The sequence below is a fragment of the Entelurus aequoreus genome, linkage group LG16 (genome assembly GCF_033978785.1).
Source record: "Entelurus aequoreus isolate RoL-2023_Sb linkage group LG16, RoL_Eaeq_v1.1, whole genome shotgun sequence".
Taxonomy (NCBI): Eukaryota; Metazoa; Chordata; class Actinopteri; order Syngnathiformes; family Syngnathidae; genus Entelurus; species Entelurus aequoreus.
In genome coordinates this window covers 27,378,336-27,450,424 of record NC_084746.1, presented here as the reverse complement: position 1 = coordinate 27,450,424, position 72,089 = coordinate 27,378,336, and positions in this window count along the sequence as shown.

Here is a 72,089-nt window from a genome sequence, read left to right as displayed (position 1 = left end):
TCGCACAGGGCGTCATTAAAGTTGTTAGTGAGGTTATCAATAGAGCCCACATAATTTGGGAATGGTGCCATTACCGAAGGCAGTAGGTCAGTAAGAGTCGTCGTTGTGGCAGCATTAATGTTGCGGCTGCTATAGTAGTTATTATTATTATTATTAGTTTGTTGACAATGAGTCAGAACTTCGAATTTTATAAGGTAATGATCGGACATTACTTTAGTGTACGGGAGTATCGTAACTTTAGAGGTGGTGACACCCCTGACAAGCACTATATCTATCGTATTACTGTTGCGATGCGTGGGTTAATTTATTATTTGTGTAAGACCACAGCTATCAATTATAGTCTGGAGCGCCACGCATGGAGGGTCCGATGGGGTATTCATATGGATATTAAAGTCCCCCATTATGATTATATTGTCGGCGTGCGTCACTAGATCAGCAACAAACTCTGAGAATTCACTGATGAAGTCCGAATAGGGCCCAGGGGGGCGGTAGATAACAGCCAGGTGGAGAGGCAGCGGTGTGACAAACCTCAAAGTGAGCACCTCAAACGAGTTATATTTATTATTTAGGTTAGGTGTAAGATTATAGTTTTCATTGTATATTAGTGCGACACCCCCTCCCCTTTTAAGAAGTCGGGCAACATGTGTATTGGTATAGTTAGGAGGAGATGCCTCATTTAGCGCAAAAAAATCGTCTGGTTTGAGCCAGGTCTCGGCGAGACCAACGACGTCGAGTTTGTTGTCTCTAATGACTTCATTAACTAATAACGTTTTGGAAGATAATGATCTTATGTTTAAAAAGCCCATATTATAGGTAGTGGGCTGTTTTGAGGATTGTTTGTTGAAATTATCCGAAGTAGCAATATTAATAATGTTGCGTTTATTATGCGTATTGCACTTTAAATAGTTTCGACCATATCTAGGAATTGATACGACGGGGATATTCAGATTGTTTGCTTGATGTTGCGATAAACTGAAGGCATTATAGTTAGCTACCTCAGTACAATGTATGTCTGCCTCTGACACAGTCACAAAAGAAAAAACATTATGTGAGTTGTGTTTTATTCTAAGAGAATTGCTATGTGTGCAGGGATTATCCAGCCTGACGCCGGCTAGTTGTAGTTTAAATGGCTTCTTACCCGGAGACTCCACGCTTCTTTGGTTAGCTTTTCTCTTTGTTGTTAGCCCCGCTCGGCATCCCCGCTTCTGCTTCCGCTCGCACCGCTTATGTCGTCTCCATCGGCGGTCACCGCTAGCACTTGACTCCGCTGCTACAAAGGCCGCTCGATGTAGCCCACGAAGTATTCCCATGCTAGCGAGGAGGTCCACCGTACATGCATCTTTCAGTCTATAACGACCCGATCCATCCACATCCAGAAATGTCTGTCGGTCGTATGTGATCACAGAGTGTTCACGCTTTGAGCCAGCCATGAAATTGACAGAAATGACGGGTGTTTTTTGCCAAATCGCTCTACACTCCCAAGAGCATTAGTGAGCCGCAGCATACCCATGCGCCGCCATCTTGTCATGCATAGGCATGCATTGCCCCGCAAGCATGCCCATAATTAAATCAAAACTTATTTGACAGGATGTAGTTTGTTCATCCGAAAGTGGGAGAGTGGCCTCTATATTCCTGTGAATAATAAACACAAACACAAATATCAAAAATACATACAAATTATGTATGTAAAAATGTAACTTTTCAGACCTTCAGGAATTTAAATACAACTCAAACACAGTCTATATAAAATATCAACATGCAATTAAAAAAAAAAAAGTTGTCCACTTTGTTACTACCAGTCCGTCTGCTACAACGTTTTGTGGTCTCCGAGCAACCAACTTTATATTATTATGGGTGCATCGGCAAACATCACGGCGAGGTTTACACAAAGGAGCAACAAACAGTTCATTTATAACGTGCTGTTATTTTCAGCAGAGGGAAGGAAGCATGCAATATTAAAGGCCGCCATTATTTTTGTCAGGTGATGTTTTGACAGCCACTAAAAGTTGCTGGTAAATTGATCCCTGCGGAGCGTCACACTGCTTGCGTCTTTTTCGCTCAAGCAGTACAGCAGCTTGTCAGTAGTTGGTAATCATGATGAATTTTAGTTCAAGCAGACAAAGGCGCCTCCTGGCGAATTAAGAGAGTGGTGAAAGTTCCCGCAGATTAACGAGCTTGAGAGCATTCAAATACACTGAGCTAGTAAACGTTTATTTTGAATTACAGCACGCAGGGTTTGTTTATCCGTGGGGATCTACATCCCAGCTTGAGGCCTCCAGGTTGGGGCGGAGACACCGCATTCCCACACAAGAGGGGATCTCACTATTTGACAATCAAGCAAAGTCGCACCTGAGATTTTTAAATAAAGCTGCAGGGAATGTCCAAAGTCTTATCACGGAAAGAAGATTAGCTTACTTGAATTAATATCAGCTTCTCCTGTGTTTACCTGTTGTGTGCATTTTAATGTATTTTCTTGCACAGAGAAACCATCTCTGTGGTGGTTTTCCTGATGCTGAGGTGAAACCAGGTAAATCCTCTAATTCATTCCACACCAACCGTCTGCACCAAGCCATTAGGAAAAGATCTCAAATAGGAAAAAAAAAACAGTTAGTTGCTACATCTATAAAGACAATTGCAGCACATTCCCGGGTGTCATGTTTTGGCTGCTGATTATTTTGCGAGCAGAGTTGGTGGCCGCACAGCACGACTTTAAGCACGAGATGAGCCCAGCAGACCGTGCTCGTGACCTAATTGTGAGGAATCAGTGAGGAGAATAAAGCTGCTTTCTTTCCCCCCCAACTACACAGCAACAGTCTGCATAGCCTTGAAACAAAACACAACAAAAACTGTCTCAAAGGCAGCAGGTATGTCGGTGACCATGTTTGGGACCGAGAGTGCAAACCATTTTTTTCTTTTCAAAAATACTATGAAATATAAAGTTACAAAGTTAAAGTACCACTGATAGTCACACACACAATAGGTGTGGTGAAATTACCCTCTGCATTTGACCCATCCCCTTGTTCCACCCCCTGGGAGGTGAGGGGAGCAGTGAGCAGCAGCGATTGCCGCACTGGGGAATCATTTACTTATTAGAACACGGGTGTCAAACTCGTTTTTATCGAGGGCCACATCGCAGTTATGGTTGCCCTCAGAGGGCCGTTTTTAATAATGAGTAATATATGAATATATATTATACTTTAACAATTTTTTTTTTTATATATATATATATATATATAAGCCGCAAAAAAAATATTACAATTTTACTTTAAAAACTGGTAGCTGAGTCACCAGAATTTTACAGTAAAAGCAGTGTTTTTTTTACAGCATATAAAAAAATTGAATAAATGGAATGGAATGGAGAAACAATACCACAGTTTTTAGCGGTAAAATTCAAGCAACAAAGCTGCCAGGTTTTTTTTTTTTAACGTAAAATCTTGTTATAATGTTTTTTTGTTTGTTTTTGAATGTTTTAGTGTCTTGCTGTATATGGGAAACAATTGTTGATTTTACAGTAAAAAAACTCAGTCAGTAGAATTTAACCATAACATTTATTGTCAATTTTACAGTCTACAATTTGATTGATAATTTGTTTTGAAATTATAATTCAAGCAGATATTTAAGTACATACAGTATATATCTTTATTTTAACAAAACATATTTTTGTAAAACATGATAATATAATATTTTGATTTTGATATTGATTTTTAAAAGATATGCGATTTTATGCAGTACATGATTGTTAATGTCAAAAGGGAAAGAACAAATATATTTAGTAAGAAAAGATTGAGCATTTTATTAACGCATATTATTTCCAGACTTTTGCGGGCCACATAAAATAATGTGGCGAGCCAGATTTTGGCCCCCGGGCCTTGAGTTTGACATCTGTGTATTAGAAGAATTTATATGACCCAAAAAGTGAAATATTTCATTTTGTGTACATATTTTTGGGATTTTCTTGTTTTGTGAGTCAGCGCTGACATTACCTAATGTGGGGCAATGTGGAGAGACTTTTTTTTTTTTTTATAAACAACTTTCAATACAAAAGTAGCACAAATTATAATGTATATTATTAACAGTAGGGATATAACAATTACCATTATTTATGCTGAACCACATTCAAATTTCCAACTGTCAGTATCACTGTTTCAAATTTTTATCAGGCTTGATTACACGCCCATAAACTCAGTGATTCTGCTCAATACCTGGAGTATCAGCTAGCGCACTGATTGTTAGCTCACACATTTACAGATCGCTGATCTGTAAATGTAAAAAAAATACAAACAAGTTCTTCATTGCGATTGATTATGATTAATAAAAATTCTAAAATTGTATTAATCTGATTCAAAAATATATTTTTTTGACAGCACTAGTTAAAAAAAACCAGTGTGTGTATTTGTACTACACATTCAACAATACAGAGATAATCATGTTAACAATGATAATTGTGATTGGACATGTTCATATTGTTACATAATCATACACACAGAAAATATTTTTTCAAATGATTAAATTTAAAAAAAGATAAATCAAAATGTAAATTATAAATTACAATTAAAATACAATTTTAATTTAAAAACAGAAATAACATTTACCGTATTTTTCGGACAGTAAAATCCTATCATTTTCTGAAAAATCCACAGTGCGCCTTATAACGCCTAATGTACAGCATAATTCTGATTGTGCTTACTGACCTCGAAGCAATTTTATTTGGTACATGGTGTAATGATATGTGTGACCAGTAGATGGCAGTCATACATGAGAGATACGTGTAGACTGCAATATGATAGCAGTAAACAACACCAAAACTTTAAATGTTCCATTGACAATACAGAACATTACACACGGCGCTCAAAAATCAGTCAAAATGTTTTTAGTACGACTTCGGTAAGCTACTAAGGCACACCACTTCATGGATTGTCGGCCTATTAAACATACGAGTATTATTATTATGCAAAATAGCACCTATTAGCAGACATATTACCTGGTGTTTTGTTTTGCAATATTATGCAAAACCTACTTTTCTTACCTTCTGGTACCTGCTGATGTGTATTTGGGATCTGCATAAGTCCTGAAAATGTGCGCGCATCCGCCATTGTAGGCCGTACCGATACCATAGACATAAAATTCTTCTTTTTCTCTACCTTCTTATGTGGCATTCATCTTCCACTGTTGCCATTTCTAATATAAAGTAGTGTAAAGTTGTTACTTCTATATGTCAGTAGATTATCTATTAAAGCGCTAAAAACTGTAGTGGGTTTACATAGTTCTCCCACGGAACTTTAGTTATTAGAGGGTTCCGGTCGGACGGTTTTTCACGGGGCACATTTTCGGCGTTGATGTTGCACTAGTGAGCCACGGATGAGAAGATGCTGCTCAGTTATTGATTTAAGTAAAGTCTGGATGTCATTAAAACAGTTAGCTCCATCTTTTGACACTTCTTCCAGTCCCGTCCTTGCACACTACACCGCTACAACAAAGATGACGGGGAGAAGACGCTGTCGAAGGTGAGCCACGTAAATAAGACCGTCCATCCTGAAGAGACGCTCAGAAAGCTACTTGAAGATGATCTGTAAAACATGATCTATGCAACACTTTGACCAAAGAACCACCATTACATGTTATGTAGACCACAAGATAGTGTTTTACATTTAGAAAAAAATCATAATATGATCCCTTTAATGTGCCTTATAACCCAGTGTGCCCTGTGGTCCGAAAAATACAGTAAATTGATTAAGTTTGTCTAAATCTAAGTCCAAGTCTAATGAACTAAAAATGAATAAAATCGTGTTTTTAAGTTTTGGGGAAATTATTGTAAAAATGAGATGATGAAAATATTATGAGGCCATGGGTCTGTCCAACTATGGCAGGTGCTGGTATCAAAGTGCAGCTGTTCATGGACTGACACGTCCACGGTGTGATCTCTCTTAGCTTATCGGATAAACAGTGGAACTAAATACTGGAGTGCGTTGAGAAAAAGGCCCGCCCTGTAGTTTAGCATGACATCGGGCCCACGAATCAGTTTCAGGCACCGTCCACTGGACACATGAATTTTTAATATAATCATTCAAGGAATTTTCTTCTATTCTTCCTAAGGATACGCTGTGAAATATCCACAGAGAGAAACATTCGGCTCTTCGTCCTCCGGCAGAAAGGTCAGCTCGGCAGATAGTTTGGGTTTCTCTGCCCTCTTGTCTGCTGCTTATCTGATAATCAGTGAAGGGAAAAGGTGAGCATGGAGCGCAAACAAAAGGTGCTTGAATAAACTAGCTGGCAGCCACATTATTCAGAGTCGGGGTATTGTACTCGCACGACAAGCCTCAACAGGACGTGCACCTACGGAAAAGTTTCCAACCTTACGGACTGGTCTTCTTCTGCTTCTTAGGGACAAACAAATGTTATGTGCGGGCTTGGCTGTGGCCTAATTAGGGTAAGTCACAACTTTAAATGGCAATTCATTGCACCTTGTTTACGTACACACAGGAAGTGCTTGAATAAAAGTGAGCAAGAAGAGTAACAATTTGTATTAAATCATACAATAAGTCACATATTAGGTGCTGTAATTGAGCATACCAGTGAAAGACCATTAGCATCTTTCACCTTTCACCACCCATTGAGATACAAGACTGATTTTCCCTAGTAACTTTTGGCATACAACATTGTAGTATCTAATTTCTAAGTGCACATTTTTCAGACAGACATTTCAAATGTTTTTTTTACCATTCTATATAGTAGAAGGGATGGGTACTGAAGTCGGTACAAGTATAGGTAGAAACCAAATTCCGTCAATTACTACAGAGTAGGGTTGTCCCGATACCAATATTTTGGGACCAGTACCAAAATTATTTCGATACTTTTTGATACTTTTCTAAATAAAGGGGACCACAAAAAATGGCATTATTGTCTTTATTTTAACAAAAAATCTTACGGTACATTAAACATATGTTTCTTATTGCAATTTTGTCCTTAAATAAAATAGTGAACATACGAGACAACTTTTCTTTAATTAGTAAGTAAGCAAACAAAGGCTCCTAATTTAGCTGCTGACATATGCAGTAACATATTGTGTCATTTTCCATTCGGTTATTTTGTCAACATTATTAAAGTGGTAGAAAATGAATTATTAATTTCATTAATTATTATTATTATATTAATCATTAATTAATTAATTAATTAATAATTAATTATGAATCTACTTCAGACTTCAGGGGCGGCGTGGCGAAGTTGGTAGAGTGGCCGTGCCAGCAATCGGAGGGTTGCTGGTTACTGGGGTTCAATCCCCACCTTCTACCATCCTAGTCACGTCCGTTGTGTCCTTGGGCAAGACACTTCACCCTTGCTCCTGATGGGTGCTGGTTAGCGCCTTGCATGGCAGCTCCCGCCATCAGTGTGTGAATGTGTGTGTGAATGTGTGAATGTGGAAATACTGTCAAAGCGCTTTGAGTACCTTGAAGGTAGAAAAGCGCTATACAAGTATAACCCATTTATCATTATTTATTTACTTGTTCATTTACTGTTAGTATCTGCTTACTTTCTCTTTTAACATGTTATATCTACACTTCTGTTAAAATGTTATAATCACTTATTCTTCTGTTGTTTGGATACTTTACATAAATGTTGGATGATACCACAAATTTAGGCATTGATCCGATACCAAGTAGTTACAGGATCATACATTGGTCATATTCAAAGTCCTCATTTGTCCAGGGACGTATTTACTGAGTTTATAAACATAATATAAATTTTTTTTAAACGAAAAAAGATTTTGTGATGCTAAAAAATACTGATGTAATATCGACTATATACGCTCCTGTACTTGGTATCATTACAGTGGATGTCAGGTGTAAATCCACCAATGGCGTTTGTTTACATTGTGACGCCGGTGAGCTACGGTGTGCAGTGAAGCATGTTTAGCTATTCCTCGTCCAGCAGGGATGATACTTGTAAGATACTTACTTTATTTGTCGCCATGGAGGCGAGGATTAGTGATTTAGAAGTAGCTAAAACACTGCAGACTGCGGCTGGATGTTAGCCGCGAGCTAGCTAGCCATGTCTTAAAGCACCTCTTCCTGAGGGCGTTTCAGTGTTATAGCTTCACTTTTATCATTCGTTTTTAAGCCAAAATGCATCCATTCTCCCTTTTCTGTCTACACTCTGTGTCTGCTTATAAGTACTCTGTGATTGTGCGTTGCCGAACATGCTCCTCTGTTCGTAAAACCAGAAATGTCACGATGTGACAACGATGTGCCGTCATGCCCGTTTAAAAAAAAAAGGGAGGGCGGGGGAACCGGTACTTTTTAGAGGCAGTTTAGTACCGAATATGATTAATCAGAATCGCGGTACTATACTAGTACCGGTATATCGTACAACCCTACTACAGAGAATGTAAACTCCAACATTTTTTTTAGTTGCATGTGACGTCACATTTGGTTGCAGACTTGGCTCCTGGCTGAAGGACCTCGTGGGCAAACAGGCGTATTCTTAGTGGACTACATCTACGTAATGTTGCAATTTTCTATGCTAACCACGCAAGTGTGCTTGAATGAAAACGTTAAAGTAAGCCTCCACTTTTCAAGCTAGCTCAATGCTAATTCATATTGGATATGCCATATAAATGCTACTGGTTAGCATTGATGATTTTACATTGAGAATTCAACGCCTCCAAATTTAATTATCCATCCATCCATTTTCTACCGCTTGTCCCTTTTGAGGTCACGGGGGGTGCTGGAGTCCATCTCAGCGGCATTCGGGCGGAAGGTGGGCTACACTCTGGACAAATTGCCACCTCATCACAGGGCCAACACAGATAGACAACAGTCACACACTAGGGCCACATACTGATACACTGAAGGTCTTAAAGGCCTACTGAAAGCCACTACTACCGACCACGCAGTCTGATAGTTTATATATCAATGATGAAATCTTAACATTGCAACACATGCCAATACGGCCAGGTTAGATTAGTAAAGTGCAATTTTAAATTTCCTGCGAAATACCCTGCTGAAAACGTCTCGGTATGATGACGTTTGCGCGTGAAGTCACGGATAGTAGCGGACATTTTGGGACACCATTGTGGACAGCTATTAAGTCGTCTGTTTTCATCGCAAAATTCCACAGTATTCTGGACATCTGTGTTGGTGAATCTTTTGCAATTTGTTTAATGAACAATGGAGACAGCAAAGAAGAAAGCTGTAGGTGGGAAGCGGTGTATTAGCGGCCGGCTGCAGCAACACAAACACGTAGCCGGTGTTTCATTCTTTACATTCCCGAAATATGACAGTCAAGCTTTACCATTGGCCTGTGGAGAACTGGGACAACAGAGACTCTTACCAGGAGGACTTTGAGTTGGATACGCGGTACCGTGAGTACGCAGCTGCGGCTTCCAAACATTTGATCGCTTGCCCATACGTGCATGCCGCTATGTGCATGTCACGTACGTAACTTTGGGGACTTTGGGGAAATATATGTGCTGTATGAACTTTGCGGAGGTGAACGGTACTTTGGGCTGTTGGATTGAGTGTGTTGTGCGGGTGTTTGATTTGTATTGGTGGGTTATATGGACGGGAGGGGGGAGGTCTTTGTTATGTGGGATTAATTTGTGGCATATTAAATATAAGCCTGGTTGTGTTGTGGCTAAAAGAGTATATATATGTCTTGTGTTTATTTACTGTTTTAGTCATTCCCAGCTGAATATCAGGTCCCACCCGCCTCTCACAGCATCTTCCCTATCTGAATCGCTTCCACTGCCCTCTAGTCCTTCACTCTCACTTTCCTCATCCACAAATCTTTCATCCTCGCTCAAATTAATGGGGAAATCGTCGCTTTCTCGGTCCGAATCGCTCTCGCTGTTGGTGGCCATGATTGTAAACAATGTGCAGATGTGAGGCGCTCCACAACCTGTGACGTCACGCTACTTCCGGTACAGGCAAGGCTTTTTTATCAGCGACCAAAAGTTGCGAACTTTATCGTCGATGTTCTCTACTAAATCCTTTCAGCAAAAATATGGCAATATCGCAAAATGATCAAGTATGACACATAGAATGGACCTGCTATCCCCGTTTAAATAAGAAAATCGCATTTCAGTAGGCCTTTAAGTATTGTACGTGCATACAAATGTTTTAAATTAAATTTTTCTCCAAGATTATATTTATCCTCTTTTGTTGAGAAGAATAGTGAATCTTAAGGTTAAAATACTAAATAAGGTTCCTTGCACAATACGAAATGCAGCTTTCGTATAGCATATCAGAATTTTGAAACCATTTTAAATTGTACATTTCAGTTTGTTTTTATCCTATTGACTATTAACCGGAGCATTGCAAAAACACATTTTGTTAACAATCCACTTTTTCATGTGGAATAACACTTTTATGAGTTTGTGTCCTTGGCTGCTACTAATCAAACACAGCAGGGTGTCACTTGCACATCCTTTTTTCCCTTTGGTGATAACATAGCTAATAATGATCATTTGACAAGCAAAGTTGCGCTGCTTTATGTTCATACTGAGCTGAAGTCAGTGTTGCTATTTTGGTTTTGTCATAAAGGAGGCGGAAATACGTCCTGGCAAGGCAGCTGACTATTTGCACGGATTGACATTTTGCAATTAAGAATGTCAGAAACGCAGTCGAGAGCCGCACTCCCACTCGGAGGAACAGATTGTTTGCTTTTCCGAGCTGGTAGTCAAAGTTTTTACTTTGCCATAAATATCCTCGGTCACCGGCGCATTCCTGCGCCTTCTTCACCTTTTTGAGTGTTCTGGTGGAGATGCTCCGGCCTGCACTGATGCTTTCATGATCACAGGGGAGCCGATCCACGTCCAGCTGTGTCCTGAGCCGATGCAAGACAAGAACAGCGCCGCAGATAACAGGACGCTGACTGATGTGGGATAAGGTCCCGGGCTTTAAAGGCGGCAAACGGCGTATGGCCTTCGCGTGGGAGATAATCCTAATGATGCTGAGATTAGCACTAATTTAGTGCGACTGAAGCTAAGGTCGTGGAAAAACGCCTGGCCTCAAATCAGCAGTGATAGCGTCGGTATGAGCCTCTGACATTCTTATAACAGACACAAATGCTGCGACTCCAGCCTATATACTGCTTGATGTACAGTACTTCTAGGGTGTCAAACTCATTTTAGCTCAGGGGCCGCATGGAGGAAAATCTGTGCAGACGCAGGCCAGACTATTAAAATCATGGCATTAAAACTGAAAAATAAAGACAACTTCAGATTTTTTTCTTTGTCTTACTTTGGCCAAAAATAAAACAAAACACATTTTGAAAATCCACTAAAAATACAGAAAAAAATAATAATTTAGATCCATGAAAGAAAGAAGAAAGTGAATGAATGTTTATAACATTTACATATGCATAAAAAATTGGGTTTTTTAAAATTATTTTTTTGTATTATTTTTTTAATGTTTATGACAACCTTTTTCCAAAACACAATATAAAATTTGAGATAGTGTTGTCCCGATATCAATATTTTGGTACCGGCACCAAAATTATTTCGATACTTTTCGGTACTTTTCTAAATAAAGGGGACCACAAAAAATTGCATTATTGGCTTTATTTTAACAAAAAATCTTACGGTACATTAAACATATGTTTCTTATTGCAAATTTGTCCTTAAATAAAATAGTGAACATACAAGACAACTTCCATCCATCCATTTTCTACCACTTGTCAACTTGTCTTTTAGTAGTACCGTATTTTTTGGACTATCAGTCGCAGTTTTTTTCATAGTTTGGCCGGGGGTGCGACTTACTGTATACTCAGGAGCGACTTATGTGTGAAATTATTAACACATTACCGTAAAATATCCAATAATATTATTTAGCTCATTCACGTAAGAGACTATACGTATAAGATGTCATCGGATTTAGCGATTAGGAGCGACAGATTGTTTGGTAAACGTATAGCATGTTCTATGTTATAGTTATTTGAATGACTTTTACCATAATATGTTACGTTAACATACCAGGCACGTTCTCAGTTGGTTATTTATGCGTCATATAACGTACACTTATTCAGCCTGTTGTTCACTATTCTTTATTTATTTTAAATTGCCTTTCAAATGTCTATTCTTGGTGTTGGGTTTTATCAAATAACTTTCCCCAAAAAATGCGATTTATACTCCAGTGCGACTTATACATATTTTTTTCCTTCTTTATTATGTATTTTCGGCCGGTGCGACTTATACTCCGGCGCGACTTATACTCCGAAAAATACAGTAAGTAAGCAAACAAAGACTCCTAATTAGTCTGCTGACATATGCAGTAACATATTGTGTCATTTTCCATTGTATTATTCTGTCAAAATTATTAAGGACAAGTGGTACAAAAGGAATTATTAATCTACTTGGGGGTGGCGGACCAGTACTTTTCAGAGGCGGTATAGTACCGAATATGATTCATTAGTATCGCGGTACTATACTAATACCGGTATACCGTACAACCCTAATGTGAGATATAACAAGATAATGCATACATTAATCATCTGTTTTCAAAACGATTACAAAAAAAATGGGAACCCAAAAATTTACTGTGGGACCCCATTTTTATGACTTGATGGGGACCCCCATTTTGACAATTTGGTGCGTGCAAAACAGCAGCAGGTGGCTATGGCCTGCGGGCCGGATCTAATACTAACCATCTCGGGGGCCATAGATAATTAATTGCCTTGACTTTGGCTTTGACACATAGGTTCTACACCAAATGTTGGGAATGACCACAAGAAAGTGTTTTTAAATGTTGATTAAAATCATCAAAGGTCCCCTTTAACTATCTAGCAAGCGCAGCAATTTTTTTAGGTGACTTTTATAGGTCATGTGATATGTTTGTTTGGCTATTGGTAGCAAGGCAGAATTCACCACAAACCGCCTAAGTTTAACCCTATGTTACCCTAACATTTGACAGCCACGCCCGCAGCACCAAGTCAGACTGAAATGTACATCATTGTGTGTGTGTGTGGATGTATAGAATTATTCATAGTGGCGCTGTAATCACAAGCTTGTGTGCCAATGTTGACATGATCGATGGATGAGCTGATTCGTCTAAACAATGCATCTCACCTGGATAGTAGAAGAACGAGGACGTATTCCGACAAGTTGATACACTTTGACAGCCAATTCAGACCCGGGAATGGTGAGAACGACACAAAAAGGGGGGGGGGGGGTTTACCCACATATGCGGTCCTCTCCAAGGTTTCTCATAGTCATTCACATTGACGTCCCACTGGGGTGAGTTTTCCTTGCCCGTATGTGGGCTCTGTACCGAGGATGTCGTTGTGGCTTGTACAGCCCTTTGAGACACTTGTGATTTAGGGCTATATAAATAAACATTGATTGATTGATTGATTGAAAAAGACCCTTTGTTCCACCCTACTTTTCTTTGTGAGGGTTATGAGTCGTTCGTCATCTAAACGGGAATACATCAACATCCTATCAGTCAGCATTCTAATGACAGCAGACCCTGTACAGTAAGTGATGTTGTAGTATGTTTGTTGGCTCTTTGCAGTGAGTAATAATCAGCAATGTTGTTTAAAAAAGGTTGTTTTTTTAATTAATGCGCCACGTATGCTTAAAATGATTAAGATACATAAATATTAAATGTTATTATAAATGTGCCTTTTACGACATTACCTATATACTTATGTTATGCATATAAAACCTTAATAGAGGTGTTTATATGTGTTGTGTGTGCGGATGCATAGAATTCTCAATTAAAGCACTACTCTGTACAGTTACTGTACAGTAATATGCAAAATATATGCTGATCATCAAAACACCCACAATACCGTGAAGAGGCACTGCAAGTATAATTATTTAGCACGTGCAATGTGATTAATCAACACTCAACACTGTTTTGTAAGCACTATTTAACACGTGTCAGAAGAATGTGTAAACTGACAGTTCCACAAACACCTGCAGGTTCGGTGATGGCACTGCACAGACACGCGATGCACAGTCGAGAATCCTCCGTCCTACGTGTGTGTGTCAATATATTGGACAGTCAAAAGTTAAAACTATTATACATATAATTTACTCAGCAACACCATTTAATAATTTTATAGCTGCAAGATGATTTAAGGAAATTGAATTGAATTTATGCGTTTTGGTGTCATTTAATATTTTTTCACTGACATTTGTTTATTTCACATATAATATATATTAAATAAAATATTTCTTATATATAAAAAAAGTTCCATTAAGTATGCATTTTTGGCGTCTTGAGCCATAGTAAGGGCAGTCTATTTCCGATGAGCGCACCTTCGGCGGTAAAAAAAAAGAAAGAAATGGTGTCAATGTACAAAACCTAAAACCTGTGAAGATGGCACGTTGTGTAAATCATAAATAAAAACAGAATACAATGATTTGCAAATCCTTTTGAACTTATATTCAATTCGACTGCAAAGATAAGATACTTACTGTTCGAACTGGAAAAAGTTATTTTTTGCAAATATTAGCTCATTTGGAATTTGATGCCTGCAACAAGTGACAAAAAAGACTGAGAAAGTTGAGGAATGCTCACCACATGGGCTCAGGAACACTTCAGAAAACCACTGTCAGTAACTACAAATCGTGGCTAGATCTGTAAGTGTAAGTTAAAACTCTACTATGCAAAGCGAAAGCCATTTATCAACAACACCCAGAAACGCTGCTGGGCCCGAGCTCATATAAGATGGACTGATGCTAAGTGGAAATGTGTTCCGTGGTCTGATGAGTCCATATTTCAAATTGTTTTTGGAAACTGTGAACGTCGTGTCCTCCGGAACAAAGTGGAAAAGAACCATCCAGATTGTTATAGGCGCAAAGTTCAAAAGCCAGCATTTGTGATGGTATGGGGGTGTATTAGTGCCCAAGACATGGGTAACTTGCGCATCTGTGAAGGCATCATTAATGCTGAAAGGTACATACAGGTTTTGGACCAACATATGTTGCCATCCAAGCAACGTTATCATGGACGCCCCTGCTTATTTCAGCAAGACAATGCCAAGCCACGTGTTACAATAGCGTGGCTTCATAGTAAAAGAGTGCGGATACCAGACTGGCCTGCCTGTAGTCCAGACCTGTCTCCCATTGAAAATGTGTGGCACATTATGAAGCCTAAAATACCACAACGGAGACCCCGGACTGTTGAACAACTTAAGATGTACATCAAGCAAGAATGGGAAAGAATTTCACCTGAAAAGCTTCAAAAATTGTTGTCAGTTCCCAAACGTTTACTGAGTGTTGTTAAAAGGAAAGGCCATGTAACACAGTGGTAAAAATGCCCCTGTGCCAACTTTTTCACAATGTGTTGCTGCCATTAAATTCTAAGTTAATGATTATTTGCAAAAAAATGTTTTTGTGTCTCAGTTCGAACATTAAATACAATATCTTGTCTTTGCAGTCTATTCAATTGGATATAAGTTGAAAAAGATTTGCAAATCATTGTATTCTGTTTTTATTTACGATTTTGACAACGTGCCAACTTCACTGGTTTTGGGGTTTGTAGATGCAAAGCACGACTGCTTCTAAAATGCCCATAAAAAGCTGTAGATGTCTCCTGCATGTTTGAAAACAATAACAAAATGCTGCAGGTATGAGCATGATAACATGAATGTGCAGTAAACGAGAGTGTCTCCGTGGTGATGCCCTGTATAGCACACTTGGAATTTTCATTTAAATAAGGTGGTCTGCACCACTTTACAATTGCTCATGCAGTCTTAGTAAATCACATGCAACATGCCCAATAATAATACATGCTATTTCATAGATTACTAACACGGTTAACCCCGTGGTGTTTGGATCTTAGTAAATCAGGCCCTTTGTATTTAATCCCAGTCACAAATTAGTCAAGATACAAAGTGCAAGCTGTCCTGCAATCATGACATTCAGTATTTTGATGCAGTACTGTTAGTGTTATTTATTTACCTCAAGGAATTACAGTGTAAACATGAGCATTCAGTCCGTCAATTACAATTTTTGAAGCCACTTCTGGACAATAACTTATTGATATTTTTGAAACTGACGGTCAATTATGTGTACTAATCGCTGCAGCCCTATTCAAAATCCTGTGCTTGATTCCGCATTGACTGCTGGTGGTGGGGCACAGCGCCCCCTGCCCCTATTGCAGAGTCACCACCACAAGGCGCACCATTGAGCATGCGGTATGTGTATGAAGTGAGTTGAAGGACACTGCAGTACAACTTTCAAGTTGTCACAGACAGCTGGAATGTTCCACTGGGATGACAGAAGGTGTGTCCCATCACCCACCAGTGACCCCCGACCCTGTGCACCATTCTCTCTTAGCCACTAGCGCATTACAACAAATGGCAAGGTGCTGCCTAAAGTGAAGATCCAGCAGGTGCTGTGCTGTCAAAAAAACCACTTTGCACCTCGTGCCTTTCACACAACGCCGCCACAGTCACCACACCCCCCTGCCCCCGGAGCCTCTGCAGCCGGCCCCCTCGCCGGGGGAGACTCCGAGGGATCTGTTTTCTTATCAGCAGGCGGCGGCTTTGAAGTGAGCCGGGCCAGAATCTGGACTGTGTTTACTTGAAGGCCTCTTTCTTGTTGTGTGTGTCAGCATGAGGTCATTTATTAGGCCCAGAACACCGTGTCACAACTTGGTGAGGTGTGGAGGAGTGGGCGGGGCCAAGAGTGCATCAGCGTCTGGAGCGCTTCTTACTCATCAGGATGGGAGGGTGCCGGATTTACCCTCAAAAGAGGCATTGTCAGAGTTGACTGCAGCTATTTAAATCAAAATTGTTTGTTCATTATACTCATATTCGTATGGAAACCTACAGAATGATGTCTTTAAAAAAAATAATAGATGCTCGTATTAAATAATATTAGATTTTATGGAGTGAGCCAAAGTGGTTATACTATACGCTAAATTCAGCAGGACAGTTTTTTATTTATTTATTTTTTTTACTTATGGTGGTTTATGAGTCAGAGAGCCCACAAATTATGTCTTTAATGTCAATTTTGCTCTTTGAGCGAGAGAAGTTTGGAATTACTGCTGACTTCAAGCCATGTTTAGCCATTTTTGAGAAGGGGAAAATACGCTTCCTCGCTTTGTGGTCAGGACTTAAATGAGCAGATCAGTACCACTTCTCTATCTGGCATTGCATACGAGGTTGCGCACACACACACACACACGCACACACGCACGCATGCACGCATGCACACACACACACACACACACACAATATCCCTTTGCTTAGATCAGCATTAAAAAAAGTACTGGCAATATTGCGGAAGCTGCGAGTCGAGCTCTGTCCAAAGCTGAGTAATCCCCCCGAGCAGCGAGCAGCAGCTCCAGAGCGCCCTAATTAGAAAAAGAAAAAAAAGAAGAAAAAAAAAGTGGAAAGAAGAAGTTGTGGTTTTGACAAGGCTTGTGTTTGACAATTTCTTTGCTGATGATTTCATGTTCTTTTCTGGCATGTCGGCAGAGAGCAACGGCGGATTCCGGAGAATCAAATAAAAGACCAGGCTCATCTTTGAAAAAAAGAAAGAAAGAAAAAGTCCCCTACAGGGAACCTCTAAAGGTTAAACATTAAAAAGTTGCTTAACAAACTTTTTAGTTGCATGACATAGAAAAGCTGTCCATATGTCTCTGTCATGGCTGCTCGGTACTATATGCCAATTAATGAGAAAAAATTGTGTTTGGGCCTGATTTACTGAGATTCAAATACTATGCGCTAAACAAACTATAAAATAGCGTGTACTATTAATGGGCGCGTTGTGTGCAATTGCATGTACAATTGAAAAGTGGTGCAGACCACCTTATATAAATGAGGATTATGACCCTCTCATGTAATCATGCTCCTACCTCCTCGCGACCTGATTCCGGATAAGCGGTTGAAGATGGATGGATGGATGGATGCTCCTACCTGTAGTGTTTTGTTTTCAAACATGCAGGAGACATCTACCACTTTTTATGGGCTTTTTAGAAGCAGTCCTACCGACAGTGCATCTTCAATGACACCACCTTTTTAAAAAAAATGTTACCGCACAAGGTGCGCTCATTGGAGAGACAAAAAAATGCATATGTAAAGATTTTTCATATTAAAAATATTTTTATAATATATTTACCATGTGAAGTATACAATTGGTGGTCATTTAAAAAATACTAAAGGACACCAAAACGCATCAATGAGTCATTTTAAATCGACCCTTTAGTCCTCTAGCAGCTATAAAACTATAAAAGGATGTTGCTGAATAGACGATATGTCTAATATTCTTTATTTCTGACCATCCAAAATGTTGACACACACACAAGGATTCTCGTCTGTCCATCACTTGTCGTGCAGGTGCGAGCACTGATCCTACAGCCGTGTGTGGAACAGTCAGTTTGCACGTCCTTCTGATACGTGCTAAATATAACGCAAAATAGTGCTTGCAAAACGGTGATGAGTGTTGATAAATCCCATTGTGTGTGCTAAATAATTTGATTTGCACCTTCTCCTTTCAGTCTTGTGGCCGTTTTGATGGTCAGCCTATATTTTGCATATGAATAAAGACAGACACACAAAATGGATTGCACGCCTAATTTTGCTCACTGAACAGACACAATCCACTTTGCACACGTTTAGTAGATCAGCTTTGTGTGTGCTATCAGTTTCGAACATGTTTTAGTACATGCAAACCTTTAGTAAATCAGACCCCGAGTTAGTACACCGTCAAAGTTAAGGGTGAATCGGTATTGTTTGCATGTTTTAACAGTGTTTAACTTCTTTTTGCACTAGTGTGACATGTTTGTAAGGGTGCCAACTTTGCAGTGTGTTTTAAAGTGGAACTGCACTTTTAATTTTTTGTATTTTGCCTATTGTTCACAATCATTATGAAAGACATGACGACGGATGGATTAAACATATTTTTTTTGCATTTTAACTCGTAAATAAAAGTCCGCTTACACGGTAGCCAAAAGAAGGTCCTCTATTCTGCCCATAAAACCCAATAACAAAACACCCAAAAAGCGCCAACAATACTCCATTTACATTTCGTGACTTGAATATTAACCAAATATTAGTGATATTGTTATTATAAGCGCTAACGCAGACAAACTATTTATAGCGGCGCCGTGATCACGAGCTTGTGTGCCAATGTTAACAAGTGATGTTGTAGTATGTTTGTTGGCTCTTTGCAGTGAGTACTAATCAGCAATGTTGTTTACAAAACCCAAAACCAGTGAAGTTGGCACGTTGTGTAATTGGTAAATAAAAACAGAATACAATTATTTGCATATCCTTTTCAACCTATATTCAATTGAACAGACCGCAAAGACAAGATACTTAACGTTCGAACTGGAAAACGTTGTTATTTTTTGCAAATATTAGCTCATTTGGAATTTGATGTCCGCAACATGTTTTAAAAAAGCTGGCAAAAGTGGCAACAAAGACTGAGAAAGTTGAAGAATGCTCATCAAACACTTATTTGGAACATCCCACAGGTGAACAGACTAATTGAGGACAGGTGTATGCCATGATTGGGTATAAAAGCAGCTTCCATGAAATGCTCAGTCATTCACAAACAAGGATGGGGCGAGGGTCACCACTTTGTGAACAAATGCATGAGCAAATTGTCAAACAGTTTAAGAACACATTTTTTTCAACGAGCTATTGCAAGGAATTTAAGGATTTCACCAATGTACGGCGGTGGTTCTTAACCTGGGTTCGATCGAACCTTAGGGGTTCAGTGAGTCGGCCTCAGGGGTTCGGCGCAGGTCAAAACACGCCCAATTCATCGTGTAAATACAAACTTCTCCCTATCGGCGAATTACGGATACGGCAACAGCTGACTGATTTGCAGGTATGTAGTTTTTTGTGAGTTTTTGCACTGTGTTGGTTTTGTTGTTTGAACAAGGTGATGTTCATGCACGGTTCATTTTGTGCACCAGTAAAAAACATGGTAACACTTTAGTATGGTGAACATATTGACCATTAATTAGTTGCTTATTAACATGCAAATTAGTAACATATTGGCTCTTAACTAGTCATTATTAAGTACTTATTAATGCCTTATTCGGCATGGCCTTGTTATAAACCTAACCCTCTAACCCTGACCCTAACCCTAACCAAATAACTCTAAATGAAGTCTTTATTACTTAGAATATGTTCCCCTAGTGTCCAAATAACTCTAAAGTAAGTATTTGTTACTTGGAATATGTTCCCCATACTAAAGTGTTACCAAAAACTTATAACTTTGTCTTGAATTAGAAATTGTTTGTATTTATTTTTCACTAAAGAAGGGTTCGGTGAATGCGCATATGAAACTGGTGGGGTTCGGAACCTCCAACAAGGTTAAGAACCACTGATCTACGGTCCGTACTATCATCAAAAGGTTCAGAGAATCTGGAGAAATCACTGCACGTAAGCGATGATATAACTCAGGCGGTACTTCATCAAAAAGCGACATCAGTGTGTAAAGGATATCACCACATGGGCTCAGGAACACTTCAGAAAACCACTGTCAGTAACTACAGTTCGTCGCTACATCTGTAAGTGCAAGTTAAAACTCTACTATGCAAAGCGAAAGCCATTTATCAACAACACCCAGAAACGCTGCCGGCTTCTCTGGGCCCGAGCTCATAAATAAAAATCCATTCGTCGTCATGTCTTTCATAATGATTGTTAACGATAGATAAAATTCCCAAAAAAGTGCAGTTCCCCTTTAAGCATTATATCCTGCACTCCTACAGCTTTCACATACGTGACACATGCATTATCGTTATTTGCTAATGATAGCTACTTGGATAGCTAATGTTAGCTATCATTGAGTGTATATTCTTACATAACTACAACATGACTGGAAATTGTTAGTTGCTTCTCTTAGCCTGAAGCTATTCCTACCAATACCTATTATATTTGTTGATTTGTAAAAATGTAGCTTTAAGCAAATTGCAAACAGCCTCTTTAATAATGCACCATCTAATGATGGTGTCGGTTTGAGTATAGAATGGAGTATTGGAATTCTAACAGATCCCCATGCAAAAAATAAATGATACAAAACAAATAGAAATGAGACAGCTTTAGTTTCTGCACACGTTTCTTACACTGGAGTTTCTAAGGATCTAATTCCTATAATGCTGATTTGATGACAGTGTGACATTGAAACTGAATAATGGATACACTTTTGCATTATTCTTTTTGGCAGATAAGACAAGTTTCCAGCGCAGGAATAGGAAAATAAAGATTTGACTCCGCTAGCTGCACTGTCCTAAGAGTACACAAGTATAAATTACCTGCTTCAGGCACAAAATAATCTGTGTCTACACAATAATAGTTTTTTTTTAAAATCTCATAAATATGCTAAACTTCTTCTCAGTGACAGCATTTGCACTTCTGTTGTTGCACAAGATTGGCTCCTGCAAAGCGATGACATCACTGAACATGTTCTGATGTTAAAAAGGAGACGTCGCAGTGCAATTGACATTTTTGGGGTCTAATCTTGCAGTTTTCCCCTTGTACAAGGCAAAGACAGTTTTGGAAAGTCTGTTCCTTTTTGTGCCTCAGAAAACTACAGTATATCAATTTCAATGTATAAGATGTTAGAAATACTCATGTGAGACATAGAGTGATGTGATTGAGGCAAGTCACCTGCCTTACAAAATGTCCTCATCTGCTAAGTAATGGTGAACGACTCCTCGTTGGCAAAACAAAACAAAAATCCATCAGCGTCATTCCAAAAACACCATGTGACACATCACCCCTGCTCACTGGTGAGAGTCTCATGATGAGATTTTTCCCTCCCCACGCCTGCGTCCCCGTCTCGCTCTGAATACAAATTAACGTTGGCCGTCAGAGTATTTGACGCTCCTCATATATATTTAAAGGCTGTCACGTCCAAATGTCAAAACAGCGGTTCTGTCAAAGATCACGCTGCACAATCTTGTTTCTCCAGCCCCAAACACGCCGATGATGTCAGCGCTGGTGCTGCAACGAACCCGGGTCATAGGTCACATTCCGTGTTATTTGGTGCCGCCACATCCGCACAGACTCGCTCGGCCAGAGCTAAAGCGATGCTTTTGGAAAGGCCAGGGCGATGTCAACGTGCAGCCTGGTGCAGCATTTCTGTCACTGCCGTGGTGTGCACGCGACATTACTTTGTGAGTGCAGTTCATGAATATTAATGGCACCAAATTGAGATTCTAGATCCCAGGTGGCAAACTCCAGGCCCGGGGGCCGGCCACATCATTTAAAGTTGTCCCCCAAATTATTTCATGTCACCTGTGAACAGGGGCGCCGCTAGGGATTTTGGGCCCCATGAAAATAATCTTTACAGGGCCCCCAACACAGCGGCAACATTTTTTGATGCTATTTTACATACAATTATGCATTTTAATGGGCCTCCCTCCATCATGGGCCCCTAGAATCCGTCTCCTTTACCCCCCCTTTTCGGCGCCCCTGCCTGTGAAAGGCTAATAGTAAAACACTTTCTGGCTGAATTGATTTGTTCTTTCAGTTTTGACAGAAAAACGTTCTGCACTTTAATATTATCTGATCACATACATCCAAATCGCGATTCTTATTCATTCTGAGTCCAAACTGATTCATCATGTTGAAAAACCAATTTAAGAAAAAAAAAAATATGTATATATATATATTTATTTATTTTTTCGAAAATCGATTAAAAAAAACCATATACTGTATATATATATTTTTTGCGATTTTTGAAAAAAATTAAAATATATATGTGTATATATACATATAAATGTGTATATACACTACCGTTCAAAAGTTTGGGGTCACCCAAACAATTTTGTGGTATAGCCTTCATTTCTAAGAACAAGAATAGACTGTCAAGTTTCAGATGAAAGTTCTCTTTTCCTGGCCATTTTGAGCGTTTAATTGACCCCACAAATGTGATGCTCCAGAAACTCAATCTGCTCAAAGGAAGGTCAGTTAAAACTGTTTTCAAATGTGTGAACATGATTGCACAAGGGTTTTCTAATAATCAATTAGCCTTCTGAGCCAATGAGCAAACACATTGTACCATTAGAACACTGGAGTGATAGTTGCTGGAAATGGGCCTCTATACACCTATGTAGATATTGCACCAAAAACCAGACATTTGCAGCTAGAATAGTCCTTTACCACATTAGCAATGTATAGATGTGTGTACCTATCTAGTAAAATAAGTCAACCTCCAGGGTATTCCTTTAAAGAATTTTTATCAGGCAGCTACCCTAGCTCCTTTTTCATGCAGCCAACCGACATTAATGAGCTTTATACGATCATTATGGACCTAAAGTCATCACATACAGCTGGAGTGGACGGGATATGTAGCAAAATCTTGAAAGCCATAGCAAATGTGATCACAAATCCTCTTTGTCACTGTATAAACCTGTCACTTAGTGCGGGCATTGTACCCAAAATGTCCAAAGTGGCAAAAGTAATCCCAATTTTTAAATCAGGTGATAAAAACGATATGAACAATTATAGGCCAATTTCAATTTTACCAACATTTTCTAAAATATTTGAGAAAGTGGTCTATAACCGACTGAATGGCTTTCTAGAAAAACTAGATATCCTTGTCCCCTCCCAATATGGTTTTCGTAAAAAAAGTACCACCTGTATGGCTATACTCGACCTCTTGGAAAAGGTCAATGACTGTATCGAAGAAGGAAAATGTGGTATTGGTATTTTTTTGGATCTGTCCAAGGCCTTTGACACAATAGACTTTGAGATTTTATTATATAAGCTATACCACTATGGTGTCAGAGGGGTACCTCTTGATTGGTTTCGTTCTTACCTATACGGAAGGCTTTTGATTGATTGATTGAGACTTTTATTAGTAGGTTGCACAGTGAAGTACATATTCCGTACAATTGACCACTAAATGGTAACACCCGAATAAGTTTTTCAACTTGTTTAAGTCGGGGTCCACTTAAATTGATTCATGATACAGATATATACTATCATATATACTATCATCATAATACAGTCATCACACAAGATAATCACATTGAATTACCGTAATTTCCGGACTATAAGCCGCTACTTTTTCCCCTCGTTCTGGTCCCTGCGGCTTATACAAGGGTGCGGCTTATATTCGGCCTGTTCTTCTCCGACACAGACGAAGAGGATTTCGGTGGTTTTAGTACGCAGGAGGAAGACGATGACACAATGATTAAAGACTGACTTTTCATATACCGGCAGGCTGGTTATTTTGATAACGTACAGGCGAGCACTTTGTATTACTTTGCAGCGTTGTATTATTTGTACTCTGCACGAATGCTGTTCGCCATGTCAAAGATGTGAAAGTTTGATTGAATGATTGAAAGATTTATTGTTAATAAATGGGACGCTTTGCGTTCCCAAACAGTCATCTCTGTCCCGACAATCCCCTCCGTGGTAGCAGGAACCCCTATATACTACAGTAATTACACATCAAAACCCTGCGGCTTATAGTCGGGTGCGGCTTATATATGGAGCAATCTGTATTTTCCCCTAAATTTAGCTGGTGCGGCTTATAGTCAGGTGCGGCTTATAGTCCGGAAATTACGGTATTTACATTATTTACAATCAGGGGTGTGGAGGGGGGGGATGGGGGGGGCGGGGGGGGTATGGACATCAAGTAGTGGACATAGAGAGAGAGAGAGAGAGAGAGAGAGAGAGAGAGAGAGAGAGAGAGAGAGAGAGAGAGAGAGAGAGAGAGAGATCAGAAGGCATAAGAAAAAGAAAAAGTATCTGCATTTGATTGTTTACATTTGATTATTAGCAATCCGGGGAGGGTGTTAGTTTAGGGTTGTAGCTGCCTGGAGGTGAACTTTTATTGCGGTTTTGAAGGAGGATAGAGATGCCCTTTCTTTTATACCTGTTGGGAGCGCATTCCACATTGATGTGGCATAGAAAGAGAATGAGTTAAGACCTTTGTTAGTTCGGAATCTGGGTTTAACGTGGTTAGTGGAGCACCCCCTGGTGTTGTGGTTATGGCGGTCATTTACGTTAAGGAAGTAGTTTGACATGTACTTCGGCAACAATGTGTATTCGTCAATGATCACAATTCACCCTGTTTGACCATAAATTATGGGGTTCCCCAGGGATCCATCTTGGGGCCTCTCCTTTTTATCCTATATATAAATGATTTTGTAAACTCCTCCGTAACTTTTCATAAAATAATTTTTGCTGATGATACAAATTTGTTTACCTCACACAGGAGCCTCCACGATCTACAAGAAACTGTCAATTCAGAGCTTTTGAAAGTGAATTCCTGGTTCAAATGCAATAAGCTCTCACTTAATGTTAATAAAACAAATTTTATTTTATTTCATTCTAATAAAAACCGGACAAATACTGAGCACTGCCATGTTAACATCAATGGGCAGGAAATACAGAGAGTGTATTCCCCAAAATTCCTGGGGGTCATCATTGACGAATATCTCAATTTCAAATGTCACATTAGCCATCTGTTAAACAAATTATCCAAATATGTTGGCCTGTTCCTTCACCTTCGTCATTATCTTCCTCTGTATGCTCTACTTACCCTATATAAAACTCTTTTTGAACCACATCTAAACTACTGTAATGTCATCTGGTGTAACACCTTCCCTACCTACCTTCACAAATTAGAATCCATGCAAAAGAAAATCATACGGGCCCTGTCATGGTCCAAGTTTAATGCCCCCACTCGACATCTATTTCATAATTATCATCTTTTAAGACTGACAGAGTTCAATATTTATCAAAATGCTTGTTTAACCTATCAAGTCATCCACAGGTAAATCTTAGGCTCTGTAGCTTGGTTCCTATCTACCATCCCCAGCATGCCCACAACACTCGTAACTTAGATCTGATATCAGGTAAACATCGTCTACTGGCTTGTACCGATCGAAGTGTTGTATGCAGGGGACCTAAGATTTGGAACCGGCTTAATGACAGCCTCAAGATGCAATATCCATTCTCCAACTTCAAAAAGAAACTGAAAACTTACCTATTAACCACCTATCTCTAATGCTTCATGTGGGGTAGACTACTGTTGGGTTTTGCATGGTCGAATGAATGTATGTGTGTATGTGTATGCATGCTTTAGTATTATTATCTTGTGTTTATCATATAGTGTTGTTTTTTTTGTTTTTTTTTGTTGTTGTTGTGCTTGCTACCATTTTTCATCATTCCATGTATATACTGTCCTCTGGACCCCCTGTCAAAAGCTTCATCTAGCTTATTTGGGGGAGCTTTTCACTTACCAATATCTTTAAATGATATTCACTACTATTGTAATTGTTCTATGGTATTGTGAATAAACTTGAAACTAAACTAACTAGAGTGTATTCCTTTAAAGTTAAGACTTGTTTAAAGTTATCTTCATTGAAAAGTACAGTGCTTTTCCTTCAAAAATAAGGACATTTCAATGTGACCCCAAACTTTTGAACGGTAGTGTATTTATATAATACAGTCGTGGTCAAAAGTTTACATACACTTTACTTAATGTCTATGGCTGTCTTGAGTTTCCAATAATTTCTCCAACTCTTAGTTTTTTGTGATAGAGTGATTGGAGCACATACTTGTTGGTCACAAAAAACATTCATGAAGTTTGGTTCTTTTATGAATTTATTATGGGTCTACTGAAAATGTGACCAAATCTGCTGGGTCAAAAGTATACATACAGCAATGTTAATATTTGGTTACATGTCCCTTGGCAAGTTTCACTGCAATAAGGCACTTTTGGTAGCCATCCACAAGCTTCTGGTTGAATTTTTGACCACTCCTCTTGACAACATTGGTACAGTTCAGGTAAATTTGTTGCTTTTCTGACATGGACTTGTTTCTTCAGCATTGTCCACACGTTTAAGTCAGGACTTTGGGAAGGCAATTCTAAAACCTTAATTCTAGCCTGATTTAGCCATTCCTTTACCACTTTTGACGTGTGTTTGGGGTCATTGACCTGTTGGATCACCCAACTGCGCCCAAGACCCAACCTCCGGGCTGATGATTTTAGGTTGTCCTGAAGAATTTGGAGATAATCCTCATTTTTCCAGTTGGGTGTTCCAACAGGTTAATGACCCCAAACACACGTCAAAAGTGGTAAAAGAATGGCTAAATTAGGCTAGAACTAAGGTTTTAGAATGGCCTTCCCAAAGTCCTGACTTAAACGTGTGGACAATGCTGAAGAAACAAGTCCATGTCAGAAAACCAGAAAATTTAGCTGAACTGCACCAATTTTGTCAAGAGGAGTGGTCAAAAATTCAACCAGAAGCTTGCCAGAAGCTTGTGGATGGCTACCAAAAGCACCTTATTGCAGTGAAACTTGCCAAGGGACATGTAACCAAATATTAACATTGCTGTATGTATACTTTTGACCCAGCAGATTTGGTCACATTTTCAGTAGACCCATAATAAGTTCATAAAAGAACCAAACTTCATGAATGTTTTTTGTGACCAACAAGTATGTGCTCCAATCACTCTATCACAAAAAAATAAGAGTTTTAGAAATGATTGTAAACTCAGGACAGTTATGACATTATGTTCTTTACAAGTGAATGTAAACTTTTGACCACGACTGTATGTACCCTTGTAACACTATTGTCACACGAGTGAAAAGTTAATCCCACATGATGACAATTGGAGGTTTCTGCGCAACTTTAGAGATGTGTTTTGTGATTCAAATTCTAAATCTGACGACAGCTGGTTCCACTGTTATCTGTTTTAAGCGTCAAACTTTTACTATTATAAAACTCTAAGGTAATCTTTTAAGTACTATTTAAAGTTCCTGGTAAGTTAATTAAGACTCATTAATGAACAAAAGCTTTCCTACCAAAACAGCACTACACAAATTCCCAGATGACCCAACTGATGAACCCCATAAGGCTCGGAATTAACAGTGAAAGCTTTTTCAAAGTGAGCACACACACACACACAAAGATTAGGGAGGATCTACAAAGTCTATCCAATCTGATAAAATCTGTGGTGTTTTCATGTGCTTTTATCTGCGACAACTGCTGAGCTTCTCTTATCGTGTGTGCAGCAGTGGCAGTGTCTTGCAGCCTGTGATGATTGTCTCGTCATCACCGTTTAGCCAAGCCCAGAATTAATTCAACTAACATCAATCAATCAATGTTTATTTATATAGTACTAAATCACAAAAGTCTCAAAGGACTGCACAAGCCACAACGACATCCTCGGTATAGAGCCCACATAAGGGACGTCGATGTGAATGACTATGAGAAACCTTGGAGAGGACCGTATATGTGGGTAACCCCCAGAGGTGTGGACTCGAGTCACATGACTTGGACTCGAGTCAGACTCGAGTCATGAATTTGATGACTTTAGACTCGACTTGACAAAATGTAAAGAGACTTGCAACTCGACTTAGACTTTAACATCAATGACTTGTGACTTCACTTGGACTTGAGCCTTTTGACTTGACATGACTTGCTACTTTCTCCAAAACCTAAAGTTTAAAAAGTTATTTGGGAGCGCTCCGTAGCTTTCATTTTGTACGTGTCTGTCTATCAGCGTGTGTGCTGCGTGTCAGCGTGTGTGCTCTCAGTACAACAGCCAATCAAATTAGATCTACATTGTTTTCATCACACAGCATTCAGCCAATCAAATTGCAGGACAACCAATGAACAAGAGTTGTCAAACAATGCGGCAGTGAGAAAGATTTATACCAAAGTTGGTTTCGTTCGGGTATAAAAACTACAACTTGGTCAACAAAAAACGAATTGCCGTATGCAAATCACGCAGTTGGAATATTACAGACGGAGACGCAACAACTTCCAACTTCGTTCGACATTTGAAGTTGCACAAAGAAGGGTAAGTTATGAATGTAAGATAACGTTTATTGGCTAAGTAACATGACTTTTGTTTGCTGTGTAGTTAAATCAGTGAGGCTGTAAACTCACTGCTAACGTCATAACCATAGACATCTTATAAGTAGACGCAGCATCGAGCGCTACTGCATACTGGCGCAGACGAGACGCGGGGCCGCCATCTTGGAGTGGTGATCCGCTCCATTCAGTGCAATTTATTTGTCAGGAGCAATGAACTGTCAGCGCATTTAATTCATTTTACCTCACTGAATACCACTCATTTTCACGCGCTTTTTTGTCATACGTGTAGCTATGATAACGGACACATGTTTTATTATTCATAGTTTGCTTAACAGTAATATAATATTCTTATATGCTATAAGTGACCAGACGTCCGAGATCAAAACTGGGAATATAAGCCCAGAGAAGGGGGAAAAAACGGTCAGCTATTTTTAAATTGAAGAAACAATATGATTACGTTATATATACATGCGTATATCCTACATAAACAATGTATGAATACATTAGATATCTATATATCTTATAGACCGTATCTCTGTTGCTGCAGCAGCAGAGAGTTTATTCTGTCTTGACACTTTGTATTGATATTTTGTATTACATTCTTCCCTTAAATGATCATGTTTACAGTGATTGTTATATATGTATTTTTTATGTATGTCGCTTTGGATAAAAGCGTCTGCCAAATACTTAAACATATATAAACACCTGAAAGTCTTTATATCAGCTAAAACCACCAATCTGTTTCACTGGATTCAGAATAAAACCAAATGCTGTCTTACCCAACAATGTTAGTATTTGAATATTGTTACTTGAAGACTTATTCCTGGTTACAATTATACTGTTAAGAAAGTATTGTCTTATATTTTGCCTAAAATGAGAATGCATCATAATCAGTGGTGGCTGGTGAATTTTGTTTTAGGTGGGGCTGAAAGTTTGTAAACCAAACCCCTGTAGGGGTGTCATCCTCCCCCAGAAGATTTATTTGTGATTTTCACATACAAATATTGAAGATCTTTGCTCCTTCTGAACTCTGTGGTAATGTTATTTTCATAAAATACAACCAATAGTACATGAATGTTAAATCTTACTTGTGAAAAGTAATCCCCCGATTCCTATTTTCAACAGTCCGCTCATTTGAGCAGGAAAACGCTGAACACCAGCCCGGCATCTTTGTTTTCTACCTGTCAACTGTCAGTTTAGGCTGCTCGCCGGCTCCTCATCACCACTTCAAGATGCAATTTGCTCGCGTCACAGCAACCAATACTGCGTCTACTTAAAAGATGTCTATGGTTATAACATCATTTCAAACACAGCAATATGTTGCGTCCACTGCAGTTTGCTACCTTATTCATACTTTTTGTCAAGTGATTTTTTTAAGCAGGGTTGCATGAGGTACCTACAAATAACGTCACGTTAGTCAATGTATCACACACAGTAACATAACGTTAGACGGCGGTCAGCAGCACCGCGTATTTTAGCCACCTACAAAAAGACAAACATAGTCAAATAAAGGTCAGTTGAAATGTATACTATATTAAGAATATGTGTACATATTGCATAGGGCCCTGACATCTAAAAAGTACAACTCTGTTCATTGTTATGTTCATGTATTTGTTATGTTTTTCATGTGTACGCACACATAAACACACATACAGTATGAGATGAGATCAATGAGATAAGGTAAGAACAGAATAGAAACTGCTGTGGAACTAGTTACAATGCAATATGCCATGGAAATACAATGTTAACACTTTTGTACAAATAAGTACAGTTGCACTTGTTTTTGCAAATGTGTTTATTCTGTAAAGGAATGAGTTAAATGTTTAAAATTGTTTAAACTATTAAAATGACTGGTTAATAGTGCTATTATGAATTGCAATGTCAGTACTATTTTTTTCCCTGCTATTTCAAATGCACTTGTTTTAATAAATAAATACAGCGGTTTAAAAGCATACACAATCTGTGTAAAAATATTAGTCTGTGGTTAAAAGGACTTGAAAGGACTCGAAACTCAAAATGCAGGACTTGTGACTTGACTTGAGACTTTCCAGTCTTGACTTTGGACTTGACTCGGGACTTGCCTGTCTTGACTCGGGACTTGACTCGAGACTTGAGGGCAAAGACTTGAGACTTACTTGTGACTTGCAAAGCAATGACTTGGTCCCACCTCTGGTAACCCCCCCTCTAAGTACAGTCCTATCCTATAATTTATATGTAATTCCTTTACAAAAATGAACAGCAATACAGGAACATCATTCACTGAAAAGAACCCTACAACTTGAAAGGCTCTACATTCGCCCTAATGTTTTTGTAAAAGTTGTAAAAGCTTGTGTATTGACTTTTTGTTTGTTTACAAAATGACACTTTTAGTATCTGCTGTAATTGTGAAATATTTGAGCAGCTTATCGCGGAATCGCTTAACTGTTGTTTAAATGTTATCTGAAGGATACTTTATAGATACTATAGAAGCTGCAGAGGAAGCATAATTGGAAGAATACAATCGAAAGAAGAATTTAGATGCTTTTGAGATCTTGAAAAAAAAAATTTTTGAAAGATTTTTAAAAAAATATATAAAAAAAATAGCTTACAAAAATAATTGGGGTGTAACGATTAAGCGATGTATATATATATATATATATATATATATAGATAGATAGATAGATAGATAGATAGATAGATAGATAGATAGATAGATAGATAGATAGATAGATAGATAGATAGATAGATAGATAGATAGATAGATAGATAGATAGATAGATAGATAGATAGATAGATAGATAGATAGATAGATAGATAGATAGATAGATATATATATATATTCCTAAGAATCAACTACATCCATCTGTGCTCTGGAGGTTTTTCTTCCCGAACATAGGTATCGCTCCAACAACATTTTAAAAGGCAATCGATCCATTTTATTGATACCAAAAAAACGAAAACATTGGATTTAAGAACGGCAGACTTTAAATAAAATTTTGTACTTTTAATGATAAAGACGTTAAACGTTAATCAAGTGTGTCTGCCCGTCTGTGGTGCCACCACCAAATGTCGGCAAAACAAGAATGGCAGGTATATACAGTGGCCAAGAAAGGTCAGAACAAATGCAAACACGACAAGACAAAGCAACAACACAACAACTTCCAGCTACAGCACAATTGCAAAAGCCTCAACAAATACAAACGCCACAACACAATAATGCAAAGCTGCTACCCAACTTTAGGCACAAAGGACGAAAGGTTGAAAACGATGTGATGAACGAAAATTAAGTTTTGCCTTAATATTGTTGTGTTGTGGCTTTATGTCGTTGTGTTGTGCTCATTTAACCTGAAAAGATTTGGTTGCGCTTGTTTTTTTATATTAACTTATTTTGTATTTGTACTATTTCTATGTCAAAAACGACAGTAAAATTAAAAGTACACGAGATGGTGTTTGCACTTTATGTTTGATATTAATATTGTATTAGTTTATGTTGGAAAAACAAAAGCAAAAGTAGCAGGTTAAATCTACTGTTAAAATGTTGGTTACTGTACTTGAATACTGAAAATGAGAGCAGAAATTGTTGCCTCTTGTTAGTTCCAATTTAAAGTGTTGGTTGCACTTTATTCAAAAAAGATGTGAATGCATTGACCACTAACTGTTGTTTACTTGCTTGTTTGTATCCATAATTAATTTATATGTAATTCCTTTACAAAAATGCACAGCAATACAGGAAACTTCACCTGCAGTGTCCAGTGTCCAGCATTTATTTCACAGTCACACTGCTTGATTTGATTTTTGCGAAAAAGTTACTGAAACAATTTTAACTTAGCTGAATCATTTCAGATCATATCGTTCTTAAAAAAAATATATCGTCCCTAAATTGTATCAGCAATATCATAATTCTGAATCGAATCGAGTCGTTGTTTAAATAAATCTTTACATCCCTATTAAATATTTTTTTCCAACTTTATGAACCCAAAATACCGTGATTGTACTGTAACAAAGCCATTTCTATATTTCTGAAACATATTCATTACTATTAAATATCTATTTTTTTATTTCATTTTTACAACAACTTAATGTCACTGTGAGAAGTAAAGATACAGTATTCAGACCCTCTGGGATTTGGAAACATTTCTGCTAATTCAGGGCTCCATAGCCTTTTTTTGCACCATGGACAGCTTTAATGTAGGTATTATTTTCACAGACCGGCCTTCCAATCAGGTATTTCAAGCTGCGATAATCAGCAAAAATGCTCGCAAAATCCTGATGGGACTGATTTATTGTTTTTTTATTTCAATTCAAACACTTTATAAACATAAAATTACTATTAATATATTATTTGATCATTTAATTCAGTGGTTCTCTTTATTTTTAGGCTTTTTTTCCACGCCAAACCCTACCCCCCACATGTTGTTTTCTAAATGTTTGTCTTTGTTTTTCGCAATTGTCATCCTACTATTCTCTCCGTTGTGTGAGTGTGTTGTGGCAAGACGATACATTTTTGGGGTGCATCGCCAATACATACCGTATTTTCTGGACCGTAGGGCGCACTGCCGATGAGCGGCATACAAAAGGTGCACCAGATTATAAAGCGCAATAAAGGGGTCTAAATTTAAAACACTTCCTTGTGGTGTACATAACATGTAATGGTGGTTCTTTGGTCAAAATGTTGCATGGATTATGTTTTACAGACCATCTTCAAGTCGCTTTCTGACAGTCGCTTCAGGATGCGCCGTTTTGTGGGCGGTCTTATTTACGTGTCTCACCTTCGACAGCGTCTTCTCCCCGTCATCTTTGTTGTAGCGGTGTAGCGTGCAAGGACGGGAGTGGAAGAAGTGTCAAAAGATGGAGATAACAGTTTTAATGACATTCAGACTTTACTTAAATCAACAACGGAGCAGCATCTCCTCATCCGTGGCTCAACAACGCCGGAAACGTGTCCCGTGAAAAAGACGTCCGACCGAAACGCTCTAATAAGTAAAGTTCCGTGGGTGAATTATGTAAACTCCCTACACTGGTAGTTTTTAGCGCTTCCATAGCGAGATAAGTTAGAACTTTACGCTACAATTATTTATTGAAATGGCAACAGCAGAGGGTGAATGCCCCATAACAAGAAGATAGTGAAAAAAAAGAAGCTTATCGACTACGGCATCTGCACGGACTACAGTGGCGGAAATGCGCAAATTTTCAGGACTTATGCAGATCCCAAATACACATCAGCAGGTACCAGAAGGTAAAAAAAAGTTGGTTTTGCATAATATTGTGAAACAAAACGCCAGATAATATGTCTGCTAATGGGTGCCATTTTGCGGTCCTTATACACACACCATAGTAATACTTGTATCTTTGACTACGGTAATCATAATGGGCCGACAATCCATCAAGCGGTGCGGCTTCAAAGTCATACTAAAACATTTTGACAGATTTTTGAGTGCCGTGTGTAATATTCTTTATTTTCAATGGAACATTTAAAGTTTTTGGTGTTGTTTACTGGCGTCATACTGCAGTCTACACGTATCTCTTATGTGTGACTACCATCTACTGATCACACTTATCATTACACCATGTACCAAATAAAATGACTTCGAGGTCGGTAAGCACAACCATTAGGCGCACCGGGCTATACGGCACACTGTCGATTTTTGAAAAAATTAAAGGATTTTAAGTGCGTCTTATAGTCCGAAAAATAGGGTAATTAGTCCAGAATGCAAAACCTGAACAAATCAGCGTTTGGCTGGCATTCTACTTTGGAGGGTCCTTTCTAGTTAGGAGCTGTCCACTTCCCAGCCTGCATGTTAGCACAGTTCTTAACAGGGCCGCCAACTTACACTAAATACATATTTGCCAACATGGTTCAAATATTATACCACTAGAGCCTCACGACCAGTACACCGTCTCACTGGAACAATATGAAGTTGCTCTTACTGGCCCTCTGTTGACTCTTCTAAACCTCCCACTTGTTGTTTGGGTGGTGGTAATTAGCACAGCCATAATTGCACTTGACAAGTTGCAGGCTGAAACAGAGTGCAAGAATACAGAAGAAAAACCTGGACGATGACAAGTTGAGGGTGAGGTGAAGCTCCTGTGCTTGAATGCCAAAGAGAAAGCTGAGGCCATGTTTGACCTTGTCCTTCTCTGCTGAGGGTCTGTGGGTTTGGTCCAGGGACAGGAACTCCCAGTACAGACACCGTGTCTGCAATCGCTGCTACCACTCCACACTGGAACACTTTGTTCACTGCCACCAAGGAAAACCTAGACAACAAAAACACACACATTCTGGAAAAATTAACACTCCAGAGGGGTCGTTTTCTCTTCACCAGCGTCTTTGCGTCGGGTTACGTCTGTAAATAATAGTCCCCTCAAGGCAGGAAATCCTACAGCTTCACACTCAGGACAAAAAAAATATATACCCTTGGGATATTAGACCTGTTGTTATCAAATCATTTGTAGGGATTTACCGCTAGCAAGGGGCCGGGAAGCGAGAGAGCAATATAACTACATTGTGACCCCAGATTTAAGTTGTTTAACTTAGACGGTTTGCAGAAATGAATCACTCAAAGAGGTTAGTTGTACCGCTTGCTGCCGGGCAGCCAATGAAAACAGTTGTGTTGTTTACACACAGGAAGTATGCAGAGGATTACATTTTTTTAAACAGTAGTAGAAAGCATTGCATTTTACTGACATCTGATTTTGGTTCCTTCACACAACTTGTTTCAGATGTCATGTTACAAAAATGAAAAATTATTGTTGCATTTTGACAGGAAGAGAAACATTCTGAAAATCGAAGGATGCAGGGATAGCCACTTTGATATTTATGTACTTTTTTTAATGTAGCAAAAAGCTTAAGAACGCAATATATACAGTTTCTAAAAAACTAAGCTTTGTGTTATTTTTACTATCAACATATTTTTGTCTTCACATTGTGCCTTTTTGCTCTTTTTTCACAATTGTTGCTGGTTTTTTTTGTTTTGTTTAACATTTACCATATTTTTTGGACTATAAGGCGCACTTAAAATCCTTTAATTTTCTCAAAACTCGACAGTGCGACTAATGTACAGAATAATTTTGGTTATGCTTACTGACCTCGAAGCTATTTAATTTGGTACATGGTGAAATGATAAGTGTGACCAGTAGATGGCAGTCACACATAAGAGATACGTGTAGACTGCAATATGACTCAAGTGAACAACACCAAAATGTTATATGTTCTATTGAAAATATAGAACATTACACACAGCGCTCAAAAATCTATCAAAATGTTTTAGTACGACTTTGGTAAGCTCTGAAGCCGCACCGCTTGATGGATTGTACTGTGCTTCAACATACGAGTATTATTATGATGTGTGTATGAGGTAAGACATATTATCTGGTGTTTTGTTTCACAATAATATGCAAAAGCAACTTTTCTTCCCTTCTGGTACCTGCTGATCTGTATTTGGGATCTGCATAAGTCCTGAAAATGTGCGGGCATCCGCCTTTGTAATCCGTAGTCGATAAGCTTCTTCTTTTTCTCTATCTTCTTGTTATGGGACATTCATCCTATGCTGTTGCCATTTCTAATATAAAGTAGTGTAAAGTTCTTACTTATATCTGTCAGTAAACTCGCCATTAAAGCACTAAAACATACCTGTGTAGTGAGTTTACATTATTCACCCACAAAACTTTTAATTATTAGAGAGTTCCGGTCAGACGGTTTTTCAGGGGACACATTTCCGGCCTTGTTGCACTAGTGAGCCACGGATGAGGAGATGCTGCTTCATTATTGATTTAAGTAAAGTCTGAATGTCATTAATACAGTTAGCCTCATCTTTTGACACTTCTTCCCCTCCCGTCCTTGCACGCTACACTGCTACAACAAAGATGACGGGGAGAAGACGCTGCCGAAGGTGAGCCACGTAAATAAGACCGCCCACAAAACGGCACATCCTGAAGTGACTGTCAGAAAGCGACTTGAAGATGAAATGTAAAACATAATCTATGCAACATTTTGACCAAAGAACTACCATTACATGTTATGTAGACCACAAGGAAGTGTTTAACATTTAGAAAACAAAAAATAATAAGATGACCCCTTTAATGCGCCCTATAATTCGGTGCGCCTTTCGTATGAAAATAGACCTGACCAGACCCTCTCATCGGCAGTGCGCTTTATAATCCCGTGCGCCCTATGGTCCGGAAAATACGGTACTTCTACAATGTGCCAATGCAAGAAATTAACTGCGAGCCGCACTTTGGACACCCTTGATGTGCTGTACTGTATGTAGTGAACCTTTACCTTAGCCTGCTTGACTAAATTGTTATTTTTACACTCTAACTAAACAATCTCTTAAAGGTTGAGGAATATTGATTGATAGTATCCTCTCAAACACAGATGTCAAACTCAAGGCCAAGGGGCCAGATATGACCCGCCACTTCAATCTATATGGACAGCCAAAGGCTGGAAATATTGTGGGTCAATAAAGCCCTTTCTAGCTAAATGTAATAGTTCTTTCAACATTGAAAGAAAAATTGTGCTGCATGCAATTGCACGTCTTTCAAACTTTGATATTATCTAATCATGCAACAAGTCTTCAAGATATTCCAAGCTTACTTTTTTGGTTATCAAAAATGAATACTTAAATATCAGCTTGTCTCCTTGAGTCATGATTTCAAAGTAAGTTATTCATCAATCTTTTGGTTGAAAATATAATCAAACACTGTGCAAATTGTTCAACGAGGCTATTTTACTTTTATATTCATATTTCATATATATTCTCTGTTACAAAAGGCCCTTTGAGGGCAGCCATAAATAAGATGTGGTCCTACATAAAAACACATTTTTACACCCCTGCTCTAAAATTTACAATCACCTCTAAAACCGGTTGAAGATCTGTTAAATCAATCTAAGATCCTCCAGTATGTATTTCTGCATAATCTTTCACTTCACTACATTACCATATTACTTTTCAAATCCTGAGCTTGAAAAAAAAAGATTATAACATTTATTATTGACTAACTTGTGAAGGTGTTTTTTGTTTTTTTCCCCCCAGAACACACGTTTTATTTGGTTAATGTATGATACATGATAGTCTGGCATGAAATTAATATTAGCACAGAAATGTGACGAAGTGACAGAGTAAGATAGCAACGCCCTGTGTGGCTACGGTAGCACGAGCTACTTCACATTTAACTTTGTTATAACCCAACCTGTTCACTGTTCTGTTACAGAGAACAAGGAAATTGGATAAAATTGCTATGGTATGAAAAGGGGTAGGATTAAATAAGCTGTGCTTCTTCCTACTCCTTTTCGGACGTGCTGTAATGAAACAACTGGAATTGTGTGACGCATTACATTGTATCGTATGCATGTTCGAAATAAACTGAAACTGAACTGAACTGAACCTCAAACCTTGCATTATGTAGACAGTAAAGGAGCCAAGAAAGAGCGAGCTGTGAACCACCGGCTAAAGACTAGACCAGGAGTCGCCAATCCGTTGATCGCGATCGACCGTCAATCTTTAGGACCCTACCGGTATATCGCAAAAATATTAGAAAAAAAAAAAGGATTACTATGACATCAAACTAACAAACTAAGTACGAGAGTCCGTGAACATTGCTCCAAAGTATGGATTACTTTGTGTTCATTTAGTATGAATAGAAAACTAAACATTGACTTGTGCAAAGGCAGTAATATATGATACAACAAGGTGGCATCTGAAGAAGGACTTCCTTGTTTATCCCCTCTTTATCCCACAGGAAAAACCCGCCAGATGAACATCTGATTTTATTACCTCTGCCGCTGACGTAAAACAGCCATGTGACTCGCGCCCCAGTATGTGACCATAGGATAAACATATATACTACAGTACTAAGACTATAGGGGCCATAAACAGTTAGCTTCTAAAGCAGGGGTGCCCAAATTGCGGCACAGAGGCCATCTGTGGCCCGTGATTCATTTGTCATTGGCCCTAGGCACAATACAAAAAAACCCAGCAAAAATTGGGAAAACAGCAAGAAACACAATGAGAAAAAGCCAAAAGGTTGACATCAACCAATAATAACGACATAAAGCTTTGTCCTAAAAAAAACTATACATATGTATATATAAATTCATTAAAAATTATATAATTATATATATATATATATATAATATATATATATATATATATATATATATATATATATATATATATATATATATATATATATATATATATATATATATATATATATATATCCATCCATCCATCCATTTTCTACCGCTTGTCCCATTTGGGGTCGCGGGGGGTGCTGTAGCCTAGCTCAGCTGCATTTGGGTGGTAGGTGGGGTACACTCTGGACAAGTCGCCACCTCATCACAAGGCCAACACAGATAGACAGACAACATTCACACTCACATTGAGACACTAGGGCCAATTTAGTGTTGCCAATCAACCTATCCCCAGGTGCATGTCTTTGGAGGTGGTAGGAAGCCGTAGTACCCGGAGGGAACTGTCATGTCTGTGTTGATCTTGTTTTTGTTTTGCTTGGTTTTGGGCTCTTTTTAGTTCCTGGTTGCACTTCCTTGTTTGGTTTGGTTTCCATGGTCACCCATTAGTTTTCACCTGTCATGTCACGCACCTGTTCACCTGTCTTGTCACGCACCTGTTTTCACTGATCACGTCACTATTTAAATCTGTCTGTTTCTGTTGTTCGTCCTGGCGTCCTCGCACTTTTTGATCCCTCCACTTCATGTCATGTCACAGTTCTTTGCCAAGTAAGTTTTGTTCATTTATGCCACAGTTAGTGTTTTTGTTTTATTGTTCATAGTTTCTGCCTTTGTGCAAGTTTTGTGTTTCTATCCAAGTTTTGTATTTCCGCCCTCGTGCAAGTCTTTTGTTTTGTATAGTCAAGTTTTCTACCTCCACTGTGAGCGCCTTTTGTTTATTCCTTTTTTATTGTTAAATAAACATGTATTTAAATTCACGCCTCGCACGGGCCAATTTTCCTTTGCCTTCCGGAGAAGCAAAACCCAAGAACCCAGTTTTGACAGTAGGACGCCAGCAGAAGAGTTTCTCCGCAAGAAAATTGGACGTTATTGACGAGGCTTCTTGGGAGGTGCTGCGCGCGATGGAGACTGAGACGCTGCGCTTTTCCCCCAGGGAGCGCAGGGGGATGATGTGGGGGAATGGAGGCAAGCTGGTGCCGATCGGCGCGTCGTTCCCGTCCCGGAAGCGTCGCCAAGGACGAGGGAAGACTTCCGCGAGCCGGCAGGACACGCCGCTCCCACAAGCCCCTCCCCCTCCGGGCGGAAGCAAGCAGCAGCCAGCCCGGCTTCGCCCTGATGACATCACAGACCAGGATTTTTTTTTTCTGAACTCTTTTTCTTTTGATCATCCGCCTCCAGCCAAAGACTCTAAAAACATGATAAGACATTACCAGGACATGTTTTTAGAAATCAGATCCTGTCAATCCAAGCCACCCAAATTCCATGCCCCGCCCCCCAGGACTCAAGCCACGCCCAAGTCACACTTTTTTTTTTCACCCACAAGATCCCAGGTACAAGAAGAAAGACATTTTGGACAATTTAGAGGGGAGGATTCTGCCCTCCTCCTGAACCCCCTCCGCCCACCCCAAAAGACGGTTCCAGACCGCGGGGAGCGCGTCTGGGATCCGCTCCTTGAGGGGGGGGCTAGGGCTGGGAATTGTTCAGGTGGGGTGGGTCAGCATCGCCATGCCAAGCCACAGCCTCCAGCACGACCCCCACCACCTGTCTTTCGACCTGCCAAGCCACAGCCACCAGCACGGCCGCCACCACCAGTTTTTCGACCATGCCAAGATCTACCTGCTCCACGCCGAGCGCCGCCAGTACCTGCTCCACGCCGAGCGCCGCCAGTACCTGCTCCACGACGCCAAGTGCCGCCAGTCGCAGCTTCACGACGCCAAGTGCCGCCAGTCGCAGCTTCACGACGCCAAGTGCCGCCAGTCGCAGCTTCACGACGCCAAGTGCCGCCAGTCGCAGCTTCACGACGCCAAGTGCCGCCAGTCGCAGCTTCACGACGCCAAGTGCCGCCAGTCGCAGCTTCACGACGCCAAGTGCCGCCAGTCGCAGCTTCACGACGCCAAGTGCCGCCAGTCGCAGCTTCACGACGCCAAGTTCCGCCAGTCGCAGCTTCACGACGCCAAGTTCCGCCAGTCGCAGCTTCACGCCGCCAAGTGCCGCCCGTGGCTGCCCCACGCCGCCAAGTGCCGCCCGTGGCTGCCCCACGCCGCCAAGTGCCGCCCGTGGCTGCCCCACGCCGCCAAGTGCCGCCCGTGGCTGCCCCACGCCGCCAAGTGCCGCCCGTGGCTGCCCCACGCCAAGACCAAAGCCAAGACCAAGAACCGCCAAGTGACCAAGAACCGCCAAGTGACCAAGACCAAGAACCGCCAAGTGACCAAGAACCGCCAAGAGACCAAGACCCGCCAAGTGACCAAGACCAAGACCCGCCAAGTGACCAAGACCAAGACCAAGCACCGCCACGCCAAGACCAACCACGCCAAGACCAACCACGCCAAGACCAAGACCATGACCCACGCTGCCAAGACCAAGACCGCCAAGGCCAAGACCACCCATGCCAAGACAAAGACCCGCCACGCCAAGCTTCGCCGCCTGACGCGCCACGCCAAGCTTCGCCGCCTGCCATGATGACGACACGCCTGCCTCCTCGTCTGCCACGAAGGTGGCCACTGCCTGGTCGTCCGCCACGCCAAGTGCGCCCACCTCCTCATCGGCCATGGATATGGCCATTCCCGGGTCGCCCACCTCGTCAGGTACAGCGGCGGTCTACGCGTCGCCGCCACCTGATCCTGCCTCGGTGGATTCGGGGCCACTTGGCCTGGCGACCCACCGCCATGTTCCCCTCCCGCCCTCCCATGACTCTTGATCCTGTTTTGTGTTTTGTTTTTTGGACATCTGGGATCTGTCCGTAAGGGGGGGGCTCTGTCATGTCTGTGTTGATCTTGTTTTTGTTTTGCTTGGTTTTGGGCTCTTTTTAGTTCCTGGTTGCACTTCCTTGTTTGGTTTGGTTTCCATGGTCACCCATTAGTTTTCACCTGTCATGTCACGCACCTGTTCACCTGTCTTGTCACGCACCTGTTTTCACTGATCACGTCACTATTTAAATCTGTCTGTTTCTGTTGTTCGTCCTGGCGTCCTCGCACTTTTTGATCCCTCCACTTCATGTCATGTCACAGTTCTTTGCCAAGTAAGTTTTGTTCATTTATGCCACAGTTAGTGTTTTTGTTTTATTGTTCATAGTTTCTGCCTTTGTGCAAGTTTTGTGTTTCTATCCAAGTTTTGTATTTCCGCCCTCGTGCAAGTCTTTTGTTTTGTATAGTCAAGTTTTCTACCTCCACTGTGAGCGCCTTTTGTTTATTCCTTTTTTATTGTTAAATAAACATGTATTTAAATTCACGCCTCGCACGGGCCAATTTTCCTTTGCCTTCCGGAGAAGCAAAACCCAAGAACCCAGTTTTGACAGGAACCCACACAGTCACGGGAAGGACACACCTTCTCATTCACAACACAACTGATGGTCCCAACCCCATTGATAAATTCCACCAATCAACCGTGATAAGGCACCCCTGTGAAATGAAAACCCTTTCAGGTGACTACCTCTTGAAGCTCATCGAGAGAATGCCAAGAGTGTGCAAAGCAGTAATCAGAGAAAAGGGTGGCTATTCTAAAGAAACTAGAATATATTAATATTTTTGTTAAGTACATGTGTTCATTCATAATTTTGATGCCTTCAGTGACAATCTACAATGTAAATAGTCATGAAAATAAAGAAACCCCATTGAATGAGAAGGTGGGTCCAAACTTGTGGCCTGTACTGTATATATATATGCTGTACTGTGCATATATGCCGCCTTGTTGTATTTATTTTCAAGGCCAATGTTTATCATAAAGCATCTTGAAAGTGTTTAAAACTGTACCATATGCTTCATCTACATCATGTTCACAGCACACATTGTACCAACTTTGCTTTTCTAGATCATTTTTAAAATCAATCACACTTTTTTCTGTGTGTAATCTTTTCGTCATCCGTTCCTCTTCCTATAGTTTCTGTCATAGATGGTGAAAACTGATAGATGATGACTGATGTCGTTTATTAGCAGACAACTTGTAATTATAATTAGACATGTTTGTCACCACTTTGTTGTTCAGGTTCTTCATCATGTACACAGATATCCTCCTTTGTTGTTCTTGGTTCTGTTGATGTAATTTAGTTCATATCCTTGCAGATCAAAATTGATTCCTTGTTTGGCATCGATCCATGTTTCTGAGACAGCGATCACTTTGAAGAGTTTGTTGAATTTTTCAAAAAAATACTTTATCTTGCATACAAGCTTCTGCTGTTGAAATTTAAGATGTATTTAAATCAAAAGTGCTTTACAAATTTTTTAATTTTTATTGTATTAACTTTTATTATTTCTGGCGGGCATTGTGGCATCATACTCTGTTCAGCGGTCCTTGAATGCACAGCTAAAAAAAAAAAAAACCATCATGCATTCATCAGAGCAAAGAACGATTTAATCTGAGTAAAGAACAATCACTCTGTTCTAAGAGAGCACAGCTTGTAGTTTCAGTAGGCACACTTGAATATTTTAGTTGCTCAGACAGCAAAGTGTTTATATAAGTTCAGATTGGGATATGTTGTTTCTTAATGTGCTAAGATGTTTATGTCTCTTGTTTTCATGTTAGCATTTAAGATAGCGAGCTGGTGCCATTGGGTCTGTGAGTTTATCGAGGTGTAGTGGTCACTGATAGTTTATCGATAATCTAAATCTAAAACAGTAATACTAACCAGTCAGATTAATATCGTTTATTGTTACTTCCCTATATGCGAGGCATATTTAGGTCTTAAAGTAGGTTTATGCTTTTTTTGCATTCAGCTTGTTAGCGTCCTTTGTCACATACGAACGATGGTAACAGAAGAGAGACAGGGTTATTGCATCTTAAACTAATCAAGAGCAGCGGGTTGACAGTGGTGTCTTGATATCACAGGCTTTATTGGAGTTTCGAAAGAGCTTTTTTATTTCTGGGAATGTATCCACTTCAAATACAGTAACAGGGAACTTCAACTGTAGCTAGACTTTCTATCTAGGATGAAATCTGTGATATTACCTGAAAAGTCTCTAAAACATGATTAACAAGACGTAAATGCTACATGCTAACCCGACGATAGCCTGCTAATCCACATAAACGGTACTACTGGCATCGAGCGTCATCTTGGCCTTTCTCTCCCAGCCCTATAACACAGCTGACCAACTACGGTCACCAAATAGTATCACTTCCATCACAGTGGCCCCCAAAAAACTGATAGATTGGCCAATTATGTGCATTGATGTGTTTCCTGTGACGGGGAGGGAACATTGTGACCTTTGCTAGATAGAAATTAAATTTTCTTTCCCTCAGGCTAAACAAACCAAAAAAAAGAATCACAGTGCGCTCCACCCTTATTTCACACTGAGTCACGCAGTCAAAGGCCACAGTTTGACATCACTCATCAACACCACCTGTTTACAAATCAGTCGCCATCCAGCCTCTTAGGCTCACACGTCCCTCCTTAGATGGGCTCATGCCTTGTCAGGGGGAACGGGAGGTCCTTTGAGGGGTGTCAAACGCAAAGAGGGCTCTGGCCGCCGTGGTCTGGTTGCAGGTTATCTCCTCCACCTGCGGCAAGCCGCCACGCGCCTGCTGCACCTGATTGTCTCATCGCCACATTCCAGGTGAGGGAGCTGCGACAAGCCCGGGCAGAGCATCCAGACTGTGATACACTTGTTCTGCAGCTACAGGTGTAGCTGTGCTCATTGGAGGAGACGAAAAGAATGAACGGGAAAAAGAAAAAGTTGTATCATGCAAAAGCAGAAAATAGTGGGCAAAAAAACTAAAAACTCACCTTTGTGACACATTTAAACCCATTTATAGAGCACTCACTTTTTTTGATTTAACCCTCAAAATTTAAAAAAAGGGTAAATTCAAGTAATTTTTTAAAATAATAATTTACAGAACAATCATTTACAGGGCAAATATACATCATTTCATTACAGTATAATATTTTTTTCCTAGTATTCCCACTACCTTTATTCTGATTGGCTGGAGAAACCGCATGACTGTACCAAATATGATTTAATTGCCTTTTTTAGTCATACTGGCATTTTTAGTTAATTATTGATTATTTTTGTTCCTAATTATTATTGTCTTAGTATGTTCTCCTCTTGTTTAGATTTTTTTTCCCCCCTAAATTATTGTTTTATTGTATGTATCATTATACCCTGGGAGCTGTTTATGAGCATATGCTACTCTCACTTAATAAAAAATCAGTATGATGCAGTGCTGCAAACTACAGACGCAAGAATTAAATGATTCTTCGACAGTGTCAAATATCAAAACTTAGTACAAATATCTTTGCAAAGGCATAATTGACAATAGTTTGGCCACTGAGCATATGTTTGTACATGCACAATATATGAAATATTTATCTTATCATTTTAGTGGTGAGACAAAAAATACCAGATCCTGTAGACTAGTGGTGTCAAACGTACCGAACAGGTTTTATCCGGCCCGCGTGATGGGTTTGCCAAGTATTAAAATGAGCTCTATTTTTTTTGATGAAAGAAACTGCTGTTCTAAATGTGTCCACTCGGTGTCACAATAGCGATTCTGTTAGGACTAGCAAGAGGTACAAAGTAAAGCGTGGCTGCGACTCCTCTCCCTCGACCCAAATGAAACTTAAAACCTGCCGTTTTATGTCTTCTGCGTCGAACACATCGTTATTTGGCACCCTTACGCCCCCATAATGTCTCTGTCAAAAACGAGAAAACATAACCCTTTTGAATAGTTTTTACCTCCGTTTCCTACATTATTTTGAGTTAGCACTTGATTGATACGTGGACATGACAAAGGAGGTATTTGATACCTCGAAGAAGTCACAGGTGTTTTTTGTTCAATCCCAGAAAGACTGTGATTTAAAGTCTAATCCTGGCTTTGTAGATACACTGAGACAAAGTCTAAGCTCAATGTGTTCTTCATTGTGTTTTTGAAACTGCACCAATTTCCTAAGAATTTTGAACAAACTTGAAGTGTTTTGTCCAGAGGATTATTTGTGATTTGTACGTTTTCATAATGTGCTTGTTCTATTTTTGGCAACAAAGTAAACAACCTGGAGTTGTGTTTATTTTTAAGTTATCATGCCATGATTTTACCATTCCCGGCCACTTGGGAATGGATGTTCCTCCATGCGGCCTCTGAGCTAAAATGAGTTTGACACCCCTGCTGTAGACCATTTTTCCTGACAAATGACTAGTTTTGAACATGAGAGTTTATTGTCAGGCATCCACGATTATTGTATGAATTTGATCCCGCCCCATTGAGAAGAACTATAACACAAACATGACATTTGAGATTAATAGCTGTTCTGTTAGGGGTACAGGGGGTGTAAAATACAAAAGTGATGATGTCACCAGAAGCAGATGCAAAGGAGGATGGAGATAAAGGCAAAAGAATTCTAAATAATATCAGTCTGGGCATGCTGAAGCGTTATCGCGCACAGAGGGATCATGTTATGACTTTGGTCCCGCTGACTCACTGAGGCTGTAATGGTATGGAAATCTCACATTTCGGGCCGGGATATTGTTTTGAAATCATAAGAATAATGAAAAAAGTACCATCTCTTGACAAGGATAATAAAATTCAGTGCATCTGACACACGGGGCTGGAACAAATTGGATAGGCTAATACGAGGGGGGACACATCGTGCTCCGCTTGTATGATCAGGCTGCTTTGGACAGGAAGGCATTGTTCCAGCGCTGCAATCAACAACACATAAGACAGTGTCGCCAAAAAAGGTCGACTTCATTTTTTTAAGTGCCTTTCCCTGACAATGATGCAGCCAGAACAACAAGGCTGAGTAAGAAAGAGGATGCGACTGAAGGTGGTGGTTTAGGTGAAGCAGGCTGGGACCTGCTCCGGCATTAAGTTATGCCTTTGTGAGGTCGAGCCACTTGCCTGTGGCAGGTGCAGGTAGCAGACGATGTGTTTCTGCTGTCAGGAGGTCGAGCTGATGAGCTGTCGGGACAAGTTGAACGACACGGTCACCACCCAGCTCAGCTCCTTGTGCGCTTCCAACTTCCAAACGGTGCAATGAGGGCTCGCTGGAAATTCCCAGAGCGGCAACATAAAATTATAGGATTGTTGTCATGCTTTCCAACGAAGCAAATAATGCATCATCACCAACAAGAGCAATGCAGGACATTACTACTTCATGGTTTGTAGACAGTAGGCTTTCAGTGGCCCTAAAAATGTTTTTATTTGTGGCCCCATTTCCGTCTTAAATTTTACTAGGGTTATCTCAGGGCATTTAATCAATTGTAACTGGACTGTTTGGTTTGTCTTAGGAGATGTTCTACCTCTCATCCGAGTAGGCTTCGTCAGTTCATGCTCATAGACTTAGATTGGTCAGATCTAGTCTAGCGGCTGGTGCGAATATCTCAGTAGGCTTTATCAGTTATGCTCATAGACTTAGATTGGTCAGATCTAGTTTAGCGGCTGGTGCCAAAACCCAAAATATTTATACTCCAAAAACTAGGAGGGTGTGCCTGGGCAAGGATGGTTTTGCCCTATTGTAGTGATAAAAACAACTGTTTTGATGCAAACGAGCAATCCTACTGTCAAAGCCAGCGACAGTTGTTGAAGTCTAATTTCCCCTCGTTAGCATTGAGGTATTGTGTGGCAAAACGATTGCTGTGGATGGACTACTACCAGTCCAAAATAGTTGGAATGCCCCACGTGACCATTCCATTCAGTTGTAAACAAATTGCATTCTGGTCTTTTTTTGTGACCCGAATGTTTCCGACTCCTGTTATTTGTTGAAGGCTAAATTGCAGAGTATTTCAGGAATGGTGTTGCAGACCACCTCCTCTGTTCAGGGATGGTTTTTCAACCTTGACATTGATGGCTTCCCTCACTCCTCTTTTGTACTATCCTTTCACGTCACCTCCCTGTTCACCCGTATTCCAACCCAGGATGCAGTTAGGCAATGGTTAGGCAACGTCTACAAGGTGATCACACCTTACATGATAGATCCACACTAAACCCAGAACAGATTAGCCTTTTGCTGGAACTTTGTCTTAACACTACATACTTTCAATTCATGGGAACATTTTACCGACAAAAACATGGGTGTGCCATGGGATCACCTGTATCCCTAATAGTAGCAAACCTTCACATAGAGGACATGGAAAATAAAGCTCTGAGCTCTTTTAAGGGAACATTACCAATTCATTGGTACAGATATGAGGATGACACATGGGTGAACGTCAGAAACCAATAAGTGCAAGCCTTCACCAAGCACATTAATTCAGTGGACAAAAACATCCAGTTGCCTTTTTTGGACTGTGATGTCCACATTGGAGAAAACAGGGGCCTCAATGTCAGGGCTTACTGAAAACCCAAACATACCCATCAATACCAACTTTTTGACGCACACCACCCACTGGAACACAAAGTGTGCATTATCAGAACCCTAAAACACAGAGCTGATAATGTTCCTACCAGAGAATCCCTCAAAACCTGTGGTCACCCCAGCTGGTCGTTTGTAAAAAAATGCATCCAGTTCCAGAAATAACAAGTACAGAGTGGATGAGGAGGAAAAAGGTGACAGATGCAAAAATCTTGTCATTCCATATGTATCAGGTCTATCTGACAAACTCAGAATACTTTTTAATCAACACAACATCCCAGTACACTTCAAACCAAGCAACACCCAGAGACAGAGACTAGTGCATCCTAAAGACCAGACATCCCACACCCACAAAACAATTTTAGTGTATGCTATCCAGTGTAATGATGAATGCACTAATTCATATATTAGGGACACAAAACAACCACTAAGCCGACGCATGGCACAGCATAGACGGGCAAACTCTTTAGGCCAAGACTCAGCTGTCTATACCTGCACCTCAGGGAGAAACAGCAGTCCTTTGAGATGTTTTAACCAACACAAATTGAACCCTCTAATGTTCCAAATGTCACGTGTTGTTGAAAATGTCAATAGAGACATTCTGATCAGGGCAGTATTCCAAAAACAGGTTAAGTGAAAACTCTTGAGTATGTGAAGCCTGAGCCTGAGTTAGACCCGGCTGCAGAAAAACATTTACATTTACATTTTTTCAGGGGGGCAAACTTTTCCAACCTACAATTTATTTGCTTCAGGCTGAACAATGGCTCTGTGACCACTCCTACACTGCGGGGAAATCATTTTTCCTCTTGCTAAAAAGGGGCAGTTCATCCCAAAATCTAATAGCCAAAAAACAAAATACTGTAGTGCTGTGTCCATTTATTCAACTCAAGCATGTATTCAAGGAGAGTAGCATCAAGGGTTGTAGCATACAGATAGCACTATACAGCTTCACTGATGTCTCTTGTGGCAGTAATGACAATATCAAACAAATATAAAAAGTCTGGAGCTAAAGCCATAGAGAAGTTTCTTAAGCGCAAAAATTATGACTAAAGTGGTAATTAATTAATTTGCCCTATAATTTTTTGGACTGTTTGGTTAATAAAAAATAAAAAAAAGATAAAGATAAGATAATCCAATTAATATATATATATATATATATATATATATATATATATATATATATATATATATATATATATATATATATATATATATACATATATATATATATACATATATATATATATACTGTATATACACTACCGTTCAAAAGTTTGGGGTCACATTGAAATGTCCTTATTTTTTAAGGAAAAGCACTGTACTTTTCAATGAAGATAACTTTAAACTAGTCTTAACTTTAAAGAAATACGCTCTATACATTGCTAATGTGGTAAATGACTATTCTAGCTGCAAATGTCTGGTTTTTGGTGCAATATCTACATAGGTGTATAGAGGCCCATTTCCAGTGTTCTAATGGTACAATGCGTTTGCTCATTATTCTCAGAAGGCTAATTGATGATTAGAAAACCCTTGTGCAATCATGTTCACACATCTGAAAACAGTTTAGCTCGTTACAGAAGCTACAAAACTGACCTTCCTTTGAGCAGATTGAGTTTCTGGAGCATCACATTTGTGGGGTCAATTAAACGCTCAAAATGGCCAGAAAAAGAGAACTTTCATCTGAAACTCGACAGTCTATTCTTGTTCTTAGAAATGAAGGCTATTCCACAAAATTGTTTGGGTGACCCCAAACTTTTGAACAGTAGTGTATATATATATATATATATATATATATATATATATATATATATATATATATATATATATATATATATATATATATATATATATATATATATATATATATATATATATATATATATATATATATATATACTTTTTTTTTTTTCATTTGTTAGATTTTATTTTATCACAACATAACAATTTGTATCAAGCCTGACCTAAGCCTTGTTAATAAGCTTTGTGAGTAACACAAGGTTTTATAAAATTTGACAAGTCTTATTCTGTTAAACTGTAAGTAGGTTCGATATCAATATTGAATCGCATTAAAATCAAGAGTAAAATGACTAATTCAGTGATAATATGTGAGTAGGCCCCGGGCCTCTCTGTAGAGGAAAAGCTAGGCCCCTAATAGGAACCTCTGATTTAGACTACCTGCAAAGCATTTGTTCAACACAAAAAGTAGCATGATCATGGTCAGGAATGATTGTCATTTTTTGCTGCACAGGTAAAGGCCAATATAAATCTTTTTAGACACTTTTTCTATTTTTTATTCTACGTCTCTGACAAAGCAGGTATGTATGTGTATAGTGAAACAGAGTTACAATGCATTCCTTCATTATAATTTGTTTATGAGCACGGGAGAACCTAAGCAGCGAATACATTTAGCTTTAACTTACAGTTGTGTAGATCATGTTGTTTCGACCGATCACTTGCCTGCTGATGGCATCTTATAACATCAAAAATAAAACATGTCCTCTTGACCTTCTCCCAGGTGTACACATTAAAATGTGGAACATGTTAAATCCATACATTTTTGTATCTCACAAGGAAAAGCATCTGATTGGCACTCATTCAAAAGTAACCCTCACCCCTCTCACATACACTGTATGTATGCTGTTAAAGCCACCATGATACAACATTTGTATTTTAATCCTTAAACAAAGTAACAGTGAAACTCAGTGTATTAATCACTGAATGGAGAACTGGGGGTGGGATTAAATAAATGATCTTATTCCCACTCCCTTTCAGGCAAAACAGGATTATCATCCTTAGATACTGTACATTACCTTTTGCATTATATTCATTTATGTTATGTGTTGTCTACCGTGTACTTTTTTGTGTGTGTCATTGCCTGAAATAAATGAATAAATGAAAAAAAAAAAAAAAAAGATGTGATTGGTTATATTCCAAACTTGTCCCATCCATCGACAAGACAAAATTATATATGATTGGGTTTTGTTTCTTTCAACATGTTTGTCTCATTTTTTATCAGTTAACTAAAATGTCTGTTAAATGTGTCATTGTCTTAGTCAACAATGCCTTTAATTTGCTTAAATGTTGTCTTATTTTTACCTGTTCCAATGTACGAAACAAAAACAGCACCAAATAAAATGAACAGCATCCAACCCAGGGCGGGACTGTGTATGTAAAACCTTTGGGGATTTCTGTTCCGTTTCCATCCATCTGTTAATTTTCTACCGCTTGTCCCTCTCGGGGTCGCGGGGGGTGCTGAAGCCTATCCCAGCTGCACTCGGGCGGAAGGCGGTGTGAACCCTGGACAAGTCGAAACCTCACCGCAGGGCCAACACAGATAGACAGACAACAGTCACACTCACATTCACACACTAGGGCCAATTTAGCGTTGTTAATCAACCTATCCTCAGGTGCATGTCTTTGGAGGTGGGAGGAAGCCGGAGAAACCTAGAGGAAACCCACGCGGTCACTAGGGGAACATGCAAATTCCAAACATAAACCCAGGACATTCGTATTGTGAAGCACACGCACTAACTCCTGTGCCACCGTGCTGCCGTGTTCCGTTTCATTGTACGTAATTTAAAATGAGAGTCAGTTACCATGGCGACTTACTCTTTGAACTTAACATGGTCGCAGACAGGTTTTCTTAACAAACCCTGAGTTTTTTACTCCCTCCTGCTAAAAAATGATTCAATAATAACAAATACTTATGATGTATAATAATAATTGGATTGGTTTGGATTAAAGACAAACCCAAACATAGAAACATAATTATTTGGTGGTTGTGTTATTGTAAATACAACTGAAATCTGTGTTATATTCTGCTGAGAACTGCAGAATCCTCAAAACCAATGCAAAAATGTCCACTGGTTCTCAGAGAATATTATTTCAATTATCACTATTATGAAGTTAACTGGCAATTGTTAGCAGAATATATATATATATATATATATATATATATATATATATATATATATATATATATATATATATATTTATTTATATATATATATATATATATATATATATATATATATATATATATATATATATATATATATATATATATATATCAATGTTCTCATTCATCCAAGTCATCATATATATATATATATATATATATATATGTATATATATATATATATACATATATATATATATATATATATATATATACATATATATATATATATATATATATATATATATATATATATATATATATATATATATATATATATATATATATATATATATATATATACACACACACACACACACATACTATATTTCAGGACATAATATGTATGATAAGCAAATTGGTCAAACAGAAAGTGCCTGGTAAGAAAAAAGTATATGTATATACATTATCACTTAACACTTTGCATTGACTTTACATGTCAAAACTAATTCAAACAAATAGGAAGCATTATTTTCAGTTGACTCCTTTCTTTTACACTAGTGGGATTGCAGCTAAATCAAAATGAGATCAATCCTACACTTTTAAATTAATTTTTTTTACCTCTGGGCTATTACATTTTTTTTAATGAAATGTTAAATCCATGAATTACTGCAGTCAAATATGCATTGACTCTGGCAACAATTATATTTTACTTCAGTTCAATAGTACTTTATGTTATTACTTTTCTTTCTAAAAATGTGTTTATACTCACCATACACACAGATTAACACTTTCAGCTCCAACCGGATAAAGAAAGACGGCCATTTCTGTCCCCAGTAGCTATGGTGAACCGTAGAATTATCGCTCCATATATTGTGTTTTTTTTATTGCGATCTTAACTCAGAGGCAACATACTCAGGATTGATTGAACCAAGTCAGATCAGCTGTTCTGGAACCCGACACTCAGAGTTTCCCATTTTAGGCTAAATGAACTCATACTTCGGGCTTAGACCATGAGTTTGTTGAAACACCTACTAAGAATACCTCCAGGTGGTTGTGGCCCTAAATAAGATGTTTATGCCAGGAGCCAGCCTTCTTTGCTGGGGGCCCAATTGGGCCCCTATTTAAAAAAGAAATGTGACATTTACTATTGCATACACACAAGAGATATCCAAAGTCAGGCATGGTGGCCATTTGTTCCAAGCACACTACTTACTACCATAGGTGGATTAATGACCGGGCCTACCGGGCCCAGGCCCAGGGGGCCAGAGGCCCCAAGGGGCCAGGCCAACTTGGCCCTGCGGCCGCGACCCAAGCAAAACTACTTTTGCAAAAATAATAATCTTAAGCCCCAAGGGGCCAGGCCAACTTGGCCCCGCGGCCATGATCCATAGAGGGTAAGAGGCCCCAAGGGGCCAGGTCAACTTGGCCCCGCGGCCGCGACCCACAGAGGGCCAGAGGCCCCAAGGGGCCAGGCCAACATGGCCCCGCGGCCATGATCCATAGACGGTCAGAGGCCCCAAGGGGCCAGGCCAACTTGGCCCCGCGGCCACGATCCATAGAGGGTCAGAGGCCCCAGGGGGCCAGGTCAACTTGGCCCCGCGGCCACGATCCATAGACGGTCAGAGGCCCCAAGGGGCCAGGCCAACTTGGCCCCGCGGCCACGACCCACAGAAGGCCAGAGGCCCCAAAGGGCCAGGCCAACTTGGCCCCGCGGCCGCGAGCCACAGAAGGCCAGAGGCCCCAAGGGGCCAGGTCAACTTGGCCCCGCGGCCACGATCCATAGAGGGTAAGAGGCCCCAAGGGGCCAGGTCAACTTGGCCCCGCGGCCGCGACCCACAGAGGGCCTGAGGTCCTAAGGGGTCAGGCCAACTTGGCCCCGCGGCCATGATCCATAGAGGGCCAGAGGCCCCGAGGGGTCAGGCCAACTTGGCCCCGATCCATAGAGGGTCAGAGGCCCCAAGGGGCCAGGCCAACTTGGCCCCGCGGCCACGACCCACAGAGGCCCCAAGGGGCCAGGCAAAATTGGCCCCGCGGCCATGATCCACAGAGGGCCAGAGGCTCTCAATCATTATTATCAAAGCTAATTCTCAAATTGGATGGATCACACAACCTCACTCACATATTCTTTATCAATTATTAAAGGTTGTTTCTGAATTTTGATCACAGAACTTAATGCAAATATTCTTGATTGATTGACAAAGCTCATTCTCAAATTTTGATTACACAACCTTACTCTGACAAATTATCATTATCAAAAAGCTCTATCTCGAATTTGGATCACAGAATCTCACTCAAGTATTCTTAGCTGTGCCCCTCCCCCATCAAGTCTTTCATAAACCGGTCTGTTCTTTTAGAATCTCCTCATTTGGTATTTTGAACTCGTGAGAGACTGCTCAAAATTTGGTTTCCTTTCCCTCAGTTCAGACTCAGAGATAATTTGAAATCATTCAACAAGAAGTTTAACGCGCGCACACACACACACACACACACACACTTGAGTTGAGCATTACTTGGAAATTCTTATATTTTCCATTTTGCTGTTATTATCAGCATCTTCCCATTTTGTCCTTTTCTTTCGAGAAAGTTTACAGTCTGACATTTGTCACTGCTGTCAGTTAATAACTTTTTGGTCTTTGACCCATTTTGTCATTTTCTCGATTCGATCGTCACTGACCACTCTCTCCTGTCTGGCAGACATCGTTGCTGCCATCATAGCTAGCAAGCTGCCTGCAGCGGGTCATCCCTATGTTCCCCGTCCCTATGTTACCCGGGTCCTATGTTCCCCTCTACCGGGGAACTAAGGACCCTTTTTAAAAAAAAGGGTTCTATGTTCCCCGCTGCGGGGAACGTACAACACTTTTTCCAGAAAAGGGTTCTATGTTCCCCGCTGCTTCCAATGCGCGACTAAGTAAGACGCACGCAGACACGCATGACAGAGACGCGTTTAAGTTGTCGAAGGAAGGAAGTTCGCGTTTGAGTTGCTCTATCTGCTGCCGCACGCCCTGTGACAGGTTAGGTTTAGGGATGGTTTTGGTCAGGGCACAATTTCGCCAAAAAAGTGCTCCACAACGCCCTGTGACAGGTTAGGTTTAGGGATAGTTTTGGTCAGGGCACAATTTCGCCAAAAAAAAGTGCTCCACAACGCCCTGTGACAGGTTAGGTTTAGGGATGGTTTTGGTCAGGGCACAATTTCGCAATTTCGCCAGATACAATGCAGGGAACATAGGACCCTTTTTTAGAAAAAGGGTCCTAAGTTCCCCGGTCGCATACAAAGACCCAGGAACAACCGGGGAACATAGGACCCGGGGAACATAGGACCCGGGGAACATAGGCACGCTCCCGCCTGCAGATAGCAACATTTTGGTGTCCTTTGGGAAAATATTTAGAAAGAAGACAAAAGTACACACAGTTGTACAACTATTATCTTTATGATCTTTTTTTTGTTAGTTTCTCTGTTACTGTGTGTGGCCAATTAAGCGACTTTTGGCCATACCTGGCTGGTGACATTTAGCGACTTTCTGGTTGATGTTAAGATTAATAATAGCAACAGTTCTCTTCATCTTAATGCAATTTATTGTGTCTGTCTCTCCACATTTTGCCATTAGGTACTTTGAGCTCTTGTTGGTCAGTCACTCTAAGGTACATTGTTGCTGCCATCATAGCTAGCAAGCTGCCTGCAGATAGCGACATTTTGGTGTCCTTTGAGAAATATTAAGAAAGAAGACAAAAGTACAAGACATTGTACGATTACTATCTTTTTAAAATTATTTGTTTCACTGTGTGATTGACCGACTTTGCCGCTAGATTTCGCGTCTTTTGGCCATACCTGGCTAGCGACTAAAAACATCATTTAGCGACTTTTTGGTTGTGAAGATAAGTGGTAAAAGCAGATCTTCCTGTTGGTCTTCCCACATTTTGCCATTTGGTACTTTGCACTCTTCTTGGTCACTCCAAGGCATTTGTCCCTGCCTTCAGCTAGTCACTTGGCTCTTTTGGAATATATTTCACTGTAATTGGCTCTCTCTCTCTCTTTCTCCTCAGTACAAATCAGCCTGTTCCCTTGCCATTCATCACTGACCACTCTGCTCTCCTGTCTGTCAGACATTATTGCTGCTTGCAGATAGCTTGGGGTCCTTAGAGAAAATATCAGAAGAGAAAAGTACACAATTATCTTAATTATCTTTTTTATTCAGTCAGTCCTTCAGTGAGTCCCAGTGTGTTGGCGATTAAGCAACGTTGGCATTCAATTAGCGACTTTTGGCCATACATGGCTGGCGACTCAAAAAACTAGAAAAAAAGTACAAAAAGTTGTACAATTAATATCTTTATTATCCTTAATTCCCCTGAATCCTAGAGTGTGTTGCAATTAAGCAACTTTGCTGCTAGGTTTAGCGACTCTTGTTTTGGGCATACCTGGCTAGCGACTACAAACATTATTCAGCAACTTTTTGGCTGTTAAGATTAACGTTAATAAATTAAATCCTAATACAATTTATTGTGTTGGTCTCGCCATCTTGCTATTAGGTACTTTGAATTCTTGTTGGTCTCTGCTAAGGTATCTGGCTGTTGTCTTTGCCTTCAGTTAGTCACTTGGCTCTGGAATATATTTAACTGTACTTGGCTCTCTCTTTCTCCTCAGTACAAATCAGTCTGTTCCCTTGCCATTTAGACATTTTCTTGATTGGATCATCACTGACCACTCTGCTCTCCTGCTGTCTATCAGACATTGTTGCTCCCATCATAGCTAGCAAGCTGCCTTGGTGTCCTTTGTGAAAATATTTAGATAGAAGACTAAAGTGCACAAAGGTGTACAATTATTATCTTTTCAAAATATTTGTTTCACTGTCAGTGTGATTGACCGACTTTGCCGCTAGATTTCGCGTCTTTTGGCCATACCTGGCTAGCGACTGAAAACATCATTTAGCAACTTTTTGGTTGTGAAGATAAGAGGTAAAAGCAGATCTGCCTGTTGGTCTTTCCACATTTTGCCATTTGGTACTTTGCACTCTTGTTGGTCACTCCAAGGCATTTGTCCCTGCCTTCGGCTAGTCACTTGGCTCTTTTGGAATATATTTCACTGTAATTGGCTCTCTCTCTCTTTCTCCTCAGTACAAATCAGTCTGTTCTCTTGCCATTTAGACATTTTCTTGATTCGATCATCACTGACCACTCTGCTCTCCTGCTGTCTATCAGACGAATCAGTTGATTCTCTGCTCTCAATTGTCTATGCTAGTAAGCTGTTATTCTCTGCTTTGGAGTGTTGATGCTGGGTTGCTAGTTTTCTAAATCACCTCACACACTTGAAGGAAGCAGCACCGATCATAAACACACAAACAAACTCACACACACACACACACACACACACACACACACACACACACACACACACACACACATAGTTGGTTTATCTGTTGTGATAGGCAAAGAGCCAATGTGCAAAGAAAGAAGGGAAATATGGATCATAAACGTTTAAGTGGAGGAGCTAGAAAAAAAATTCAGCAAGAAAAGAAAAAAAAGGAATCAGTTTTACTTGAGAGTGTTCCAAATATCTCCAGCTTCTTCAGTACAAAGACATCTGCTGAAAGCAATTCTATAAATGCTACTGCAAATTCAGCTAAGGTTAGCAATGCACCTGAGCTAGCATGTAGCTCCCAAGATCCTGAGACCACTACAAGTGTAGACACTGAACCAAATGCTTCTGATGCTTATGATTCAACCAATTCAGCAGTAGCCAGTTGCTCGGATGAATGTGAGGTCACTGCACCTCTGGACAGCATAGAAAATGAGCTGAATCTTTCTTCAACACCATCTACAGTGACAACTCTACCTAGTGATCCCGCTAAATGGGCTGAGACCCTCACTGAGTCAATGAAGGAAGTTCTTATTCAAAGAGGTGCAAAATCATTTCACAACCGTCACAGCCATTATCCAGCTTCTGTGAGGAACAGTGGGCTAGGAGGCAAAACCCGATGCCTAAACAATGAACATTTTACTTCACACTTGCCCAATGGACAACGAGTACAAAGAGAGTGGCTGATGTACTCTCCCTCTACTGGTAATGTTTACTGCTTTGCATGCAAACTGTTTTCCCCAAAAACGCATTCTTTTGTGACAGGCTATTGTGATTGGAAACACTCAGAAAGATTTGGTGAACATGAGCGAAGTGCTGAGCACATAACCTGCATGCAAGCAGTCTTGAACCGCGCCAAAGGTGCCACAGTTGATGCAGACCTGTTCAAACAGTTTCAGGCAGAGAGCAGCTATTGGAGGCAGGTGTTACAAAGAGTTGTTGCAGTCATTAAATTCCTTGCAGAAAGGGGCCTTGCATTTAGGGGTAAAAATGAATCGTTAGGGTCTCCTCTCAATGGGAACTACCTTGGTATTCTGGAGGTCCTGGCTGAATTTGATCCCTTTCTAAAGGATCACATCAGAAAGTTTGGGCAGATGGGTCGAGGTAATACCTCATATCTGTCCTCCACCATTTGTGAGGAATTCATTGAATTGATGGGTGCAAAAACCAAACAGGCTATAGCAGATGAACTGCAAGCAAGCAAATACTACTCTATCATTGTGGATTCAACCCCAGATTTATCTCATGTGGACCAATTGACATTCATATTCCGTTTTGTTAGCAAAGAGGGCAGTGTTGTTGAACGCTTTGTGGGTTTTGAGCCCATTACTAGCCATACAGGTGAAAGTTTGGCTAACTGTGTCATGTCTGTGTTGGAAAATCTAGGGTTAGAGCTGTCAAATTGCAGGGGGCAGGCTTATGATAATGCCAGCAACATGTCAGGGAGGTATAATGGGTTGCAGGCTCACTTAAAGAAAAGCAACCCATTAATACACTATATTCCATGTGCAGCTCACTCTTTGAATTTGGTGGGAGTCAACAGCATTGACAGATGTGGAAATGAAGTCTCTAAGTATTTTGACTTGATTCAGTCTATTTACAACTTCACAACTGCATCCACACACCGATGGGACAGGGTATTTGGCAATTCCAACATAGATCTCACACTTAAAGCTTTATCCAACACGCGTTGGAGTTGCCGTGCAGAATCTACCAAAGCACTGTGGCAGAACTACAGTAAAATAAAAGCAGCACTACAGGTTATTTCCACTGATGACACAGAGAAACGAGACACACGAACTGAAGCTGACAGTCTAGTGCGGAAGCTGGATTCACTTGAGATGGCCTTCATGGCAGGCTTTTGGGACACTGTTCTGTCCAGATTTCAGGCCACAAGTCTGCAACTTCAAAAAGCAGACATGGACCTTGGTACAGCAGTTAGATTGCTGGAATCTCTGCGCACCTTTGTTCTCTCCCAAAGAGATCTATTTGATCATTTTGAGCAGAAAGCCTTAAACATGTTGGGTGGCACCCCATCTTACAGGGCTGAACGGACGAGGAAACGTAAAAAGTTTGCTGATGAATCAGCATCCCCAGATGTTGTGCTTGAGGGAAGGCAACTGTTTCAAATAGAGACATTTATTGCCTCTATTGATCAACTGAGTTCAAGCCTTAATCACCGTCTGGAGGCCTACAAACATCTGAACAATTTGTTCAGTGTCCTTTTCTCTTTGGATACAGAGTCCAATGCTTCAGTCCTTCACAAGGCCAAGATTCTCACTGAATCATACCCATCTGACCTCAATGAAAGTCTTGGACAGGAGCTTATACAGTTCAAATCTTTTATACAGCTCAACAACACTGATGAGGAGAGGACCCCTTCAGGACTGCTCAAAACAATAATACATTTTGGACTACAGCCTACATTTCCTAATACATACATTGCGCTACAGATTTTTCTCACTCTACCGGTCAGTAACTGTGAGGGAGAACGCTCATTCTCTCTTTTGTCAAGAGTAAAAAATGAGCTGCGCACAAGAATGACTCAGAAAAGATTAAATGCGTTATCTCTAATGGCAATTGAGAGTGAGCTGACAAGAGAGTTGGACTTCAATGATGTGGTGGATGATTTTGCAAAATTGAAAGCACGAAAGAAACCCCTTGCTTAAAGGTGCACTGTGTAAGATTTTTAGGTTATTTCCAGAATTCACCCATTCACTAATGTTAGGCTACCTGTTTTCATGAATACTTACCACCACCATAAAATTCTAAGTATCCATTATGACTTGGAGAATTGCACTTTTGCCATTTCTGGGAAGTGTCACCTGGATTGTGAAGATAGGATTGACTTTAGGCAGAAGCTTGGTGCTTTCTCTGGCAAACTGAACCTCAAGCTTCATTCTCTGCAGCTTTGCATTCTTGTGCAGACTTTCATCCACAAGGAACTTTTCAACTTCCCCACTATCGTGAAGGGGCCATCAAAAGATTTCAGTGTGTCCAGCATGTCTAGTCTCTTACTCTCCTTTCTTTGAGCCATCTCTTGTTTCTCATCTGCCCTACTCTCGAATTTTGCCTTCATGAATTTACTCCAGTTGAGTTCAACCTCCCTTTTTGCTTGTGCTGCTGCCTTGAAACCTCTGAAGCTCCTGGCTCTTCTGTAAAATTATTGACCTATTGACTGCGTTCAGTGTGCCCAACTTCTTCAGTTTGTAGTCCACCTTGCCACATTGTCTCTCCATCCCAATGTTGTGCACAGGGGTGCCATCAATGTTACTAGCCTGTTCACTGACAGGGTCCATTGGGAAGGTCTCCTCATCCATCCTCTGCCTGGCCAGGACAGTCTTCAGATGGGGCAGCATGAGATCTGTCAGCTGCTTCACTTCATCCAAGTATTCGGCAGCCACGTCTGACACTGAGTTCAGGACATGTCCAGTGCCTGTCCAGCCACTATAGCATTCTTGGAAATGGGCTATCTTGACCTGCATGCAGCCCTTGTACCATGAACTGGCCTACACCTTTCTTTGTGGTGCTCTCCGATGCATGTTATCATTTTACCTTTCTCCTTCTCCTCAAGCTTAACCACAAATAGATACAGACTTTGAGCCTCAATTTGCTGCACAGCTGCCGTTATGCCAATGTGTTTTCCTAAGATATTATTTTATTTTTAATGATAGAAGGGAGGAAAAGGGGGCAAAAATCATGTCCGATTTAGTTTTTTGGGTGGGTTGGGGGGTTTATTTCATGATAGCTACCAACTTCCAATACATAATATCTCTCAAATGACCCAATGCACCATCACTGAAGTGGGCGTAATCATTTTCAAAAATGTTTATTTTTAGGCCATTTATCCCCTCCCCCTGTGTCTGTGTGAAACCTGTGCTTGTCAGTGTCTGTGTGGTATACCTAATAGTGTGTGTGCAGTATGTGCACTCTTCTGTACAGTACAGTGTGCATGTCTGTTCACAGTATACAGTATTTCTTGCATAGTGCGTGCGTGTGTGTGCGCCCACACGCGCGGGGGGTTGAGGGGCCAAGACCATGTCAGGCCCAGGGGGCCAAAATTTCTTAATCCGCCCCTGCTTACTACAATTTGTATGTCTCTAATAATAAAATCAAACAACCAAGAAACAATTAATAAGCAACATTTTGGGTAAACCATCTGGTTTTCTGAAAGGCACCTGGCAGTATGCAGGTCTTTAGCCAGGTCAAAAAAATCTAAAACTGTAAAACTGAACTTTTTTTTTTTTTTTAGAAAAGACGCATTGTTTGTGGAGAAATTAAGAAAAATGGGGGGCCTCATAAATGTAGCTAAGTGAATTCTGGACCTGCATCAAATGTTAATAGATCGACAACTTCCATGGCCCAGTTTTGTGAGATTTTTGGCATAATCCAGATTATTTACTAACAACCCAAACAAGACGCTGCAGAGCATTTCCAGCATCTGAAGAATGGCTCTTTATCTTGCGGTTTTGTAATCAAAAAGGGCTTACAGATGACACCCACAACCACAGACACAAAAAATAACTGAAATGTATTGAGCACAGAACTCCTCCAAGGGCACACAAACCTATTTTTTTTAAACCAAATTGTACTCAGTAAAACGTATCTTGCACATGCCCGACTTTTGTCATTAAGAATAATGCTTCACTAAAAAAAAAGCAGAGTTTTGCACATGTTAGACACTCTGCACCACATTTATCCAACATTCAATGGATTCTTCCCTGACCCCTGAAGTACAGCTTCACAAATAGTTTTTGAAATTACTTTTTTTGTGTAATACTGCCAACCGACAAAAGGAACGGTGAATAATATATATATATTTGATAATACCTTTCTCGGTGGTGAGTGGTCGTACGGTCATCAATTATCACTTAAAAACTGAAATTAATTTTCCACTTGTCAATCTCAGGAAAAAATTTTCACCCAGAGGCTTTCAGCCTTGTCTTGAAACATTAACCTTTGTGTGGCTAAAACAGATGAGGAGCACCTCCTGCTTTTCACATCGGCACCTGTAGCTGCACATACGCACAGACACACCAACACGCTCGCACACACACAGGCAGCAAGTCCGGCCATGTCAGTTGTGGGATTCTTTCTTTACAACACAACAGTAATCACCCATACTAAGCGAGAACATTTTTCGGTGACTGTGTGCATTTTTTGGTGTGTATGACCCTTGAACACATGTATATAGATTTGAATACAGTCTTCATGGAAAAGACCAAATATGGGCAAAAGTATTGGGACATACAGGCACATACAGGAAGTGAAGGTGGAAGAAAACATGGAGTTTGTCCTAAACTGTTACTCACATAATTTTGCATGAATAATTAAAGTGAATAACATTCAACATATATATTTAATGTCAAGCCGTACTGACCTGAGAAATCGGAACCTGTCAGTTCTCGCAAGACCTTGACTGTCTGGCGCCCAAAGCCAAAGACCTTAAACGAAATAAGTGGGAGAGAAAATAAATGAATGTTTATGATTATAAATGAACATAGTCAAGAAGGACAACAGCAAAGCTGTATACAAGAAGGGCATGAGCAGACTCTTTTTTCCTGAGGAAGCTTAGTTCCTTTAATGTGTGCAGCAAGCAGCAGAGGTGTGGACTCGAGTCACATGACTTGGACTCGAGTCAGACTCGAGTCATGAATTTGATGACTTTAGACTCGACTTGACAAAATGTAAAGAGACTTGCAACTCGACTTAGACTTTAACATCAATGACTTGTGACTTCACTTGGACTTGAGCCTTTTGACTTGACATGAATTGCTACTTTCCCCCAAACCCAAAGTTTAAAAAGTTATTCAGGAGCGCTGCGTTCCTTTCATTTTGTACGTGTCTGTCTATCAGCGTGTGTGCTGCGTGTCAGCGTGTGTGCTCTCAGTACAACAGCCAATCAAATTAGATCTACGTTGTTTTCATCCCACAGCATTTAGCCAATCAAATTGCAGGACAATCACCAAACAAGAGTTGTCAAACAACGCGCTAGTGAGGAAAATTAATACCAAAGTTGGTTTCGTTCGGGTATAAAAACTACGACTTGGTCAACAAAAAACGAATTGCAGTATGCTAAACATGCAGTTCGAATATTACAGACGGAGACGCAACAACTTCCAACTTCGTTCGACATTTGAAGATGCACAAAGAAGGGTAAGTTTTGAATGTAAGCTAACGTTTATTGGCTAAGTAACATGACTTTTATTTGCTGTGTAGTTAAATCAGTGAGGCTGTAAACTCACTGCTAACGTTATAACCATAGACATCTTATAAGTAGACGCAGCATCGAGCGCTACTGCTTACTGGCGCAGACGAGACGCGGGGCCGCCATCTTGGAGTGGTGATCCGCTCCACTCGGTGCAATTCATTTGGCAGGAGCAATGAACTGTCAGCGCATTTAATTCATTTTACCTCACTGAATACCACTGATTTTCACACGTTTTTTTTGTCATACGTGTAGCTATGATAAAGGACACGTGTTTTGGCGTGTTTTATTATTCATAGTTTGCTTAACAGTAATAGAATAGTTTTATATGCTATAAGTGACCAGACGTCCGAGATCAAAACTGGGAATATAATTCCAGAGAAGGGGGAAAAACGGTCAGCTATTTTTAAGTTGAAGAAACAATATGATTAGGTTATATGTACATGCGTATATCCTACATAAACAATGTATAAATACATTAGATATCTATATATCTTAGGAATCTATAGACTTTATCTCTGTTGCTGCAGCAGCAGAGTTTATTCTGTCTTGACCCTTTGTATTGATATTTTGTATTACATTCTTCCCTTAAATGATAATGTTTACAGTGATTGTTTTATATGTATTTTTTATGTATGTCGCTTTGGATAAAAGCGTCTGCCAAACACTTAAACATAAACATACATAAACACCTGAAAGTCTTTATTTTAGCGAAAACCACCAATTTGTTTCACTGGATTCAGAATAAAACCAAATTCTGTCTTACCCAACAATGTTAGTATTTGAATATTGTTACTTGAAGACTTATTCCTGGTTACAATTATACTGTTAAGAAAGTATTATCTTATATTTTGCCTAAAATGAGAATGCATCATAATCAGTGGCGGCTGGTGAATTTTGTTTTAGGTGGGGCTGAAAGTTTGTAAACCAAACCCCTGTAGGGGGGTCATCCTCCCCCAGAAGATTTATTTGTGATTTTCACATACAAATATTGAAGATCTTTGCACCTTCTCAACTCTGTGGTAATATTATTTTCACAAAATACAACCAATAGTACCGTACGTTAATGTTAAATCTTACTTATGAAAAGTAATCCCCCGATTCCTATTTTCAACAGTCCGCTCATTTGAGCAGGAAAACGCTGAACACCAGACCGGCATCTTTGTTTTCTACCTGTCAACTGTCAGTTTAGGCTGCTCGCCGGTTCCTCATCACTACTTCAAGATGGCGGCCAAATTGCTCGCGTCACAGCAGCCAATGCTGCGTCTACTTATAAGATGTCTCTGGTTATAACGTCATTGCAAACACGGTAATCTGTTGCGTCCACTGCGGTTCGCTACCTTATTCATACTTTTTGTCAAGTGATTTTTTTTAAGCAGGGTTGCATGAGGTACCTATACATAACGTTACGTTAGTCAATGTATCACACACAGTAACGTAACGTTAGAGGGCGGTCAGCAGCACCGCATATTTTAGCCACTTACAAAAAGACAAACATAGTCAAATAAAGGTCAGTTAAAATGTATACTATATTAATAATATGTGTACATATTGCGTAGGGCCCTGTCATCTAAAAAGTACAACTCTGTTCATTGTTATGTTCATGTATTTGTTATGTTTTTCATGTGTACGCACACATAAACACACATACAGTATGAGATGAGATCAATGAGATAAGGTATGAACAAGATAGAAACTGCTGTGGAACTAGTTACAATGCAATATGCCATGGAAATACAATATTAACACTTTTGTGCAAATAAGTACAGTTGCACTTGTTTTTTCAAATGTGTTTATTCTGTAAAGGAATGAGTTAAATGTTTAAAATGACTGGTTAATAGTGCTATTATTAAGTGCAATGTCAGCACTATTTTTTTTCCTGCAATTTCAAATGCACTTGTTTTAATAAATAAATACAGCGTTTTAAAAGCATACACAATCCATGTAAATATATTAGTCTGTGGTTAAAAGGACTTGAAAGGACTCGAAACTCAAAATGCAGGACTTGGGACTTGACTTGAGACTTTCCAGTCTTGACTTTGGACTTGACTCTGGACTTGTCTGTCTTGACTCGGGACTTGACTCGAGACTTGAGGGCAAAGACTTGAGACGTACTTGTGACTTGCAAAACAATGACTTGGTCCCACCTCTGGCAAGCAGTGCCCTGTACTTTGCAGTGGTTTGTTGGGGGAGCAGCACCAGCAAAAGGGACTTAAACTTGATTGACAAACTGATCCGGAAAGCCAGACGAACTATTGGCACGCAGTTGGAGGCGTTAGTGTCAGTAAGGGACAGGAGGACACTGGACAAACTGCTTGCCATCATGGACAATCCTCCTTCAGCTTCTTTCCCACAGTGTTCGATTCAACAACTCCTTCATTCCGCACTCCATCCAGCTGTATAATCACTCGCCATACAGCAATAGATGATATCTGTCTATTACCTGACCACTTCAATGTTAGCTACCTCTCTTTGTTTATAATGTATATTTTCTGCTGGATCTACTCTCTATTTTGTGCTGCCCTTTTTTGTTTTTTTTGTTTTGCTGCAGCTGTTACATATACTGTCATATTGTACATGGTAATTGGGATTTGTTATATATTGTATGTATTATATAAAAATATAATATAATATATCAGTGTATATTATATACTCTATATATAATGTGAATATTACATATGTTATATTTTATATTGCTACTATGGTACATTTTTAGTCTACTTAATACCTGCATTATCCTTTCCATCCTTACCCTTTCCATCCTTTGAACCTGAGCTACTGTGTGAAACAATTTCCCTTGTGGATCATTAAAGTTTGTCCTTATAAGTTTAAGTTACAGGGTATCTATGAGGGTGTACAATTAGTATTCAAGCTGCCGGCTGATGAAATTGTACAAATCAACATTTTCTGCTGAAAAAAAAATCCTCTACCTATTGTTGCAGCATCGGGAATACAAAGTATCGTGCTAATTATTCTACGCAAAATCTGCATGGCCTTTTGTTGCTAGGCAGGATTCACAGGGCTCAATTGTCACGGCCCTACTAATGAAATGACTCTCAATACAGCCCAACACAACTGAATTGTTGTTTTCTATTGACTAGCACAGGGGTGTGAAACTCATTTTAGCTCAGGGGCCGCGTGGAGAAAATCTGTGAACACGCGGGTCGGGCTATTAAAATCATAGCATTAAAAATAAAAAATAAAGACAACTTCAGATTGTTTTCTTTGTCTTACTTTGGCCAAAAATAGAACAAACACATTCTGAAAATAGTACAATAAAAATAGAGAAAAAAAATACCGGCAGCGGTAAAGTTTAGATCCATGAAGGAAAGAAGAAAGTGAATGAATGTTTATAACTGAATACATTTAAATATGCACAAAAATGTGTTTTCTTTTGTATTATTTTTTTAATGAATTAAGTAACGTTTATGACAACCTTTTTCCAAAACACAATATAGAATGTGAGATATAACAGGATAATGCATACATTTATCATTTGTTTTCAAAGCGGTTACAAAAAAGTGGGACCCCAAAAATGTACTGTGGGACCCCATTTTTATGACTTGATGGGGTCCCTGGGACACCATTTTGAAAATTCCTTGCGCCAACACTGATGGAGTATAGGTGCGTGCAAAACAGCAGCAGGCGACTGTGGCCTGCAGGCCGGTTGTAATACTAATCAAATATCATCCCGGGGGCCATAGACTTTGACACTTATGGACTCGCAGGTCCGCCCGAAACTATACTGGGGCTCTAAGCAACATTTCAAAGGGAGACCTCCCCCGCCACTGCCCATTACAACATTTTTTTTATTTATTTTTTTTTATTTACGTGAAATTACCCTTGTAATCAAACTTGAATGTAGTCTGATGGATGTTTTGTACTAAAACAAACTGTAATGGGAAATAAATTGTTCAATATTTTCTTTTGCACAACATAATTTTAACATCATTAAACATAAAGTTATAAACCTTCCTAAACCAACTCTGTCAAAAATTCAAACCCAGTACCTCTGCCTTACAAAACAAGTACTAATGGTGTGTCCACAGGAGCTGTTGTGACTCGGTGAGGAAATTTGCCATTTTATTCCTGCCAGTGACGGCTAGAAATTTGAAGTACCATTCTACATGCGCTTTTTCGCGCAAAACGGGGCCCTCCGGGTATCACGGGGCCCCTACGCACAGCATGTGTAGAGCGTGGCGACCCTGTTGACTAGAAAAACATTCAAGAAAAAAAAACAGTCCAGTCAACTGCATCTGGTGGGGCACTGCAACCTTTGCCCCTAAGTTGGAAGCATGTCTAAAATGTAAGATGAAAAATTCAAATACGGAGCAAACATAGTCCATTAAGTGCAGAGTCCGAGGTGTGTTCCAAGACTGCATGTGGTCCCTGACGCTAAGGATCCCAAACAGTTTTCTGCCTCGAAGACACCTGAGGGCTACCGCACAATGAAGGAAGAGGAAGAACACACAGAAGAAAAAAGTGATCCGCCTTCAGTGGGCTGTTTGCTTTGCTTGAATGACTTGCAGCTCCACCGGCATGGCGGTGTCGGAATAGATTAGCGCCACGGTCCATCTAATTCCCGGCTTCACACAACACAATCCTCTTAAAAGCGGCGCATGTCACTCAATCTCCGGGGACGTGCACAAGGAGCTGCGACGACTGGGAAATCTGCCTTGGCAAATAGAGTGAGAATGGGATATTTGCACAAGTGTCTAACACCGGCCGCCATTACAGTCAACATTTCTGTGTCACACTGTCCTTACGCGGACACGCAAGAAGACGGATTGGAGTCACTTCATCAGGCCGATATTAGCCGTTGTTCCATATAATCCTGGCTGGAGGCTTTTCCAGACCCGTTCAGGCTGAGAAAACAACAGGAAGTTTGTCTGTCGAGAGCCCGCAGGCAAAAGAGCTTGAGAGTTTGTCGCTTTTGCAAAGCCACTTAAAGCCTGCATCGAAATAAAAGCGATTTGAGTTGTGACAACTTATAACGAGGCGGCAAAGACGGGGAGAGGCTGTTCTCATGACAATCTCTGGAGGATTGTGAAGGAAAAACACAGCAGTTACTATAGAAACTACTAGGGATGTTCCGATCAGGGTTTTGTGATGATCACCCATCCTTGAGCAGTGGTGGGCCGTCACGGCCAGCAAAGCCTTCTCTGCTGGCCTAACATAACCAGAAATCATCATCATAATTAAAGATAAAAGTATTTTTTTTATTTACTTTCCCTAAATATCTAAAAGTACTCAAATTCTCTTCATGTCATATTATGCTCCTTCCAGAGCTGTTGTTTTTAGTTAAAGAGTTTTTTATCCAATCAGAATTCAGCTAGCTTATGTTGCCATGCTGTACCAAATCTGCCACAGGCCTTCAGATTCAGCAATGCTGTAAGTGAACGGGGACATACAGTGACAGACAGTTGCAATAGCCAATCAGATCAGGCGTTGTTGTCAGTAAGGCCTTCTAGCTGGCCTAAGGCAGATATATATTGTGATGTTATGAGCTAGGTAACATAAGAACTCCATTACCCAACATGCCACAGTAGTGAAGAGCATGCGCAGTAGCCCTGTTTAGGTTGTTGAATGTAGACATGCCGGCAGCGGGATGTTTTTGATGAGCACGCTGTGGAATAAACTTTAAGAACTCAGCCAACACACCTCGTCTGCATCTTTTATGATTAGACAAGACAACACATATATTTGCAAGGCCAGTTTCAAGAAGGATATTTAAGGAGAAACTACATCTTGTGAGACAGTCTCGGCCAACCCCGGAAGCTAGCTCAGCTGTCGATGAAATGTGAGTTATATTTTATTTCTTTATTTTTTTCACGTTCAAAATGTTTTTTGCAATTTTAATTTTGACAGTACCACATAAGATATGTTTTAATTGCTGATGCGGATTTTTTGTTTTTTAAATGCGCCAGAAAATTTGAACAATGCCCAATAGTGCGTAAATGTGTTTCTGTACAGTATTTCTTCAGCAATGGTCATGTGGTGACATAAATTACGGTATTTTGAGAGGTAATCTTTGAAGTAGGACATCACTGATGGCCTAGGTGGGAAACGCACGGCCCGCCACTGTCCTTGAGAGAAATCAGCCGATACCAATACTGATCAATACTGTATTAACTTCAACATTTTTCAATGCACAGTGGTATCGACTAGTTAACAATATCAGCACAATATTTAAAATAGTTCCTTATTCTCTTTTACTACATACAATTGGTTGAGCAAAACAAAGTCAATCGTACACAATAACTAAACAAAAGCAAAAACTAGTACAGTGGCACCTCGATTCACAAACGCCTCTATTTGCATTATTTTCGGTTTGCAAACGTTTACATCGCGCCAAATATGCCTCTGTGTGCCAATCATGTCTCAGCGTGCCAACGTTTCATTTATTTATTCAGAATCAGAATCAGAATCAGAATAGTTTTATTGCCATTGTTTGAGAACGGGTTCACAAACTAGGAATTTTTCTTGGTGCAAACGTGAGACATAAAAACATATAACACATATTTGGTAATAAAAAGAGCTGTAACTGAGCCATCAGATAGACTTAGAAGGAATTCAAGGAATTCAAGGAGCTGCTGTTAGGAGTTATTGTTCATTTGCCTGATGGCCGAGGGGAAAAAACTGTTCAGGTGGTGGGAGGTGTGGGTCTGGATGGAGCGTAGTCTCCTGCCTGAGGGGAGAGGGGAGAATAGCGTGGGTCCAGGGTGAGAAGAGTCAGCTGTGATCCGACCCACACGCCTCCTGGTCCTGGAGGAGAACAAGTCCTGGAGGGATGGGAGCTTGCAGCCAATCACCTTCTCAGCAGCACGTACGATGCACTGCAGTCTATTCTTATCCTGGACTGTGGCGCCGGGGAACCACACTGTGATGGAGGAGGTCAGGATGGACTCTATGATGGCTGAGTAAAACTGCACCAGCATCTCGGTCGGCACCTTAAGTTTCCTCAGCTGCCGCAGGAAGTACATCCTCTGCTGGGCCTTCTTGATGAGGGAGCTGATAGTCAGCTCCCACTTGAGGTCCTGGGTGATGATGGTGCCCAAGAAACGGAAGGAGTCCACAATGGGGACGGGGGTGGGAGAGTCAATCAGGGTGAGGGGGGATGGTGGGGCTGTGACTTTCCTGAAGTCCATGATCATCTCCACTGTTTTCTGGGCATTCAGCTCCAGGTTGTTGAGGCTGCACCAGGACGTCAGCCGGCCCACCTCTCTCCTGTAGGCGGACTCATCACCATTCGAGATGAGCCCGATGAGGGTGGTGTCATCCGCAAACTTGAGCAGTTTTACGGATTGGTGACTGGAGGTTCAGCAGTTTGTATACAGGGAGAAGAGCCAGGGGGAGAGTACACAGCCCTGAGGAGTACCAGTGTTTGTGGTTCGACTGTCCGAGACAATCTTCCCCAGCCGTACGTGCTGTCTTCGGTCTGTCAGGAAGTCGTTAATCCAACTGCAGAGGGAGTCGGGCACGCTGAGCTGGTAGAGCTTGTCTCGTAGCAGTCCAGGGAGGATGGTGTTGAGCAGAGCTGAAGTCCACAAACAGGATCCTAGCGTAGATTCCTGGGGAGTCCAGATGCTCCAGGATGAAGTGGAGGGCCAGGTTAACTGCATCATCCACAGACCTGTTGACTCTGTAGGCGAACTGCAGTGGGTCCAGGAGGGGGGCGGTGATGTCCTTGAGGTGGGGCAGGACCAAGCGCTCAAAGGACTTCATGACCACAGATGTCAGCGCGACCGGCCTGTAGTCATTTAGTCCTGTGATCCGTGCTTTCTTGGGGACAGGGACAATGGTAGAGGTCTTAAAGCAGGACGGCACGCGGCATAGCTCCAGAGAGGTGTTAAAAATGTCAGTGAAGACAGGAGCCAGCTGGTCCGCACAGTGTCTGAGAGTGGAGGGGGAGACACCATCCGGCCTGGGGGCCTTCCGCGTATTCAGCTTCAAGAACTGCCGGCGTACATCCTCTTCTTTGATGGAGAGGGTCTTTACAGTCTTATGATGTTTTTGGAGTCCTGTGATGTCATTGGAGTCCTTTGAGTCCTTTAACTCCTTTAATGAAGTGCTGGCATTGGTGGGGAGGGTGATGGTGGGGGGAGCATGGCTTTGATGAGCTGAAGGCCATTCATGACGACAGTAATGTGTGTTGAGGCCCTGAGCGAGAGTCCGTCTCGCTCAGGGCCTTGGGGGTTTTGGGCTTATAGTTCGTAAGGGCCCTTAGACCTCTCCAAACTGCCGCAGAATCATTGGAGCGGAACTGTTCCTGTAGACGGTTAGAGTACACAGATTTAGCTTTCTCCACTTCCCTGGTGAAGTGGTACTTCGCTTCTCTGTATGTACTTTGGTCCCCGCTTCTCCACGCAGCCTCCTTCTTTTTGCGCAGCTGTCGGAGCTTGGGTGTGAACCAGGGCTTGTCGTTGTTATAACA